The sequence below is a fragment of the Ruditapes philippinarum genome, unplaced genomic scaffold (assembly GCF_026571515.1).
Source record: "Ruditapes philippinarum isolate M1 unplaced genomic scaffold, ASM2657151v2 ctg8743_1_1_1_1, whole genome shotgun sequence".
Taxonomy (NCBI): domain Eukaryota; kingdom Metazoa; phylum Mollusca; class Bivalvia; order Venerida; family Veneridae; genus Ruditapes; species Ruditapes philippinarum.
In genome coordinates this window covers 18,577-90,665 of record NW_026855372.1, presented here as the reverse complement: position 1 = coordinate 90,665, position 72,089 = coordinate 18,577, and the positions used below count along the sequence as shown (strand labels likewise).

At 32.5% G+C, this 72,089-nt stretch overlaps 4 protein-coding genes across 4 annotated transcripts in view; 3 read left to right on the top strand and 1 right to left on the bottom strand.

Moving 5' to 3' along the window:
* The window catches only part of LOC132743090 (nuclear anchorage protein 1-like), a 15,626-nt gene extending 6,634 nt beyond the window's left edge, over positions 1-8,992 (top strand). The window contains exons 2-3 of the mRNA XM_060731601.1: positions 1-5,450; positions 8,795-8,992. The exon at positions 1-5,450 is cut by the window's left edge and continues 4,249 nt beyond it. Coding sequence (XP_060587584.1) covers positions 1-5,436 — 5,436 coding nt within the window. The 3' untranslated portion in view covers positions 5,437-5,450; positions 8,795-8,992. The remainder of the gene's footprint in view (positions 5,451-8,794) is intronic.
* Positions 8,993-13,702: 4,710 nt separating this feature from the next.
* On the top strand, positions 13,703-54,073 carry LOC132743094 (fibroblast growth factor receptor 1-like). The gene is made up of 18 exons (XM_060731604.1): positions 13,703-14,321; positions 14,818-14,898; positions 27,125-27,208; positions 31,160-31,231; positions 33,749-33,820; positions 34,061-34,132; positions 34,814-34,885; positions 36,671-36,739; positions 37,801-37,964; positions 39,408-39,559; positions 41,079-41,192; positions 41,804-41,948; positions 42,531-42,641; positions 43,320-43,519; positions 44,609-44,731; positions 45,106-45,314; positions 52,863-52,968; positions 53,512-54,073. The coding sequence occupies exons 1-18, from the start codon at positions 14,218-14,220 to the stop codon at positions 53,584-53,586; spliced, it is 2,025 nt and encodes a 674-aa protein (XP_060587587.1). The 5' UTR covers positions 13,703-14,217; the 3' UTR covers positions 53,587-54,073.
* Positions 54,074-55,107: 1,034 nt separating this feature from the next.
* Positions 55,108-55,966, bottom strand: LOC132743095 (uncharacterized). The gene is made up of 2 exons (XM_060731606.1): positions 55,885-55,966; positions 55,108-55,505 (listed from the first exon to the last, which is right to left on the bottom strand). Exons 1-2 carry the CDS (start codon positions 55,907-55,909, stop codon positions 55,108-55,110), a joined length of 423 nt encoding a protein of 140 aa, XP_060587589.1. The 5' UTR covers positions 55,910-55,966.
* Positions 55,967-66,060: 10,094 nt separating this feature from the next.
* On the top strand, positions 66,061-68,941 carry LOC132743093 (uncharacterized). Its single transcript, XM_060731603.1, has 2 exons — positions 66,061-66,147; positions 66,387-68,941. The coding sequence occupies exon 2, from the start codon at positions 66,390-66,392 to the stop codon at positions 68,124-68,126; it is 1,737 nt and encodes a 578-aa protein (XP_060587586.1). The 5' UTR covers positions 66,061-66,147; positions 66,387-66,389; the 3' UTR covers positions 68,127-68,941.
* The last annotated feature ends 3,148 nt before the right edge of the window (positions 68,942-72,089 follow it).

Below are 72,089 nucleotides of genomic sequence, written 5' to 3'. Positions count from 1 at the left end.
GGTGACCAAGATGAAGACGATAAAGGAAAGACAAGAAATGAGCGCCTACAAATTCTTCGTAGGAAACTTGAAGTTATTGAAAAGAAACTTTCCAAACCACACAGTACATCTGATGAAAGAAAACTGCTTGAGAAAAAGGAAATAATTCTAAATAGAATAAACCGATTGACGAGAAGCAATGATAACGATACATATCAGATAGATATCCATAAAGGAAGATATGGACTTGATGAAAGAAAAGATTATGGTGACGATGAATTGGAACGTTTAATTGAAAATCTAAGAGAAATAAAACAACAAATTCCAACTGCAAAAAATGAGCGGGAAAGAAAATTGTTGCAAGATAAAGCGGATAGCCTAAAGAGCAGGATCCAAAAGAGGCGTCAACAATTAAAAAATGATGACAATGACGTGTTAAGAGATGGCAAATTAGATACAGATAGTAATGACAAGGAGGTTAAACTTTTAAAAAAGGAATTAAAAGTGGTACTTGATAAAATTTCTGAAACAGGCGATAAAAAGAAAAAGAATGAATTACAGACATATGCAGAAACTCTAAAAAACAGACTACGCCGATTCCATGGATTACCTCGGATTGTCAGAAATGATGATATTTATAAAGACAACATTGAACGTCTAATAAACAGATTCAAAGAATTGAAACATCGAATTCCATTGGCAAAAAATGACCAGGAAGGTAAATCGTTACAAGACGAAGCAGACAGGATCAAAGTCAAGATCAACAAGATTCGAGAACGGGAAAATGAAGGTGACGAAGATGAAGACGAAAAAGGAAAGACTATGAAAGACCGTCTACAAATTCTTCGTAAGAAACTTGAATTTATTGAAAAGAAGCTTTCCGAACCACAAAGTAAATCTGATGAAAGAAAACTGCTTGAGAAAAAGGAAATAATTCTAAATAGAATAAACCGATTGACGAGTAGAAACGATAAGGATAAAAATCAGAGAGATCTCAAGAAAGGAAAATATGGACCTAGCGAAAGAGAAGATCTTGGCGACGATCAAATGGAACGTTTAATTGAAAATTTAAGAGAAATAAAACAACAAATACCAACTGCAAAAGATGAGCGGGAAAGAAAGTCATTACAAGACGAAGCAGACAGGATCAAAGCCAAGATCAACAAGATTCGAGAACGGAAAAATGAAGGTGGCGAGGATAAAGACGAAAAAGGAAAGACTAGAAAAGAGCGTCTACAAATTCTTCGTAGGAAACTTGGACTTATTGAAAAGAAGCTATCCGAACCACAAAGAAAATCTGATGAAAGAAAACTTCTTAAGAAAAAGGAGATAATTTTAAATAGAATAAACCGATTGATTGGAAGCAATGATGACTATCAAAATGGGAACAACATCAACAAGAAAAAGGACAAAGGAAACGAAGATAGAAGAAATCAAAATGAGAGAGATACCAATAAAGGAAGCTATGAATCTGATAAAAGAGGTCTTGATGACGATAAATTGGAACGTTTAATTAAAAATTTAAGAGAAATTAAACAACAATTATCAATTGCAAAATATGAACAGGAAAGGAAATCGTTGCAAGATGAAGCAGATAACCTTAAGAGCAGGATCCAAAAGAGGCGTAAGCAATTAAAAATTGACGACAATGACGAGTCACTGCCTGGCCTTGAAAATGAAAACGATATTATAGATGACGAAGACGAAAGCGAAAATGGAAAAACTATTAAAGAACGTCTAGAAATTCTTCGTAAGAAGTTGGAAATTATCAAAAATCGACTTTCAAAAGCTAAAAATAAGTCAGATGAAAGAGCATTACTTGAAAAGTTAGATATCATTAAAAACAGAATTAAACGTTTGACAGGGGGAAACGATAGTAATGAAAATAAGAAAAATGAGAAAAATAACAGAAATGAAGAGAAAACTAACGATGATAGCGATAAATATGGAAGAAAAAAGAAAAATAAGGACAATAAGTCTGATTTAGATGAAAATAATAATGAAACAAAGCTTGATCGTCTTATGAAAAGTCTCCAAGATGTTAAGCAACAAATTTCAAAAACGAAAAATAAAAAACAAAAGGAAGAATTACAAGACGAAGCAAACAGAATCAAGACCAAGATCAATAAATTACGAGGACAAGAAAAAGAAGATGATGACGACGAAAGCGAAAATGGAAAAACTATTAAAGAACGTCTAGAAATCCTTCGTAAGAAGTTGGAAATTATCAAAAATCGACTTTCAAAAGCTAAAAATAAGTCCAATGAAAGAGCATTACTTGAAAAGTTAGATATTATTAAAAACAGAATTAAACGTTTGACAGGGGGAAACGATAGTAATGAAAATAAGAAAAATGACAAAAATAACAGGAAGGAAGAGAAAACTAATGATGATAGTAATAATGCTGAAAGAAAAAAGAAAAATAAGGACAATGATTTAGATGAAAATAATGATGAAACAATGCTTGATCGTCTTATGAAAAGTCTCCAAGATGTAAAGCAACAAATATCAAAAACGAAAAATAAAGAACAAAAGGAAGAATTACAAGACAAAGCAAATAGGATCAGGGCGAAAATCAATAAAATACGAGGACAAGAAAATGAGGATGATGAAGACGAAAGCGAAAATGGAAAAACTATTAAAGAACGTCTAGAAATTCTTCGTAAGAAATTGGAAATTATCAAAAATAGACTTTCAAAAGCTAAAAATAAGTCAGATGAAAGAGCATTACTTGAAAAGTTAGATATTATTAAAAACAGAATTAAACGTTTGACAGGGGGAAACGATAGTAATGAAAATAAGAAAAATGAGAAAAATAACAGGAAGGAAGAGAAAACTAATGATGATAGTAATAATGCTGAAAGAAAAAAGAAAAATAAGCAAAATGATTTAGATGAAAATAATAATGAAACAAAGCTTGATCGTCTTATAAAAAGTCTCCAAGATGTAAAGCAACAAATTTCAAAAACGAAAAATAAAAAACAAAAGGAAGCATTACAAGACGAAGCAAACAGAATCAAGACCAAGATCAATAAATTACGAGGACAAGAAAATGAAGATGATGACGACGAAAGCGAAAATGGAAAAACTATTAAAGAACGTCTAGAAATCCTTCGTAAGAAGTTGGAAATTATCAAAAATCGACTTTCAAAAGCTAAAAATAAGTCAGATGAAAGAGCATTACTTGAAAAGTTAGATATTATTAAAAACAGAATTAAACGTTTGACAGGGGGAAACGATAGTAATGAAAATAAGAAAAATGAGAAAAATAACAGGAAGGAAGAGAAAACTAATGATGATAGTAATAATGCTGAAAGAAAAAAGAAAAATAAGCAAAATGATTTAGATGAAAATAATGATGAAACAAAGCTTGATCGTCTTATGAGAAGTCTCCAAGATGTAAAGCAACAAATTTCAAAAACGAAAAATAAAGAACAAAAGGAAGAATTACAAGACGAAGCAAACAGAATCAAGGCCAAGATCAATAAAATACGAGGACAAGAAAATGAAGATGACGAAGACGAAGGCGAAAATGGAAAAACTATTAAAGAACGTCTAGAAATCCTTCGTAAGAAATTGGAAATTATCAAAAATAGACTTTCAAAAGCTAAAAATAAGTCAGATGAAAGAACATTACTTGAAAAGTTAGATATTATTAAAAACAGAATTAAACGTTTGACAGGGGGAAACGATAGTAATGAAAATAAGAAAAATGAGAAAAATAACAGGAAGGAAGAGAAAACTAATGATGATAGTAATAATGCTGAAAGAAAAAAGAAAAATAAGGACAATGATTTAGATGAAAATAATGATGAAACAAAACTTGATCGTCTTATAAGAAGTCTCCAAGATGTAAAGCAACAAATTTCAGAAACAAAAAATAAAAAACAAAAGGAAGCATTGCAAGACGAAGCAAACAGAATCAAGGCCAAGATCAATAAAATACGAAGACAAGAAAATGACAATATCGACGACGAAAGCGAAAATGGAAAAACATTTAAAGAACGTCTAGAAATTCTTCGTAAAAAATTAGAAATTATCAAAAATAGACTTTCAAAAGCTAAAAATAAGTCAGATGAAAGGACATTACTTGAAAAGTTAGATATTATTAAAAACAGAATTAAACGTTTGACAGGGGACAACGATAGTAATGAAAATAAGAAAATTGAGAAAAATAACAGGAAGGAAGAGAAAAGTAATGATGATAGTCATAAAGATAAAAGAAAAAAGAAAAATAAGAACAGTAAGTCTGGTTTAGATGAAAATAATGATGAAACAAAACTTGAACAAGAAAATGAAGATGACGAAAACGAAAGCGAAAAGGGAAAATCCATTAAAGAACGTCTAGAAATACTTCGTAAGAAGTTGGAAATTATCAAAAATAGACTGTCAAATACTACAAATCAGTCGGATGAAAGTACTTTACTTGAAAAGAAAAAGATTATTCAGAACAGAATTAACAGGTTGACAGGAAGCAACGACAGAACTGTAAATAAGAATAGCAAACATAACAAAAATGACAAGAAAAGCAATGACGGCAGTAATAAAAATCACGACGAACCTGAAAATAGCCAACATGAATTTGATTTGCCAGATAATATCAATGAGAGTAAACTTGAACGTCTTATCAGAAAGTTACAAAAAGTAAAGCAACTAATTTCGAAAACAAAAAGTGAACATGAAAAGAAATTATTACAAGATCAAGCAGAAAAGATCAAGGCAAAGATCAATAAAATTGGTGAACAAGAAAGTAATTATGATGACAACAAAGGCAAAAATGAAACTCTTATGATAGAACGCCCAGAGATTCTTCGTAATGAAATAAACAAAAAGCTTTCCAAAACTAAAGATAAGCCAGATGAAAGAAACTTTCTTGAGAAAAAGGATATCATTAATAAAAAACTAAGGCAAGATAATGAAAAAGAAACTGATGATAGTAATAAAATCAGTAAAAGTAACCTAAACGATTTAGAGAAGGTTAATGAGAAGCATAGCAAGATTAAAAACAGAATATCAAACACAAAAGATGAACTTAAAATGCGAAAGAGAAAAAAATCAATTTTAGACAAGAAACTTTCCAGAAAATCAGAAGGCAATAGTAATGGTGTTGGAGAAATGAACATTAATGCCCGTTTACAGATTTTAAATAGATATTTAGAAAAACTTGAAAAAATGATTACCCAAACGTCTGAAAAAGAGAAAAGAAAAAGTTTGAAAGAAGAAAAGCAACTACTAAATGAACGGATTTCTTTCTTACGTAAAGAATTGGATGAATCTGACGCGATTTCAGACACTGAAAGTATAAATGATAGGTTGACGAAGTTAAAAGACAAACTTGATATCGTCAGGAGAAGACTTGGAAAGGAAAATGATGTGAAAACTATCAGTACTTTGGAGAGAAAAATGGAAATTCTGAACAGACGTATAGATGGACTGACCAACGAGCTAAACTATTGAACGCTTCTAAAACAGTGAGTTTTTCATATATTGTTTTCCGAAAATCTGTTCTATTGTCGATACAGTACTCTATTTTTATATCTAACAGTGTTCTGTTGCCGATATATTTCAGTATTATATTGTTGATATATTACAGAACTCCATTGTCGATGTACTACAGCATCATATTGTCGGCATATTACAGTGTTCAATTATCGATATATTACAGTATATTGTTGTCGATATATCACAGTATTTATTATATTGTCGAAATATTACCGTACTATATTATCGATATATTACAGTGATCTATTGTCGATATATTACAATATTATATTGTCGATATATTGCAATATTATATTGTCGGTATATTTCCGTATTATATTGTCGATATATTAAAATACTAAACTGTCGATATATTACAGTATAAAATTGTCGATATATTACAGTATTGTATTATCGATATATTACAGGACTCTATCGTCTATATATTACAGTATTATATTGTCGATATATTACAGTATTATATTGTCGATATATTATAGTATTCTATTATCGATATATTACAATATTGTATTGTCAATATATTTCAATATTCTATTGTCGATATAGATCTTTCAGTATTATATTGTCGATATATTACAGTATTCTATTGTCGATATATTACAGTATTATTTTGTCGATATATTTCAGTATTATATTGTCGATATATTATAGTATTCTATTATCGATATATTACAATATTGTATTGTCAATATATTTCAATATTCTATTGTCGATATAGATCTTTCAGTATTATATTGTCGATATATTACAGTATTCTATCGTCGATATATTACAGTATTATTTTGTCGATATATTTCAGTATTATATTGTCGATATATTTCAGCATTATATTGTCGATATACTACATTATTCTATTGTCGATATATAACAGTATTCAATTGTCGATATATTACAGTATTAAATTATCGATATATTACAGTATGATATTGTCGATATATTAAAGTATTATATTGTCGATATATTACAGTATTATATTATCGATATATTACAGTATGATATTGTCGATATATTACAGTATGATATTGTCGATATATTACAGTATGATATTGTCGATATATTACAGTATTATATTGTCGATATATTACAGTATTATATTATCGATATATTACAGTATGATATTGTCGATATATTACAGTATTCTATTGTCGATATATTACAGTATGATATTGTCGATATATTACAGTATTATATTGTCGATATATTACAGTACTCTAGATCTATTGTCGATATATTAAAGTATTATATTGTCGATATATAACTTATTGTATTGTCGACATATTACAGTATGATATTGTCGCTATATTACAGTATTATATTGTCGATTTAGTACAATATTTGTCGATATGTTACAGTATTCTTTTGTCGATATATTACAGTACTATATATAAATATATATTCTTCTTCTCTAATTTTTGTTTGCACAATATCGAAATATTTGATAAATGTTGATGTAGCATACAGTTTATTTAAGAGCTGATTGTTCTATGATGGACACATGTTCCAAAAGTATTTCAAATATTGATAGATCAAAAGTACCATTTGGATAATCTTATAAAATATTGCTTGTAAAAACAATGATGAAATTCTGTAACATTTGTATGATTAGTAACAATATTTTGTTCTAGAACAATTTCTTTTCTGCTTTATAAATATATATATAATATCGGATCATACGGAGCCCCTAAGGTGACATTCTCGACACTTTTCCCCCGGCATTTAATTCGTTTTTACGAAATATTAATTCGTAATTACGAAATATCAATTCGTTTTTACGAAATATTAATTCGTTTTTACGAAATATTATTTCGTAATTACGAAATATTAATTCGTAAAAACGAAATGTTATTTCGTAATAACGAAATATCAATTCGTTTTTACGAAATATTAATTCGTATTTACGAAATATTAATTCGTTTTTACGAAATGTTATTTCGTAATTACGAAATATTATTTCGTTATTACGAAATATTAATTCGTAAAAACGAAATGTTATTTCGTAATTACGAAATATTAATTCGTTTTTACGAAATCTTACTTAAGGTCATTTTGAGCTTGATACTGAACCTATTAATCTCACAAATGGGTCATTTACATGCCTTGATCAACTTTGCGATTATAAGCCGAATGGTTCTCAAGTTATTATATTTAAGTGAACAGGGTTTTTGAGTGAGAAGTCATTCTCTATCCAAAATGGTATTTTCCCCATTGTCAAATACATGTTCCTATCAGCAATGTTTTAATGTTTGAGGCAATCTTTTACGACATGTATCTTTAAAACAGAAACATGCTATATTATTCCGTTCTTTTATCATATACATAAGTAAAACTAATGGGACGAGGAGGGGGTTGGTCCAGATTTCACTAATCTAATCAATTTAAAATGAATATTTCCTCACAATTTAGTATTAGAAATGTCCGTGTTTGGATTTGAAGCACAGGACCCCCATTTTAAGTAAATTTTCCTAGCGCGTGTACTATCACGGCTGTGGCTCAACGCTATTGACATGCGAATATTTTAATTTATGTACAATAGTGTAAAGTTAAAAAAAACTTGGGGAGAACAAAAATCACTATTTATATTGCATGTACATGCCTTATATTAAGTCAGGAACTTAGTTTTGAGGCCTTATTTATAACTATTACCAAAACTCTTTGAAACGCTAGAAAAAATTTAATTCGTTTTTACGAAATATTATTTCGTATTTACGAATTATTATTTCGTAATTACGAAATAACATTTCGTTTTTACGAATTAATATTTCGTAATTACGAAATAATATTTCGTAATTACGAAATAATATTTCGTAAAAACGAATTAATATTTCGTAATAACGAATTAATATTTCGTAATTACGAAATAATATTTCGTAAATACGAAATAATATTTCGTAAAAACGAATTAATATTTCGTAAAAACGAATTAATATTTCGTAATTACGAATTATTATTTCGTAAAAACGAATTAATATTTCGTAAAAACGAATTAATATTTCGTATTTACGAATTAGTATTTCGTAAAAACGAATTATTATTTCGTAATTACGAATTATTATTTCGTAAAAACGAATTAAATTCCGGGGAAAAAAGTGTGGAAAATGTCACCTTAGGGGCTCCGTAGTATCATGTATCGTACACCCATACATATTTTTTTCGTGATTTATTATGTATTATACTAAATACTATCAACTTAGTCTTTTATTATATAACAGACTTTCCATTATAGACCAATTCACTTTAAGCAATAAAAGGATGTATATGTTCTTTTTAATAAGTAAAAAACTTTGATAATAATACATTCATTTATTTATTTCAGAACATATTCTGACAAACGCTATGGACTACGGACGAGAATATAGTTTCTTCTTACTCGAACGTTCCACGCGTATTTATAGCGCAATCTAATTAGGCATTTTTCTTTTTTCTTTACGACAACTCTACATCAGAAATACTGATTTTTCGCTCTTGACTTGTTTTATTTTCCTTAGCTTAATAAATACTTTAGTAGCATCAAGCTAATGTGTTTGTTAGTTTATTTTTGACCTCCCATATATATGACAGATACGCACCGCTTAGAAATAAACCTATCTCAATTTCATTACCTCCCTTTGGTAAAATATGAAATTGGATATTGTCCATCCATCCATTTGTCCGTCTGTCTGTCTGTCTGTCTGTCTGAATATACATATCTTTGATGATCTAAGTGTCAAGATTGTGATTAAATTAAGCATAAATCTATATATGTGCTGGAAATTGAGACGCGGCAAAAGACATCCAATAAACTTATTTCTGCATGAGCAATGCCGTACAACTGGTTAATTGAGCTTCAATAGAACTTTGCTGTGATAAAGAATTAAAGGTGACTTTATACCCATCCAAGGGTATATAGTGAGTTAACTAGTGAAAGGCAAAAGGATTTTAAATTTTGCCATTATTCCTCTCCATTTTGTAATTTGCTTTGCATGAACGATAAATAACTCAAACGGCCTATTTAAAGGAAATTTCTGTAAATATCCATCGGAATTTGCTTGTAGCTTTAAATTTTAGAAACATCGGGTACAACTCACTCCAGCTTGTCGTGAACCACTTTCTATGATGACTTTTTTATTTTTTAGCTCAAAACCGGAAGTCGTGAAAACACACGACAATTTAACTTTAATATGAAACTAATCAGTGATTACCGAATCACTGAAGTCATTCATAAAAGAAATAATATTAACAGGTAGCAAAACATCTACATCAATCCAGATGTCATCGTTGCATCTTATTACAGGCCAAAGGTAACTTAGATTTTCGAGCCAAACAAACTATTTTCCTGCGCGGTGCACACGAACGGCTATAGCAAGAAATTTACAACTCAGGATCAAAATTTATCTAAAACCAAGGTTACACAACACTTATTCGTCATAGCTTATGGGTTCTTATCAAACTGCCATTGAAATATATTTTCCAATCGCTGACATGTGGGTTTACATTCTTTGGAGATCAACACCATGTTTTCCAATGTGCTTTGGCTATCATGTTTTTGTAACGGTACATAGGATTGGCCAATTAGACAGCCGGATGCTTTTTCATTGGTCGATGATAAAGTTCTGGGAATTTAACGGGGTAATAACGTACATCTTCTGCGAAAAAGCTTGATCTGTAATCGTATTGGTTGGAATTTACGCGACTATGTGCAACTTAAGTTGCGTGAAAAGAATAACAAAAGTACATGCAAAGCAGATCCAGCGACCTTTGTCTTTTGGACATTCAGTAACTAACAACAAATTTTCTCTCTTACAAAAACTTTATATTTCTTTAAACATTTTGGCAATAATCACTTAAATTCACTTACTAACAAAGACTCAACAAATTATTTACTATTAAAGAAAACGAAGGACAACAACAAGGAATTGTAATTATGTTTTATTTACAAATTCTGAACACATATTAACATTCAAGAAATCAACAAACTTTAACTTTTATTAACTTCAAGTGATAAGAATATATTGTTAATTCTGTAATAATTTTTGTGCAAATTTAATTAAATTGTTATTTATAAACTAGTTAACTTTAGCCAGAAGTTCGTTTTTTTTTAATCTTACCCACCACAGGGTTTGAATTCGAGTCTTACACGGGCCAAGAGTACTGCAATATTTTAGACAGATATATATTTTATCCTAAACATTTTCTAATATCAACAATTGGTCAATCACCAATATAACAGTCAATCTTTTGAAATACAAAGTCACTTCAGCTCAACTTGACAATGAAAAACTGTACATACTGTCACTTTAACCCTTACGGGATTTATCAAGCTTTTATTTTTGAAAGTGTCAGTTACCATTATTTGGGCTACGACAATTACACCAGAAACATTACTAGTTTTCCCTCACATAATCGGTGAGTTATATTTAAATACCGGTACACCATGTCATTAAATGTATATATTATACACTTATAAATGAAATATTGAGAAATAATGGTGAAATAAAATTCATATTTTCATTTTCCATATTTTCACTGGTGTCGTGCCGGAGTACTTTCAAATTCAGCCGATACACAAAATTAAAGGAGAGATGTTAATAATTGTAATGTCAAAAAGAGAAAAGTATATAATAATCAAAAAATTTATTAATTTGGTAGGTGTTATACTTTCCTTTTTTGTCATGCTTTGAACAGTATTAATAACAGCGACTCAACAATTTTAACCCACTTAGTTATTGCTCTTGATCTATAATGTTGTCGACAACAGTCCTATGTGACAGACAGTGGTAAGACATTTATGCTTGCTTGAGTTTATCTGTTTACTAGACAATATTTGAACCAGTTTTAATGTTTCTAAAACTTAGTATAAATATGTAGGCGTGCTGCTTTAAAATAACATATCGCCCGCCTACTGGCTTGAAAAAAAAAAGATCGTTTTACGTGTAAAACATTTTTATTCATTTGTTTTAAACGGATAGTATCTAATGTCTTTCACACTTTTGGTACATTAGTTTTCAAATCATTGTAGAATCGTAGCATTTTTATTGCCAGTTAAATCTACAGGGAAAACTAATCAGTTAAAATGTATTTTGATCACTGGATGAAACTTTTAAAACCTTTTCGCTTTTTATGCTACTGAAAACAAAAAAAGGCTTGGCAGTAAAATATCTGGAAATAACAATAAGTTGTTTTAAATATTACTTGTCAATCTGATTACACGTGCACAAGTGTACTGATGACAAATTAATTACAGTAAATGTCCTTCTCGACACGGTACACGGTAAATGAAACTGAACAAATTGAATCAAAACTGTATTCTGATTTCGTTTAAATTGTAAAAAAATATATATAATGCAAGATGACTGCTTCTGCACAAACCCAATCAGAAGATCAGATCCCGTTGAGCTGAAACCACGTACACATTAATCTCAACCCACGTGTCACTATTAACTTAACACACATTTAGCTCACCGTACATGTGCTGATTAGCCACCATATGCAGCTTAGTCAACGCATATAGCTCACCCTACACATTTATTTCATCGAACCAACACATGTAGTACAACCACACATGAAGTTAAATCAACACAAGCATTTAGCTCAACTCCCACGTTTGGCTCAGTCATACATGTAGTACAACCTAGCTAAACAAACTAATATAGCTCAAATAACACATGCAGCCCGATCCACTCTTGTAGCTAAGCAAATCTTTATATTATTTTGACAAATTATTTCGCATTCAACGGTTCTTTTTCAGGTTATAAGTATAAGTATCTAACGGGTCTAAAACAGTTATTTTAGGGGAGCGGTGCCCTAGTGGATAAGGTGTCAGCCTCTCAACCGAGGGATCATGGGTTCGAGCCCCAATCGGGTCACGACATGTTTCTTCATATGGCACCAGTACTGGTTGTTTCCAGGAAGCGGAATCGAGACTGATTAATATAAGTTGCAAGAACTTGTTTCGCAACCGAGCTTAAATAGATATGTTTAAACCAAACATTTATTTAAATGTTATAAAATTCATGTTTGTCATTTAAAAAGAAAAACATAAATGGTGTATGATGAATAATGTGGCTTCAATCTTCTCCTTTAAATACTGAATCATGCATCATCAACGGATAAAGTCTTAATTTTAACATTTCGACGAAGAAATATTTGATTTTGACAATTCACATTTTCTGTTTTCACTCAAGTCAATAAAGTCTCCAACACGGCAAAATCTAAAATGTTCATGGACCTAAGTTTTTGATTACAATCCCATAACACCGTTTCAAGAAAACCTCAACATTTAGAAATGTTATTTATTCCTTTCTTTCTGAATTGATTTCCAAAAGCTTCAAAATATAAAATATTACATTTCAACATTATAACGCACTGATACTTTTTATCTAATATTTACAAACTACTTACCTTTACAATAATTCATAATTCTATTATTCTCGGAAAAATATATGTTAAAAACAACATCATCAAACCAGCTACGCACGATAGTCAGAAACGAAGCTTTGGCTTCATTTCCTCTGATCCCCTTTCAAAATTCCATTTAATTAAGTTTCACCCATTGTATTCTCGTTTAGGGCATACACATCTTATTTGGGACCACGCGCAGCGTGTCATGGAATGGCACTTAAGTGTCAAAATTAATGTTCAAAGATGACCAGCATATAGACATGTTTGCGGATCAATGTTGAATTGTGCTTGAGTCGGTGTCAGGGGGCGTGGACGGCAGCTTGCACATACCTGTATCGTCCTTGAGCAGGCTCTTTTTGACCGAGTCTGCATGACGGGCGTTGTTTTTCTCTATTTTAGCATTGGCTGAAAACATTCCTGTACATGTACATATGATACTGTTGATTTTATATTTTTTATTTCGGAATTCTTGTGAATATTTGTGTGTATTATATCATTTTTGACATTTAAATAGAAAATGAAATTTGGCGTCCATGACAGAGTGGTTAGGGTTAGGAGACTTCAAACCTATGCCCCTTTCCGCTGTCGGTTCGAATCCTGTCCGGGACTTTGAATTCTTTCAGGTGAGAAAGCTATCCAGCTGGCTTCGGAACGTCATACGGAACGTCAGTAGATCTACTCGGGTGCTTGTTCGAGCCTGGAATGACACCTTAAGTTTTTTCCGCTACTAGTAAAGCTGGAAAGTCGCCATATCATTGTGTACACCGGTCTTACTGATATATGAGAGACCTGTGTGTATATAATGGTCACCATATAAATTCTAGTATTATTGCAACGAAAAAAAAATAGAAATGGATATTGTTTTTACCAAATATGAGATGTCCATTATTGAAAATCAGTAAAGTAAGGGTAAAAATGTATAAAAACCGTTGTCAATATGTTTGTTATTTATGTGAAAGTTTATGGCGTAACAATATCAAATTGAAAATATAATATGCCCGTATGGCAAGATCAATTATTCTGGTTTATCATATAACTACAATTGGTTTCTACTCATGTATGACATTCTATGAAAATTGTCACTCGACATCCGTATTTGATTCCGGATTGAATTTTAAATCGGCATGTCGCATTCAACAATGTTACATCAGTTGTTGAACTAAAACTGAAAATAAATAAGAATATCTCAGGGACTGGAAAAGATATCTATAGTACACGTAGAAAAATAAGTTTTTTAGCAAAAAAGTCGTTGATTGAATGTGCAGGGAAATAAGAAATTGGTGAATAAATTTATCAATTACACAATAATTAAAACAATCGTAGTGGGAACTAACGTGAAAAGGATTATTTTTCTACATTATGAGTGATTACAAGAATTATTTGTCCGCATATATTCAAGTTATGGCAGCATTGTATACATGCGGATATTGTGATGGTCTTTGTGAATACACGTGGGGTGATTTGTAAGTATTTTATAATTATCACACTATTTTTTTTTTTTTCGCAACATGTGTCTTGAAGGTTTTTAGATATTTAATCATTTGTAAATATGACTTGTCACACTTAATTGCCTAATCAATATACAAGGAGAATTTGTAAAGTAATAATCAGTGTTATTTATTACCGTTATTCAGTGCATATCGAAGTGTTATACATGTACAGAAAGGTTAGGCTGTCCGCTGCATGTAAATGCACGAGAAACACGAATGAATGGAATTTTTCACTTGAATATACAAAGGTTATGTACACAAAAGTAGGGTCGGACAAACCTTTTATCAGTTTATGTACAACTACATATAAAGACAACTACAACGCCCCTTTAATTGATACCTCGTATATGTAAAACAATACTTTATCTTTTATTTGGTTTATGGTAGTCCTTTGTGAACTTAGTATTAAAGACCAAAACATATGATAATATATTTGATATTCTATTTTATGTTTTATTTTTATTCACAGAATACTCAGAAATCTTACAGATGATTGGCTGGAAAGGAATTCTACTTGCTTAAATGGCGAAAACGAGTCCATTGATACTGTGTAAGTTAGTCGTACAATTATTCTGTTTTAATCTTAAATTGATACATTGTAATATAAGATGGTCTTTCATTATTCTGTTTTAACTTAACATTGATAATATGTAAGTTGGTCTTAAAATTATTCTGTTATACAGTGTAAAGTAGTCTAACTATTATTCTTTTTTAACCTTACATTAGAGGTATAATAAATTATATACATGTAGTTCATTGCATTTATACTGTGAAAGATGGTCTTTAGAAATTAGTATTACAATAATTGTCCCTGTATTAACCTTACACTAATGAATTATTCTTTAATTTATTTGGAACTTATTCATTAACGATTCGATAGATTTGGAACTCATTCATTAAACAATTTAATTAATTTTCAACTTATTCATTAACAATTAATTGATTTCGTACTCTTTCATTTACAATTTGATTGATTTTGGAATTCATATTGATTTGGGACTTATTGTCGTGAAATACACGATTATTTTGTTTATTTTATTTTATTATCAATGAATGAGCTATATGTTATTGCTCCTCGTCTTTGTACATAATAACTTCCCGCCAAAAATAAGAAAGGCGGGAAAATTATACTTCTATGCTTTGCTCCACGCCACACTTTCTCACTTTTCTTGCTTTTCTTGTAATTTTACATTTTGGCGGTAAATTAGCCTATATAAACACGCCCTTTCACAGCATTTGTTAGATTCGGACATTACAGTCATTGGAATATACACGGTGTGTTATGTTTAGTTAAAATAAGAACTATAAAGTTTATAAAAGGTTTGAAATTAAAAATAAAGTGTTTATTGAAAAAGAAATAAAAAGTTTGTCTTCAATGTTGGTGTAAAACCTGAATCTCCACCACATTGAAATTGGTCCCGCGAACCGGATGAGTGTTTTTGTGAAAAGTGTTTTAAAAAAAAGGGAATTTAAAAAGTGTTTCGGTGGAAAAAGGAAAATCAATTTTGGAAATATTTTCAAGTTGTGCAAAGTTCTAAAAATCTAAAAATGTGATATTGTATTTCCACGTGTGATTTTCTGTGATGAAGTGTGTATTATGAAGACATGTGTTCTGTACTTTACAGTTGAAATGTTTGTGAAAATATTTTATTTGAATGTTTATATATTCCCGCGTTTTTGTAAGTAAAGTATGGCAATGAATAGCTGGAGGAATTTTAATGCCACGTGGTGAGAATTAACAAGAAAAAGTGAGTATATTTTGTTTTGAAAAGTAGTGTTATATGCATCATATTTTATTCAGCGAAATACGGCAGTTAAATAATTCATGATGAGGCGATACTAACTTGTCATATCTAAAAGGGTGTTCGGACACGATTTTTACAACTTCTTAGATACAGAGATTGGAAATGGGGAGCAGCTATTGTCTGAAATATTCAGATTGTAATGCTCATGGATGCTGAGGAGAAAGCAGGGATAGAAAAATAGGATTAGACGAATTGCAAGAAAAAAAGTCAATAATTACACGGAAAAACTTACAATTTCAGTCTGAAAAAAATTGCTTTAGCTATTGGAGACAGTGATAGTGAATTCTTTACAAAGTAGTCATGGATAATGATTCAGCCTTACAGGAAAGACAAAGCAATGACTATAGTTTATAAACTTGAAAATGTTCAAAAAGATATGAAAAGCTTAATGTAGAATACAAACCACTAGAAAGTAAAGGAGCAGAAACTTTAGTACAGCATTATGTGTGAGCTTCAATTGCAAACTACAACAGAATTCTTTGAAAAACAACAAAGAGAAGAAATGAGGAGCAAATGGAAATACAACAAAGGTTCTTTGAAGAACAACATGCTTTAAAAGATAAAAGTACAAATACAGTGAAATTACCCAAATTGGACATGATCTCATTCAGTGGAAATCGTCTTCAATGGACGGAATTCTGGGATTCTTTTCGCAGTGCGATACATGAAAAAATGATAAGCTTTCTCTCCTATTGATAAATTTAATTATTTGAAAGGAAATTAGTAGGTGAAGCTAGAAGTGCCATTGCTGGGCTGACATTATCCAAATTGAGAATTATGATATAGCTTATTGCATATTCTTCGTGAAAGATTCGGTGACCTTCCCAGGATATAATTTGATTTAACATTACAAAGGTATGTGAATATCTTACCACCGCAAGAATACTACAGAAGGATTAAGATTCTTTTCGACAAGATTGAGTGTGCGTCATTTACCGCAGCTTTAGGAAGTGATGAATAAAATTTAGACCAACAGTGTTTGCTGTCTATGATTAGAAGCAAACTTCCCAGTGAAGTTCTTCTTTTCAACTTGAAATACAAAAGGGTGCTGATTACTAAAATGGTGTATTTAAAACGTTACGGGATTTGCCTTTCGTAAATACTAGTTTCTAGGGAAAAATCTGACAAACCAAAAGTCTTCTGAATGCACTCGAGTCAGTATGTGTGAATAAGCCAAAGCAAATCCTCATACTGAATAGACATACAGCATGTTAAATCGCTTATAAACCAAACACAGGACAGACAAACTATTCTGGAGGGAGCATTAGTTGCGATATGAGAAAAAGGAAAGCCTTATACTTCCATTAGCGAAGATATGCAGATACTGTAGCAAAAATATCACTGGAGTGATGAACTGTCAATAGATACAAATACTATTGAAGAAAAGAAAGTCAAAGTTTAAAAGGATGCTGCTTGATATGTTTTAAAGAAGGGCACACGTCTCTTCTGACTGTAGAAGTTAGTTAGAAATATGTGTATACTGTGACAAATCAAATGTACATCATCGAAGTCTTTGCCCGAAAACAGTTATTTAAGGAGCTAGTAAGGAGAGAAACAGCTTATTGGTTTCGAAAAGAAACAAATACAAGACAATATTTGAAACAAACATATCCAAGCCAGATTATATTAACTGAAAGAAAATGCGAATGATTATCTATTCAGGAAGAAATGGTTCTTCATGCAGACAGCTAGGACAGAAATCTTGAATTCTCATTAATAAATAAACGACTGAAAGTGCGAATCTATTAGTACTGTGGATCACAAAGACACAATATAGTGCCTATTCGGAAAAACTAGCAGAGAAACTTAAGGTTAAAAAAGGGAAAGACTGAAGAATTAAGTTGTACTTTTTGGTAGCAAGATACGTAAAGCGACATTCCACCCAACCATCGACAACATATACAGCAAAATAAAGAATGGGAGAACATATTGAGTATGTGAAGTTTGCAAACCACATTTGGTTCCTGTACATAATGTACATTCAAAGGAGACACAAATAACGTTCTAGGAAAACGATGGGCATCAAGGACATAATTTCATAGTTTAGATCCCTAGCAGACAATTTCCAAAGAAAATTGGAATTTCAAGTGTGAGTTATTAATTGAGGAAACGACTCTATCTTGAATTGTTCTCCCACAAAGGATAGAAATTCAATCTGATATATCTACTTGCCCAAGTCTAGGCTGGGCTACTTACAGGAAGAACTGATGAAAACTCTACAAAACTGGGAAGTGAAACAAATTTGTTGATTTAACATACGGAGGAATTCCCCGACTACAACAAAAAATATTCAACTATATTCTTCGCTTCCTTTTGAAACCAGTAAACTTGAGATCTGGAACACAGAACCAGTTAGTTAGTTGAAAATAAAAGAGACATCTTGAAGACAAAAGGTCATGGAAGGTTTCCAAAATACTTTGGAAATTTGAAAAGGAAGATATTAGTCACCTGCCGTGGAAAGAAGGAGAGAAAGGAATTGTTGCCAGTTAATAAAGAATTGGTCATTCGGACGGTTTAAATCGTGTGTCAAAAAGGGTTTAAGAAACAAAACCAAGAACGGTTGGGAAATATGATTCTATTATTCAGGAGCAATTAAGGTAAAGTATTATTAGAAGAAGTGAATGATACCAAAGGTGATTTGATACATTATATACCCACATCATGCAGTGATAAATCCACAAAAATCAACAAAGGTACCGAGTAGTTTAATGATGCTTTCATCAAAAATGTAAAAACCAGAATATAGCAGTTTAAACGAATGATTTACATCTTAATGAGTAACCGGTGATGCTTCATTGATTTATGTGGACTTTTTTTATGAGATTCCGCCTACACAAAAAATAACTATCATATAGCAGACATCGAAAAGGCCATTTTTACAGAACTAGGTTTGCAAGAAATGTGAACGTGACGTGACAAGATTTCCTGTGGTTAAAATCATAGTGAAAACCAAGTACTGACTTACAAAATATTCAAGAATTAGGTTTGTCGAGTTCCCGTTCCGCGTTGATCTCGAGCCCATTTCTACTAGGTGCCACTGTGAGGAGAGTCATTTAGAAAGATATGATACAGATGTAGCTAAAAACAAGATAAAAAAATGACATCTATGTTGACAACGTTGTGACAGGAGTAAAAACAGAAACTGAAGCTATTAACTATATTTGAAATCCAAACAAATATTTCAAAAAGGATGCCTCCATGAATCTTAGAGAATGGCTTACAAACATGATGATAAAGATAAAATTCTTCAATAGCAAAGCAAGAAACGGAACTTGAAATGAAAAATACTGGTTGTCCTTGGTCCATAACTTGGATCCTAAAGTCTGATACACTTTCAATAAAACAGCCTAGGATTACAAAGTGAAAATAATTGACAAAAAGATTTGTTCTCAAGTGATTGCATCAGTTTTTGATCCGTTGGAATTGCTTTCACCCGTTATGCTAAAGGTAAATTATTTTACAAAAACCTCTGGAAAACAAGAATCTCATCGTGGGATGATGTGATAAAATTTGATGAAAAATTTAAAGAGGCGTCGGTCAGGATGTCCAGGATACATATATACAAAATGCTCAGAGTGTTCATTTCCAAGGTGTCTATCAATGGAAAGTAATAAAAACATAACCTACATTACTTGCTTTTGTGATGCATCAATGAAGTCGTACCGCTACTACTATCTATGGTCCATCAGGAAATATGGTTAGTGAAGTGAACAGTCGGACCTCGTGTTGCGAAAACACACTAGGCGCCTGTTAAAACAATGACAGTGCCTCGATTAGAATTTTACTGGGCTGTTTTGACAGGGTGTTAGGTGTTTGAAATTCTGTAGAGGCGCAATTAAAATTGGAGATTGAAGGATCATACATTTGGAAACGGAATTCACAATGGTGATAGGATGGTTTACAAACAAACTAAAAAGTTACCTTGTTTGTGAGTAATCGAATCAGAGAAAATAAAATCATATGTTACAACAAAGATAAGTTACGTAAAAATCAAAAGAGAAATCCAGCAAGATGTTGCAACAAGAGGAGCAAACAATACATGACTTACGCCCAATAACAAACTTTTGTGCGAATGGTCCTCATTGGCTTTCAGAATATTTCTCGAATTGTCCTCCGAGAACAGCGAAAAAAATTTAATTGAAGATTCAAGACGGTTTCTGAGAGCAAAACATGTTGTCGGAAATTAACTCCGAAAAAACTTTGAAACCTAATTCTCTTGATGAAGAAAATCTGTCTCCGATTTGCATGCTACAATTAATGATTCGATGGACAATATTTGTGCTCCATTGGGGATAGACAGTACCAAGTATTCTTCTGTTGAACAAGTATTACTTTCGATTCGTACTACTGCTCTTGCCCACGATTCATTAAGAAAAACTAAAAGAGCAAAAGTGTGAAAACCAGTCAGTTAACATCATCAGGAATTGGAAACGTCGGGAAAATATGATGGACTCCTATACCTACCAACGAAAACATTTCAGTGAAACTAATCTGCGGTATATATAAATCAGAAGAAAACAACTACCCTACAAAGACAGTAGGTCTTGTTTATTGATCCTAAAGGAATCTTGAGGAGCAAGGGAAGACTTGAAAAATGCAGGAAATAACTGAAGGAGCGAAACAACCGATTCTTGCTTCCGCGTAATTGAGTGGTTTACCTATTCTGATAATAGAAAAAGTACATAAACAAACATTGGTCATTGTGGAGTTTCTCAAAACCCACTTTCGAAAATTCGATTATAAATTTTGATTCCTAAAAGGACGTTCAGTTGTTAAATCAGTGTTAGGTAGGTGTTCGACCTGCCGTTATTTTGAAGGCGGGCCATATAAGATGCCTGCATTTGCGCCTTTGCCACCTTCCAGAGTTCAGGAAGCACTTCCTTTCTCAAGAGTTGGACTTGACTATTTTGGTCCACTGTCGATAAAAACAAAAGACGGACCCCAAGAACAGTATGGGTGTGCTTTTTACGTGTTTCCTTATCAGAAGCTATTTCATTTGGAGCTTGTACAAGGACATGTCTACGGAGAATTTTACTAGGATTCAAACATTATATCTCAAAGAGACAAACACCTGCAGAGAATTATTAGCGATAATGCCTCTCAATCAAGGCACAAGTCAAACATAAATAGTATATGGCGAAATGGTGCCAAAGTCATTGAAGTACAATCTTACTAGCCAATACTAGAATCAAATGGAAATTTATTGTAGAACTTAGCTCCCGTATGGGAGGAGCATACGAAAGATTAGTTGGAATCGTAAAACGATTCTTCGTAAAATTCTCGTAGGACATTTAAATTTCCTGACCATAGTACAAATGCAAAAACAAGTTAGTTGAAAGAGAGTAGACGGCAACAGTGAATTCAATGCCGCTTGTATATGTCACTGACGACATTAACTCGAACATTACACTACACCTAAACCATTTTTTGAGGCCTTAACCCGACACTTGGGCATTCCAGACAATGGAGACAAAAGACAAAGACAGTGATTATCACCTAGGAAGCCACAAGTGATAAAATTACTAGCCATGTTGGAAAAAGGGACAAAATATTTTAAATGAGTTTTGGAGAATTTGCGAGAGATGAGTATTTGATTAGTCTTATCGTGAACGTATGCAGTCAGAACCGAACGTCAAAGAAAATACAATTCCCATTATAGTGCTCAAAATGGAAGATGTGGTTCTTATTAAAGACGAATTTGCCACGCTGTGTGTTTGGAAAATGGGACGTATCTGTGAGTTACCTCAAAGTCGGGATGGGCAGATCAGAATCAGCAAAGTAAAAATACATCAAAGGAAAAGTTCTTGCAGAACCTTTGAATTTTCTATTATCCGATTAATGGTAATAGCAAGAGAGATTTGCCAAATTGATAAATGATCATATAACATCTTCACCTATTCAGCGATAAGAGGAGCAAAATTATCGTGCAGTTCGTAAGCTGCAGCTCGTTGCAAAGCTCAACAGTATTAAGAGAAGATTTACAAATGAAGTAATGATTATAAGTTCTCTAGATGGAACAGTACATTGAACAACGATTTATTTGCGTCTAACTGTGTCCTTGATTTTATAAATTCTTGACAGTTGTTGGATTTAAGCTATTATTTAAACTGTTCTCTGGTGTAACCTTAATATTAAGTATGTGTTTATGTGTTCTATGATGTAAATTGTGCTAAATATAAAGGCTTACATATGATATGATGATCAATCTATTCTTCAAGTAGTGATGATAGTGATTCAAATAATGATGAAAGCGGTGGTTCCAGTGGCGATTAGAGTGATGATAATGTTTGAAGTAAAAGTAATAAAGAAGATAATGTTAAAAGTGTTGTTAAAGAAAGTGATTAAAAAGAAAGTGAAGTGATTGATGTAAAAGGTGATGCAAATGATGATGACTGTGAATCAAATAGTGATTCAAGTAATATTGACAGAGATTCAAAAAGTGATTCAAGAAGTGATGAATTAAATAATTGTGATGGTCATAAAATTAAAGAGGATTGGAAAGCTGTAAAAGAAAAGAGGTAGAAGAAGTAAAGTATAAAAGTGACACAGAGAGTGAATACTGAATTTGTAATTAATCCAGATGATTAGATGAATGAAATTATAAACACTTTCTATTCAAGCTATTTTCTAGCGCGGAATTACTGGTGAATCTTCTATAATATGAAAAGAAATGAAAAAAAGAAAGAATGAGAAAAATTCACGAAAGATGACAAAAAACAAGCACAAAAACAGATACAATGCGTTGACATAGAGAAAATATGGCGAGTAGAAAGTGAGACAGCAAAGCAAAATTGGAAAGTATATTATGAAAATGATAGTAGGAATAAGTTTCTATCTTAGAACAGCTGAAACAGGAAGTACAAGCGACAGCAAGAAGAAATTAGTGTGACAAACGATGATATGCTTGAAATTTTAAATGTTGACTACCAGAAAACATAAGAACAAGTAAGATCATACATGCGTAAATAGCTAAGTAGTGTATACCTATGAAGAGGAGATGAACTAATACATACTGAACAGTATTTTATGCTAATGATTAGTTGGTCCCTACACAGAATAGTAAATTGACCTGATATCAATTCATGTTTACTTAGTTGTACCGATCTTTTGTTTCCCTTAGCCTCCCAACTTGCTGGAGTGTCGTGAAAAATACACCGATTATTCTTCTTTATTTTATTTTATTACTTCAATGAATGACGCTATATGTTATGCTCCGCGTTCTTTGTAACATAATAACTTCCCGCCAAAATCAAAAAGGCGGTAAAAAATACTATACTCTATGCTTTGCTCCAGCCACACTTTCTCCACTTTGTCGGCTTTTTCTTGTAATTTTACATTTTGGCGGTAAAATTAAGCCCTATATAAAACACGCCCTTCACAGCATTTGTACATTGCGACATTACAGTCATTGGAATATACACGGTTGTTAATGTTAGTTAAAATAAGAACTATAAAGTTTATAAAAGGTTTGAAATTAAAAATAAAGTGTTTATTGAAAAAGAAATAAAAAGTTTGTCTTCAATGTTGGTGTAAAACCTGAATCTCCACCACACTTATTAATTAACATTTATTTTGAACTTATTCATTAACAATTAATTGATTTCGTACTCTTTCATTTACAATTTGATTGATTTTGGAATTCATATTGATTTGGGACTTATTAATTAACATTTTAATTGATTTCAATATAAAATTCTTAAAAATCTTCATTTTTGTGTCAGATATCCAGATAATTTAAGAACAAACAAAAATATAAGGAAATGTACATGCTAAATATAGAAAGTCATTCAATAGAAAAATATTAAACGTGGAACTACAACCTGCATAAAGAAAATCGGTATTTAATAGAATGCGTCGATATAGGCCAAGAGATTGACATATTCTGCATATGAACCGCCGTCCACCCCCCCCCCCCCCCCCCCCCCGCCTCCCCCCCCCCCCCCCCCCCCCCCCCCCCCCCCCAACCCCCCCCCGACAAAGACAACATAATGGGTTCGCGACCAGGCAATGGATCCAGACCAGCCTGCGCTTGATCAGGATCCATGCTGTTCGCTATCAGTTTTCCTCTACTTTTATAGAGTTGTAAGCCTAACAGCATGGGATCCTTGAATCAGACTGCGCGGATGCGCAGCTGGTCTGGATCCATCGCGGTGTCGCAAACGCACTATGTTGTTTTGTTCGTGACGCGGCTCATATTCTAAAAGCATAAAACCACAATTACCTGACTCTTTCGTAGAAAGTCAGTGTGACAAAATCCCAGCAAATAGATAAATAATGTCTATAACGACACATTGTTGCAAAATATGGTTTAACGTAAATTACATTGTGTCAAGCTAGATAAATAAATAGCTCACATTCAACCGGATATTTTAAACCATTAATGCAACACAAGCCCTTATCATCTGCTTGCCATTATTGATAATAGGAGCCGCGCCAGACAAAACCAATATAATGCTTTGCGACCAGCATGATCCAGACAGCCGGCGCATCCGCGCACACAGCTGATGCAGGATCCATGCTAACAAACCCTATAAAAGTAGAGAAAACTGATTTAGCCGAACAGCATGGTCCTGATCAGACTGCGCGGATTCGCAGGCTGGTCTTGATCCCATGCTGGTCGCAAACGCGGGGGCATTTTTAAAACGGTTAGGTTTTGTTTTTCAAGTGTTACATGCAGTTCAAAGATCCGACTGAATGCACTCGTATCTCCACTTTAAACATTCTGTGTGCAATAAAAACATTTGCGTGTTGGATTGAACAAATCCATTTAATTACTGGAAACAGATGTTTATTTCGATTCGTACAGTGAGTACTGTTTTTAACCCGTTGGAAAAATCCATATCGAACACATATAATCTGATTCATGGTCTGCACTGTTTCGCTAATTCTATCAGTACCACATTTTCAAAATTGCCCCTAAGATATAAATGGTTTTTCTAGATTATATGGACAAGTCCATAAAATATTAAGTATTTGTCCAGCTGAATAAAATAGAAAGTTTTTAAAATAACGCCCCAAAATTACCCTCTTACCCTCATTTGTGCAATTCTCCTAAAAATTTTTTTTCATTGGGAAACACCCGACTAGCAAAAGGGAAATCGCGGCGGTTTAAGTATGCCTGAAAATTTAAAATTATCAAAATTATGTAATGTTAGTATTTCTTTAAACGTTTAATGGGGACTTAATACATTCTGCACTGTTTTAAGAAATTTAAAAGGGATTGGGGAAAACAGAAAAATTTAACAATACTTTGTGACAATTATTGATTTATTCAAAAAAGATAATTAGGGGGGTTTACTATAATGAAATAAAAATTAATGCGTCAGTGACAGAGTTGGGAAACGAATAAATGATTTAAACACCCAAATTAAATGACATTTATATAACAGTTCAGATACAATGTGTGATTAGTAATAACATATTTGCCATTTTTTTGTATTTTCGGACCGCAGAATGCTGACATTATATCTCTGGCCAAACCTAACAACAAGTAGTTCTCAAAACAGCTTAAAACTAGCGATGTAAAAGAAAGAAATATTTTTATTTTGTTACAATTATCCAAAAAATTATAACGCATTCAAAGTTTAAAAGTAGCGTTGGCTTATAGAATTGTCAATAAATGCACAATCACAAATTACGCTGATGAATATCATTTTTAATCAATGAAAAATGCTATTTTTTAGCAATGTCGATTACCGAATATTTCAGAGCGTATTACACAAACAAATCTGACTGTCGAGTAGTGGAATATATACATGTGGGATTTTTTTGGCGAAAAGATTTTCAAAAAATTTTTTAACATCAGTTTAAAAACGGGTTTTTCTTTTGAACAAAATACCTCGAAATTAATGAAAATAAAAACCCAAAAAGGGAAAATTTTCCAATTATTTTGATTTTTTTTCGGGCCTTTTTTTCTTTAAAATTTCCCCCGTGGGTTGGTGAAAGGGAAACCCTTTTTGGGGTGCGAGAGTCGGGGGTTCAAATTTTCAGTCAGAGTAATATTTTTAAAAGTATTTTTTTTAAAGGAAAGTACCACGATTTTGCAAATAAAAAGTGGGGCTTTTCAAAAAAAAATAAAATAAAGGGATTTTTTGATGAAATTTCTAGTCATGAAAAATTCCTAGTTTTCAAATTAAAAATTTTATAGTAAAAAAAACTTTATACGGGGAAAAATATACGGATATCCCGTACGATTTAGTTGAAAATTTTCAGAAAATCCCACAGGGGTTTTGCACCCTTTTTGTTTTTATAAATTTTTGCCCCTTTTTGATTTAAATTTGATCACAAATTATACGGGTTTTTTTTTGTTTTCTGCGCTATATATAACTAAATTTTAAAAACTTTTGATATAAAAATGGCGCTGCCCAAAAAGAACAAAATTTCGCGCCTATAAATTTTTTGGTTTTTGGTGAAGTTTAATATGTCACGTTTTCAGTGGTTTTAAACCCAAACTTTAACTTTTAGTTCTTTCCCGAGAAGGAAAATTTTAAAATTTTTATTATAACTTTTATTATTGGGTTTTGTAAATTCCCTTTTTAAATATTCGTCTCACCCTTTTTTCCTTTGTTTTTCGTTTTGTATAGTTTTTAAAAAATTGGGTTTTCTAAAATTTAATTACATTTCCCCTTACAAGGATTATAGCCGGGTGTTTGCTGATTTGTGTTCCCGGTTTTTTCCCCCAAATAATTGATTATAAAAACATTTCTAAGAAATGTTTTATTTTTATTAAAAGTACATATTATTATTTTTATTTAGTTTTTGTTTCTATATTCAATTTATTTATTTATTTATTTATTTATTTATTTATTTACTCAATCATTTATTTATTTTTGGTGAAAACAATATTTCATTTTACCAAATCAGGAGAGGATTGCAGTATAATGCATGTCCGAGCTGTGCAAAGATGAACACGAATGTAATACTTGATAAATCATTTTCTTTTTTATGAAAATTTAGTAAATTTATTTTCAGAGATGCATCCAATCTTGAAATGACAATGAGTGACGTCATTACCTACTTATATACAGCCAACAAATCTAAGGAAATTAAACACCTGTACGTAAGTTACAAACTTCACTGACAACACACTTTACCCTTAAATGCGCCACTTACTTGTATAGGCCAGCTGTGCTGTCTAATAGATGTTGTCCGGAACTCGGTAGCTGTTGGTTTTTCCAACTAATTCCCAGATGGCTCGGCCCGGTGATTTTTCGTATTCTTTGTTCTATAGTAAATCAGTCACATTTGAGGCTTAATTCTGGATTCCACTGTTAATGAATTATATACTGTCTTCAACTTTAAACATTAACACTATCTAAGTCCAATGAGGCCCAAAATATAATAGGTTAGCCATCTACTTATTTCAGATATCTTCATTCTGTTGTAACACTGTTTAAATTCACCACTTTAAAAACTCCTGACTGCTGGTGGGTAGTACATATTTAATCCTCAGCCAACAAATGAGTTCCTGGAGAACACACAAAAAACAACTTTTAGAGTTATCATATAACACACAAAAACTACACACATGCAATAAATACACTTTAATTATGACCAATCTAACTAGAGATGCCTTAAATTGGGCCACTTCAAAATTTTAAAGAACTACTTTCTAGACTACAACGGGTTGGGTCTAATTCCGTACCGGATTGAGACCAGGTACAAACAAATTTTTACCGTTATATCTTCACGGTGCACTACCCATCACAGTAGTTTGCTTATTTTCGAAGCTGTAGCTGTAAAAATTTGTTTGCCCCCCCCGGATTAGCTGTGAAAACCTAAACTATTCTTAATTCCGGAGTAAGTCGAATAGGCTTTATATAATTCATCACTTAGTGCAGTAAAGAGTTAACTCTTTATACAATTTGTTTAGGAGTTAACCCGTTGCTGTACTAAGGGGGCGAATTGCCTGTCATGATTGGTGGTTTTGTACCATATCTAAATCCCATTTTTGTAACTGTTCATTATTATCAAAATGTAACAGTATCAGCCGGATCAGACACACTGGTGTGCTGGCTGGCATGGCTCTATACCGGTTGTTATGGTTCATTAGTTCGGTTACAGCATGGTAAGGGTTTATTTCAAGTACTGGAATCACTTAAATGAAAAACAATAAATCGTACAAAATTAGAGATGAATGCGTTCATGTAAGTATACGTAGATACCAATTGATTCTATTTCCTAAAAGTAAGAAGCCATTTTTCTGTACACACCAGTATGACTAGCTTGTAATATTTTTCGCATTTTCCATGCTTCTCTAAGACGACTTTATTTTGTCAAGTCCGTCTATATGTGCATGCACAATTTCACATGTACATAACAAATAATTGCAGAATGATATGGAACATTATTACATCACGAGCTTTAATTCTGTTAAAAGTCCGTGATTATATGTAAAGAAAAATAGTCCCTGAATGATACGATTTTATAAACCCCCTTCCACAAAACAGGAAGGGGATTATAGGAATGGCCTCCGTCTGTCAGACCGTCCGTCGTCCGTATGTCCGGACAAACATCCAATGGTCTATAAGGTTCATTCCGTTCATAATCTTAGTAACAAAAGAAGGAAATTTCAGAAACAGACTGGTATATATGGTGATTTTACTAGTGTCTCATAAAGAACAAAGAAAAAGCACATAAACCCCAAATGTTGGCACAGACGTCTGCCTGTCCGTAACACTTTCGTGTCCGCACCATAACTTTTAAACCGCTGAAATGTGTTTGAAATAACTTGGCACAAGTGATCACCATTATAAGACGATGTGAAGAGCTCAATAAATGGGTTGCTACCCCAAAGGTCAAGGTCACTTTTGAAAGTTAAGTGTTAAAAAGTCTACATTTTGTGTCCGTTCCATAACTTTTAAACCTCTACAAAAATTGAAATAACTTGGCATAAATGATCACCATTATGACACGATGTGTTGAGTGCAATAATTTGGTTGTTATCCCCTAGGTCAAGGTCACACATAAAGGTCAAGTGTCAAAAAGTCTACATTTCGTGACGGCTCCATAACATCTAAACCTCTTTAAAAAAATGAAATAACTTGGCACGAGTGATCACCATTATGAGACGATGTACAGAGTGCAATAATTGGGTGCTGTCCCCTAGAACAAGGTCACACTTAAAGGTCAAGTGTTAAAAAGTCTTCATTTCGTGACCGCTCCATAACATTTTATTCCCTGCAATGTTTTTAAGATAAATAGGCAGAAATGATCACCATAATGACACCATATAATCAAGTCACTATCCTCAAAGCCAGGGTCACACTCAAAGGTCCACTGTTAAAACATATATTTTTTCATGTCCGCTCTATAACTTATTGACAATTAAAAGGTTTTTAAATAACTTGCTACCCTCAAGGTGCATCCAGGTTGCTACCTCCAAAGTCAATGTCACGCTTCAAGTCCACATTTTCCTTTCCGCTTCTTAACTTTTTTACTACTGAAATTTTTTTTAAATGACTTCGCACAAATGGTTGCCCTAATCACATGATGTGTGGAGTACATTATTCAGGTTGCTTCTCCAAAGGTCTATGTCACACATAGAGGTCAAATGATAAAAGTCAACAATTGTGTGTCCTCGTCTTAACTTTTTAACTACTAAAATTTTGTAATTATATTGGCACAAATTATCACTATCATCACGTACAGATGGCAACAACCTGGTGGCTACACCCAAAATCAAGGTTACAACATAACCAGAAGGCATGTAATTATCACCTGGATCGTTTGTTAAACATGAAAACTATAACAAGTAATACGTAAGAGTCACAATAAAAGTATTATAAGTTAAAACAGGACATCTTACTAAAGCCAACGGAACAGCAATTTTGCCTAAAGCATGATTCAACCAAGTATGTAAGAAACTTGTCAATATATAAAGTCTAAAATTACCCATGGTTACCATAACCTTGAACTTAAACAAAATAAGAGTATCTACAAAGGTATCCTTCTGAATATGGAAGATAATTGGTCAATAACTGAAACAGACTTTTGTGCTAAGCAAATGTGCTTATGATATGCATGTCATAACATCAAGGTCATGGTTGGTTAAAGGTCAAGAAGTACACATTCATGTCTGCTGCGGAAGGGGATTTAGCTATCATTCAGACTGCCTTGTTAACGATGTATTACCACTGTGAAACTGAAGCGATAAACGTTAAGTGTATACAAAAAGTTTCAAGGTTTCAAAACCATTAAATGAAAATCATTAGATTAAATGGTTTACAAAACAAACGTCAATAGGCGGAAATTCCTTTTCATTTTACAACCCACACATTCCTTTCACCGAAATGGCGTGCATTATTTTAGAAACGGAATGAATTATTAATGATATTCTGCAGTAATGTGATCTAAATCTCGACAACTTTATATCTGCAAAATAGGCGAAACGTCATCATTTGGGAGAATATAAAAGTTAAAACTTCAGAAGTGCTTATATGCCATTATCGGCTTTCTAGTTTTAGTAACACAATCTTACTACAAAATACCACAGGCGTTATTATGAGAGAAATTTCATACTCGGATTTATTCAAATATGAAATTATTGCTAAATTGTCCATTACCTTTTAAAATAAACAAGACAATATGTCCACAGACCAAAAATATTTAATAGAAATACGTGTGTGGTATGTAATCCTCACTTCGTTCTCCGGGTACTTTGCTTACGATTGTTGTTGACATTTTACGTTGAGTACAATACTGAATTCTTTGTACGAGCTATATTGGACGAGGCGCGAAATTAACCGAGACAGATTCAGATTTTGAAGCGTTGTATGAATCCATAGAATCGGTATGATATCAAACTCTCTATGGATTTCATTAGGAACTTTGGGACTCGAAACATGAATTATATTTGCATAATTTCTTTATTTGTGGAAAACTGAATATGAATACAATTTGATATAACAGTCGTGTATAAATGTCACGATTATCCAATGAAAATCGAGGTTACAAACGTGCAGTATTATTCAAAAGGCCTTATAACTTTTCCAACTTCAATTTCAGATACATGTGGCATAGTTACATTCCAGAAGTGCAGGCTTATTCGTTTGAGGTGTTAATGAATATTGAAAGCATGTAAGTAGCTGAGTAAAAGGTAAATAGAACAACTTGGAGTTAAACAATTTTATATTCAGTCTGATATCACATATAGACCGTGTTATATAGAGGATATTTGTTTGTTTTGCATGTAAGATTGAAATATAATTTCACTGAGTGAACACCAGAAGCAATATTTTCACGAGTGGCGTAGCCAGGAGTGAAAATATAATAGCTGGTGTTCACGAATGAAATATTTTTCAATCTTATATGTAAAACAAATAAATTTTCTTTTTATTTCATGCTTTTTAAGTGATTTTAAGTATTTTTTTACTGGTTTTGCCGCGTAACGTCACGCATTCTCCTCTGTGACGTCATCACATCATGACGTCACATAATCAATTTTGAAATATAGGTCTGTTAAATTTCTTTAATTTTGTTACGTTTTTAACATGATGTATGATGACATCGACTTTCTTTTCCTAAAGAAGCAAAATTTACGCACGACGGCATTAATTTCTGCCTGTTATTCCATTTAGTTATGATTTTCTTTTCATCCGCATTCAGATATAGTCCGGCTACAGTGAAAATTATATTTTATAAATTGGTTTATCAGAATATAATCATCTGATATATTACAATAAAACACTGGAAAGCATGAAATAATGTTCCGTACTTATCACAGAAATTATATTTGCGAATGCGTCAAAGTCACGTGTTAAGGTCGGCCTGATTCGCCGGATTTGACTTCTTTGTTTATGTTTTTAAACACGAGACCAAAGTTAACGGAATTTGAGCGTATGTTTATTATAAAAAACACGACAATGTTCTAATCATTCAAAACAATGTTGTATTGAATGACTTGGCTTTATAATGATTTAAAATGAAACAATTCAATTCAATTCATTTATTCACTCAGATCATACAAACATGACAACATGAGGTAATAATACAATTACATGTACATAATACATGAGGCTTCAGAACCAATGCATTAAAAATTAATACATGTATTAGTTTGGAAAAAAAATTAAATCACGAACCACTTCAAAAGTCCATTTATCATTTGAATATCCAATAATCGATCAGTTACAGTAATTGGCCAGTAAACAAACAGTGTTCATAATTTAATCATGACTACCATATTGTGATCATTAAGTGATCACATCGCTAGATATCCAATATAATCATTATTTGGTTACTGAACAGTGATTACATAGTGATAAAATACTGATTATATAGTGAGCTTACAATAACCATACATAATTCATATAGTAATCTGTAGCAATGTATGTACATGTTGTTATCATACAATAATTACAATATCACTATATTATAACTACATGTACTTGGTATTGTATACTATACAATAATATGATAATACAGTAGTTAAACAGTGCTCATACAATGATGATATTTAAACAATGATAATTGCTGTGATCATTAAGTAGCTTAACAGTGAACATTCAATGATAAAAAAGTACACAGTGATTATGCAGTAATCATACAAACAGTGATCATTCAATTATAAAAAGTACACAGTGATTATGCAGTTTTATTACATGTTTTGCAGTAGATTACTGAATTATAACGATTAATTATATTCTGATAATTTCACAGTAATGATTACCAAATATAATTTCACAGTAGCCGAACAATATTTGGCGTAAAAATAAAATATTTATCATTAATGAATGTTTTTTTCAGCGGAAATGTAGTCAATCATAATAAAAAATGTACGTGATAACTGTAGTTCGTAAATATTTACGAACGTTGTGCTGAAAAACATCTAAAATCTAAAAATAATCATGGAATTATATTTTGCTTCAACATTGTGACGTCATTATTTGATGACGTCATGAAGATAACAGCATGACGTTACGCGGCAAAAATCAGTAAAATGGTGTTAAAATCGTTAAAAAATCATGAAATAAACAGAAAATTTGTTTGTTTTACATGTAAGATCAATAATATTTCACTCGTGAACCCCAGCTATTATATTTTCACTCGTGGCCTCGCCACTCGTGGAAAATATTGCATCTGGTGTTCACTCGGTGAAATATTTTTCGATCTTACACTGAAACAAACAAATATCCTCTATATCATAAAACAGAGACAATATAATGATTACATGTAAACAGTGATAATGTAGTGATCATGAAGTAATTCAACAGTGACCATAGTATTACAGTGATTACATGAAACAGTGGAAATGTAGAAGTGATCATAAAAAATAGGTAAACAGTAACCATGAAATTACGCAAACGTCTATATTTCTAGAAACCCTATATATACTCGTGCCAGAGACAAGCATAGCAATTAATAAGTGTCGTCTGCTAAATTCTATAGACGTGTCTAAAATCACATCAGAGCGTGCCCATTGCACACTTTACATTCGTAGTAGAGGTCTTTATTCCGTAATACTATTGCGAAGATTTGATTTAAGCATACGTTTATATTGTCTAAATTCTATCTATTACAATAACATGTTTAACTAATATGCGGATGTCGTTCACGACACGTTGGTCATATCTGTTCCTTTTACTAAAATTCCAGATCGCTTCGTCACAACCATCTGAGAAGGTTGCATGAAAACAGCTTCTTCAATTTAACCTATCTAGGTGAAATGTAAGTTACTTACAAATCTATAATACATCATGTATATCTATAATTATTAACCATGTAGATATAAAAATATACTTGCCTTGTATTCTTTCCAGAATTCCCCCAGTTTTACTTGTTACAAAGACAAACACATTTCCGAACTATCTATTTTTGTAGCGTATATATTACTTATAACGCTGTTTAATATTTCGTTTACTTTATTAATTTTATTTATATTTTTCGTTTAATTTATTCATTTTAAAGCGATCTTTCCTACAACGATCTGGTTGAGATCGAACCATCTGTGTTCAACTGTTTACCAGAGGTGTATTATCTGTAAGTGATTAATTTATCATATATTTATATATAAATAATATTATTCAAAAGGTGTTTGTTCAAAGAAGCACGTCTGATTTATGCAAATTTTATCAAAATATATTCAAAGTGATCTATTAATAGCAAAACCATTCTAAAGCATCCAGAAAAATGTATTTAAAGGAAAAAGCAATGTAAACATGAAAAAATAATATCAAAAAAAGTATACTATGAATAGTAAATCTGCAAATTATCTGAGTTCAAATAATGATTTTTAACGCTTGAAAACAAAATTTAACCAAAAAATCACCGATTTCCATACATAAAAAGTCGGGCAACTACTGTTATGACAATCTTCGGTTGTTCTTCTCATCGCCAATAATTATGATACAATATGCCGAAATTTACTATATAAATATTTCATTTTCTAACCATAACTGTGGAAAACAGTAATGACTTCGGACAACATCTTTGCATTTTGTCTGTGACACTCGGTCCTATAACGCTAACACCTGAACATCGAGAAACATGCTTGCATATATTTATTGGTAACATTAACAACAAAGTATTCAAGAAGAACTCTTTGAGATATTGACATTCATGCTTATGATGTATAATATTAAGCTTTTGGGAAATATATATTTATATGTTTTATATAAGTATACATTATTTTTATTTAATCTCCTCTGTATCTTGTTAAAGAGAACTCTCCAACAACAAGATAGTGGAGCTAGGACCAGCTGTATTTAGTCGTTTACCTAACCTAGAATATCTGTAAGTATATAATACATACTTATAATTTTATTGTTCATAAGTATATAGTTCATAATTATAATATTATTGTATATAAGTATATAGTACATTAGTATAACATTATCATACAAAAATATAAAACATTGTAATGACTATGTCCATTTCCTTTTACATTATGTAAACTACATGTATGTTAAATGAGTGTTAAATGATGGTAAATCAGAAAAAAAGCAATGCTAACATTAGTTGCAACATACTTCTGCAAACAACAAATATATCTGCAAAAGATTACAAGTACATAATACTGTTCATGTTCATATCTTTAATTTCTTGACCTTTAGATTGTGTGCATAACTGCCCATGCCATTGGTCTCTGCCGGGCTTTGAGTCTTGAACCTACGTATTTTCACGCCTTTTCACCCCCCCCCCCTTTTGAGGTCCCAAAGGGGTAAGAAATGCCCTATTTAGACACCAAACACTTGTTTTCGTTTGAGAAATGCTGTTAAAAAAGGTATTACTTTTTTGGCGCCATCCTCTATCAAAAAGATATATCACGGAGGTGCCAGAAGGGATGTGTCCTCTTCTGCTTAGGGTTTGAAGAGGGCAGCAGCCCCCCTCATCGCCAAGAAGATTTTTGACTTGTGAGAGGCTAAAATTGGCCTCAAGTCGATCAGAAAGTAACGTATTACCAACGCTGAAAAGCCTGTGACTCTGTCTCAATCCAGCGAGAATTTGCAGCACTTTGAAATTAGTTTTGATGAAAAAATCAACGCATAGTAGTGACTTTTGAGATTTCACTTCGTTGCCAGTGTAACAGAAAATTTAAGATTGAGCATGCCGTTACAAAGACTATGGTCCAGTCAACATTTGTGCCAAGTTTGATGAATATTGAAGCATCTTTTGACAGTTTCATAGCAATTTGAACTTCTTTTTTTTTTAATGTTCATAAAATGCTCATGCGGTAAAGGGTTAAGTCATATATAACGACTCTTCAGTTTTAACTGTTTAAGGAAGAACTCAGTGTCTCACGCCAGGCACATGATGGCACATGTCAGTAGAACCAATGAGCTGGATATCCTCGGATTGTCAGCAAGTTCAATGACAATGACGGCGATGCCATTTGTCCATTCACCTCAAAATGGAAATTTCGGAATTATTAATTGTTTTTTATGGGAATAAATTAACAACAAAGCTAAATACAATACATGTTGAATAATCTCAGTGCATTAAAAATTTTATCAATATTTACAATTTCCTTTTAAGTAGAGATAGAGAGAGAGAGAGAACTTATTGACCTCTTGGGTCTGTCGTTATTGAAGGCTGCTTTATGAAATGTTATAACATCATTTGTCATTCCCAGTGGCGTTCTCTAATTCGTCATTAGTGTTCGGATATAAAACATATCAACCAGTTAACATATCCGGTATCATCTATTATGGTGTGATAAAACATCGAGTGAACAAAATTCTGCCAGTGAGCATTAGAATATTTAAACGAGATTTGATACATTTTCTATGAAACATTACTGTTGTTTATGCTATTTGACGGTATTGTTCACACCCGAGTTTTTTGAATTCCCGTATAAATAATTCAAGCATATTTTATAAACGACTAAAGTTGGATCCGGTTCCAGTTTTGATTTTATCGTATAATATGAATTTATTTGTTGTTAATTTTACAGAGATCATTACAAATGTTCAAAGGCAGGTGAAATTTTTGTTGTTGTTGTTTTTGTTGTGCATGCTATAACAAGATTAACCTAAATTAGATTGTGAATTTTAATGCTATCTATTGTTGTTGTTTTAGATACCTGACAAACAACAATCTGACAACAATACATGTTGATATATTACCAATCCTAGAAATGAATGTAAGGTAAGGGAAAGTTGTTTGACCATATACTTCATTTCATGTTAGATATATCTATTTCGACCTCAGAGCGTGCCCATTAAACACTATACATTCGTGGTAGATGTATCTATTCCGTAAATACTGTTGCAAAGATTCAATAAAAAATTTGATTTAAGCATAGGAGTACATGTACATGTATATTGTCCAAATTACATCTTTTGATTATCGCCTATACTGATCGCTAAATTACGATTTTTTTACCTAAAATGATGAAAGTGTTTGTCAATATTTTTATCGTGGTTATAATGATTACATGTCTGTATTTGTTGCACTTCCATTCCATCTTTCTTTGAGCTATTCGGTCTTAAAGGAACTCCACTGTGGTCCAAAGGCCTAAAACATAAAATGTCAATTTCTTATATAGATCTTTTGGGACGCTTTAAACAAATAGATATGCAAAAGATAGAAAAGAAATACAACCAGTTGCAACGCTTTTCAATTTTGCATCATTTTTCACAATTCAAATATTTATTCTGGAAATACGAAGGGATCGAATTATACAATTTATTGGTCTAAAATTTTATCAAATAGAACATTAATCTAATACACACGTGTTTTTACAATTAAGATGACGACACTTTTTTATTGTCTTATTTGCCGGTCACCGATATTACCGATATTTTATAAAAGAAAAAATGGCAAAAACTTATGGGCAATCTTATGTACTGGTCAATTAATGAATCCAGGAAACTGCTCGTTAGTGTGTATGAATAAAATGTTGTATTTTAGCTGTTGTTTTTCCATAGAAACAAAAATGACGGTGCATGTATTAAAATTCTATGGTTTTTTTTATAAATCACCTCTTGGTTGCTAAAAGACATCAATATTGAAAAAGAAATCAGCAATACTATGTTAGAAAAGTCATAATGTTAATATCCATAATGTAGTGGAGATGGATTGTTGTAAACGTTGTACAAAACGTTTGTTGTTGTTGCTGCTGCTGTTGTTGCTGCTGTTGCTGCTGCTGCTGATTATGATGATACTGATGATGATACTATTGTTTTTGTTTTTATTGTGATATAAAGGCACGAAAACGAGACCCAGCTGGCTGGAAATCCGTGGACATGTGACTGTTCTCTGAAGTGGATGATACAGTTTGTGCAGGCATACACAGCATCAGACAATATTTCATGTAATTTACCATACAATATCAGCATGCTGCGGCTTAGTCTTGAAAGTTTGGATTGTGGTAAATTTTTACATTGTATTATATAATCATTTAAAAAATTAGCAAATATATTGTATTTTACTGTTAATTTATGTTGTACATATAATATTCTTTTAAAATGTAAGAATAAAAATACGTTTTTATTTTTCTCTTTGAAACAAACAAATATGATATTGTTTCGACAGCGGGAAGTTAAGACAATTATTTCACATCTAATAAAATGTAACCAACAAACTTCAATCATTATAAGATTCTTTTCTTTTTGTTTGCATTTCCCGACTCCAAAATGTCGTATCAAATGCATATTGTACTCCATTTAACCTCGTTTTCATATTCAGAGTCCACAGTCCATATGAGATCCGAAATATATGTCCCCTTTTTATAATACCAAACACATTTTGAGTGTTTTCTTTAATGTAATATATTTTCACCTTAAGAATTGAAATAAAAATGAAATTGATGTGAAATAAAAATTTCATTATCCACTGTTGAATACTATACAGATTTTATTTGACTTGTACACAACCTCAAAACCTATATTGGACAGGATAATGTCTCATCCTAATAAGTTTTTTAACTGCATACTACAATAGCATGATGTCTGGTACTCAGCAAACATATTATGAAAAAACTTTGTAAAAAAATCATATTATTTGGTAAAACATTATGTGAAAGTATGTTCTGTCTTAGATATAATAACCCATGTGCATTGATATGAAATGTATGAATGTAATGACAGCAAAATAAATAAACTACAATAAAGGAAATAATGTCAGGTTATAATACATTGTTGAGTGTAATCCTGGATGTACAAGGTTGTAAAACCTATATTGGACAAGGCGCTGCCATTTTATAACACACCACATTTTTTGAACAATTTGACAGAACTTTGTTACTCTGAGTAGAATTTCATATAGATTTTAGACAGGAAAAAAATAAGGCTAGTAGGAGTACAATATGGTTTGATATCAATATCTGGGTTCATGAATGTTTGATATTATATGATAACATGGTATAAACGCCGGGCATTAAAGAAAATTATTTATGAAATATATATTTTTACAACAAAAAATATTCAGTAAAATATCAGTTACGTTCCAAACAGAGGAGGAGTCTGCCCTGTGTTCGAGCTCTACTGAGATTACGACTATGTTTTCTAATATAACAGCAGTACTGTTTAATTCCAGGATTCGGAATCGAGGATGGTTAAAATAATCAAGCGTTCGTAACAATCGAGATAAAAAAATGTTTGACTCTTAGTGTTCCGACGGCAACTGAATAAAGCCATGTGACCAGTGCAGACCAAGATCAGCTGGAGCGTCTTATCTTGGTCTGCAGTCCGGAAATAGTTTTGAAATTTTTCCTAGAAATGATGAATTCTGAGTAGACCATGTTGAAAGATGAGCAAGTATATATTTTTTTAAAATCGTGATCAGGAATAAACTAATTATGTTCTATTTATAGATAACATCATACCGGAAGTATTACATGACATGACATTGGTGGTGAAAATTGTTGTGTGTGTTTCACTCGGTGTAGGTGTTTCAAGCCTTGTTGGTGCGTTATTTGTCTGGTTCATGAAGAAAAACGCCAAAAAGAAAAGGAAACCTTTTAAGGTAAACACTTGCCATATAACTCATTAACTTATTTGAAACTTTACTTGACAATTTCGAATGAAATTTTAGGAATTAATATAATGTGTAGTCAGAGGGATAAAATGTGCTAGGAATTATTGTGAAATTGTGCAAATACTAAAATGTTCCTTCTTAAAAAAGAACTGAAGTTTACCTCAATAACGAGAAAATAACTTGTATTACCTTGTTTTCAATGTGATCTTGTCATAACAAAGCTCTATTTATATTTTATATTATTGCATGTTTTACTATTTCTAGTCAACCAAAGAACAATTTTTAAATAACTGAAGTTTATTATGTAACTGGAAGTTTACAAGCAACAGAAGTTTATAAACTGAAGTTTACAAGTAACTGAAGTTTATAAATAACTGAAGTTTAAAAGTAACTGAAGTTTATAGATAACTGAAGTTTACAAGTAACTGAAGTTTATAAATAACTGAAGTTTACAAGTAACTGAAGTTTATAAATAACTGAAGTTTACAAGTAACTGAAGTTTATAAATAACTCAAGTTTACAAGTAACTGAAGTTTATAGATAACTGAAGTTTACAAGTAACTGAAGTTTATAAATAACTGAAGTTTACAAGTAACTGAAGTTTATAAATAACTGAAGTTTACAAGTAACTGAAGTTTATAAATAACTAAAGTTTACAAGTAACTGAAGTTTATAGATAACTGAAGTTTACAAGTAACTGAAGTTTATAAATAACTCAAGTTTACAAGTAACTGAAGTTTATAGATAATTAGATAACTGAAGTTTACCAGTAACTGAAGTTTAGAGATAACTGAAGTTTACAAGTAACCAAAATTTAAAAGCCACTGAAGTTTATAAATACCTGAAAATAACAAGTAACCAAAGTTTATAAGCAGCTGAAGCTTACAAGCCACTGAGGTTTTTAAGTAACTGAAGTTTATATATAACTGAGGTTTTTGATAACTTACTGAAGTTTATGAATCACTGAAGTTAATCAGTAACCAACATTTATAATTAACTGTGGTTTTTATGCAACTGTGGATTTGATAAGTAACTGAAGTTTATAAGTACCTCAGCTTTATATGTAACCACTGAGGTATATAAGTTACTAAGATTTATAAATAACCAAAGTTTAAAAGTAACTGAAATGTATGAGTTATTGTTACTTTATAAGTTACTTAAGTTTATAAGTAACTGAGGTTTACAAGTTACCAAAGTTTGTAAGTCACGTTAGTTCATAAAATATGTAGTTTATAAGTAACTTTGGTTGAACAATCCGTTGGATTTATAAGTAAATGATTTTATAGTAACCGAAGTTTAAAAACTTTATAAGTAACTGTTGTTTATTAGGAATAGAAAATGGTTTTGTTCTTTAATTGTAAGAACTATTCTACGAATGTTATTTGTTTGCCCCATAAAATGAACATCAGTGACATAATTACAGCAATGCCATATATAATCGGTACCAAATCCTACAACACAAATAATGTTAAAAAAATCAGCAAAAAATTCATATTTGATTCTTCAGATGTTGACAAACAGACACTACTACCGAGCACAATCAGTGACAGATATTTCGGGAATGTCCTTGTCACCTAAACGTTTCTATGGAAACCAAGTAAAACAAGACATGCAGAAAACAGTATGTTTTTAGTACAAGAATCAACTTCAATAACAGTAGATGAAGTAACGAAAAAAGTGTAAATTTCAAAGAAAATATCAGTGTAATTGCTTTATTTTAATTGCATCTACATTTTTCAAACATTCAAACACGAAGCGAGGCTATACCTTGGGAGAAAAAACTTGTTAGCTCATTGCATGCACTATATGCACGTGTGGAAGGTTTGTTTTTGTCGGATTTTAAGTCACGCCCACGCCGACACTGTTAAGATCATTAAATGTTGTCAACTTTCCCGCTTTTATGATTGGGGAAGACCTCAGGTGCTCTTCGTGCATTATTCCAGGCATGAACAGGCACCCCATTAGAACCACATTCGGTAAAATTCATTATGAAAGAATCCAAACTCCCGGATGGAAATAAAAGCCATAACGGTGAGGCGTAAGTGATTTGATGTCGGCATCCTTATCCACTCATCCACGGAAGCCCCTGATGGTTATTTAAACAGAGAGAGGTGACACTTTTTTATAGCTCTGAGGGGCTATATATGTATGAAACATTCTATTTTTGGCTACAAGATTTAGACAATCAAATCAAGATTTTTGTGAATTATTACAATCAGTATATAATTACAGGATGTAGGGTTTACAGAACTGACTGTGTATGGTAAAGTTCGTCTGGTAAAACTTCTCGGACGCGGGGCGTTTGGTGAAGTATATGAAGGTTTCGAGACTGGTTTTAACAATGTTGGAAGAAAAGTTGCCATCAAAAGAATTAGAGGTATATAAAATATGTGCATTTAAATTGTAAATATGAAGAGATAAATTTAATAAAGGCTGATATTGTGTTTATCATGAAAATGTTTGGCATCAGTTTGCGATTCTATTATTAATTTGTGAAAAAAATGCGTTAAAATACCTTCTGTATCAGCCGGTGTGGAGTTGTAGAAAACAATGATATGAATTACTTTGATGGTACCCTTTCTATTTTGTCTTTCTACAAGAGGACACATTGACATTCTTGTTCCACCAATAATTCAGAAGGTATGTCTTCACAATACTTTAATATTGGTGTCATTAACACCCCCAACAGGTACTTGTTCGTATTAACAAAAATGTCTTTTTGTATGTTAATTTTTTATCAAAGCATGATTGTGAAGAAATACGTGTATCTTATTGAACCAGTCTCGAGTCCGCTGTCTAGAAATAACCGGTACCGGTGTCATGTGAGAATTCATGGTCGTGAGTCTAGCAGTGCTTGAACCCACGACCCCTGGGTTTAGATTTATAGACCTCACTCACTAGGCCACCGATCCCACTTTCTGCATGTACATGTATGATGCAATTTCTTTTTACAATTCAGATAATGTAAATCCAACGGAAACAGAAAGTTTAATGAAGGAATGTGAAAATTTAAAGAAAGTTGGATCCCACCAAAATATAGTTGAGGTGTATGGATCGTGTATTATCAATGGTGAATAATTATACATATTATTACATTTGTAGTTCGTAAACGAGTTAAATTATAATAGATGCAAGCGAAATAAAATGTTTAAAACATGTAAAATACTGTGATTATATGAAAACATACATGTTAGAAACCAAGTTGAATTCATAGTGTACTTCTCTTCATTTTTTGCAAGAAAATACATTAAGCTGAAGCTAAAAGTCGAATGTGTAACGCTTTCTTGCTAATTATTTCAATAATGTACTAGTCCGATAAAACTAACCAGTAGTTGTGTCATAAGAAAAGTTATGGTCGTGACTCGATAACAAATTATTTATGGTTCGATACCAGGACATGATACAAGGCTATCGCTTCCCTCAAAATATATTTATGAAATTACTAGTTCAAGTATAGTATTAGAATGATGATGTTTATAATCCTTGTAGATAACATTCAATAAAAGTTGCTAAAACTAAACGTTTCCGATTTTTAGCAGTGAAATTTGTTTCTACCAAAGGCGTTTAATGCAAACCAAGTCAGCATAGCATTTTGATAGTCTGTCAGCCAGTTTGCATAAAACTCTAAACACCGGAAATGTTCATATTTTGTTTGTGAGCAGACGACCTAGCAAAAAAGGCAGGGCTATTTTTTTCACTGCTAAAAAAGGGACAAAAAAGGGCCAACTTGCATGTTGAATAATTACAGGGTCTCGTGCAATAGTGATGGAACTTGCAGAGGATGGCGATCTTAAGAACTTTTTGAGGACATATTATGAAGCCAATCGGACAGTGATACAGAACCTGGATTGTTCCGAGGAGAGGTCATATCTATGGTCACAATGTTCCCGGCTCTATATGTTTATGTGGCATATAGCGAAGGGGATGGCTTATTTAAGTTCTCTAAAGGTATACTTGGGTGTTACGTACTTGTCTATTTAATGTCAAAATTGTTACTCTATCTAAGTGAAATAAAGTAAGTAAGGGGGTATTTTTACTCATCCTTATACATTTTTGTCGCCTGCTATTGAGTTCAGTGATTTTTTGTTAAAGTTATGGCCCTAAAAAGATTTTTAGTTTTTAATGTTTTGCCCGGACTATTTCTCTTATACAACTTAACCCATTACTTCATGAGCATTTTGTGAAAAAAGGCTGTTTTCATTGAAAAGTCTCCCGTTACAAGTTCAAATTGCTATAATACTATCAAAACTGCTTCAACACTAAACAAACTTGGCACAATTGTTGACTGGACCATTGCCCTTGCAACAACATGCTCAGGCTAAAATTTTCTGTTACCATGGCAACGAAGGGACATCTCAAAATTGCCAAAAATCACTATTTTGCGTTGATTTTTTCCATCGAAATTGATTTCAAAGTGCTGCAACTTCTCAATGGATTGATATAGAGTCAAATGCTTTTCAGCGTTGGTTACACGTTACCTTATGATCAATCTGGGGTCCTTTATAGCCTCTCGCAAGTCCAAAATTTTCTTCGCGATGAGGGGGACTCCGCCCCCCTTCAAACCCCCAAAACAGAAGGGGGCACATCCCCCTTCTGGCAACCCCCTGATGTATCTTTTGGTTGGGGGCCGCGCCGAAAAAGAGGTCACTTTTTTAACAACATTTCTCAAACAAAAACAAGTGGTTGGGGCCTAAATAAGGCATTTTTTCACCATTTGAGACAACAAAAAGGGGGGGGGGTTAAAAAGGCGTTAAAAGGCGTGTATATAACGTAATGGGTTAAATAAAACAAAATTGATTGGTAGTTGAAGTACTTGCGCATATTACACTGGATTTTTTTTTTTTTTTTTTTTTTTTTTTTTTGGCTTAACTGATTTTGGCTGAGTTATGGTCCTTGAAAAGAAGAAAAAACGCGTTTTGGCCTGTTCATGATTTTTGTGTCTTCTGCTACGCATTAGCGATATATGTGATCACTGATCGATCTTGTGCATTCTTTTAACTTGCATTTTAATATTTTCTTTATTCCATGTTTATGCAGATTTTACACCGTGACCTTGCAGCTAGAAATATTTTGCTGTCTCAAGGACCAATTGCAAAGATATCCGATTTCGGTCTGTCACGTGATGTGTATGAGTCGGACTATTATTATCAAGAAACAGCGGTATGTATATTTGTTTAGTGTTATAATTTTTAACGTTAAAACATTTATGGTGAGGTAAATTCTCACGATATTGGTGCTATAGGGGCGTGGACAATAGCTTACATTTACCACTTTTGTCCAGGAAAATGGCCGGTCAAACCGAACCCGCACTATCATCTAAACTGCTGTGCTGGGGTTTTTTCGGATTTCCATTTCATCCATCTTAAGGATTTGATCCAAAATGGTTACTTGCCCGGAGACCGTACCAACTGTGTCTAAAACGGCAGATTAGTCGATGTGAACGGGCATTTCATTCAAGCCAAAGGAATAGTTGCATCATATATCTATGTCACATATATACACGTAATTCTTGTCTTATCTATATTTACTTATAGGGGAGACTACCATATAAATGGATGAGTCCAGAGACGCTTATAGAAGGGAGATACACCACTAAAAGTGACGTCTGGTCATATGGTGTACTCCTGTGGGAAGTGGTGACACTAGGTGGCAGTCCGTATCCAGGGATACTACCGGATATGCTGATATCTATGCACAATTCAGGATATGTCATGCCCCAGCCATCACTCTGCCCAAATGATATGTATGTAGCTCTGGTATTGTACATTTATATACCATACTACGAGAACTAATAGTATCAAATAAAATGGGAATAAAATGCAAAGGCGTTATAACGCGAATAATGGCGTTATCACGCGAATCAAAAGCCGTAATTACGCGAAACAAAAGGCGACGTAACGCGAAAATAGTACAGTCCCTGGGGACCTTTTGTGTGCAAAAAAGGTCCATGGATAAATGTTATACCAATGTAAAGGTAAATGTTTGAAGTTTACAAAAAAATTGGGTAGACATGTCAAATTATGGTACGTTTTTAGAAATCCAAGATGGCCGCCAAGATGGCCGCCAAATTATTGAAAAATGGCTAATACGCAATTTATATGATAAAATTAGTTCATTTTTGTATTTATTTTAGTACAGGTGATGTTAAAACTTCACATCCTATTGGAACAATATGAAAAAGGGTCCTTTTCCTTTTTCTTATACATATTCTCTTGTTTTCATAGAGAAATTTGGCTAAAAATGCATGAAAAAGTATCAAAAATCGACATAGGGCTGGCATTTTTTCCTGTCAGTCGAGGCATAGTGGTGAAAACTAATATTTTTACCATATTATACAAAGACCTGATCAACAACATACTAAATGTACCCTTATTTTTATTTTTATTGTGTAAGAATGTGGATTCTGACATTCCTAAAATGGGTGGGGTACACGAAAATTGAGTCCAAATTTCTAGTGAACTGATATATAATGATTATTAAGACTAAGAATAACCAACACGATTACATTTTAAAATGTTCTTAAGTCTTTAATTTTTTAAAAGGTAGATTTTCATTCTATCAACAACATTAATTGGTTCTGTTGCCATGGCAACAAAGTGGTAAAATGAGAGAAACCCGGAAACGTATGAGGCTTTCAGTTTTATCATTTCAAGCATGTTGTAGAAGTTAATGTCATGATTATGCATTACAGAATTGGATACATTTGAAACATAAAAAAGTCATTTCAAATTATACTACATTTACTTTCTATGAAAAAATACAAATTTGAATTTAAACATCGGTAACATTTTGCTGATCCGTTACTGTAACAATAAAAACGCTTAAAGTTTTAGAGGCAAAAGATAATACATGTGTAATGAAATTTACTAAGAGTTATATTGAAAAATAAAATTTTTGCTTGATGTTTGGTCCGATTTGAGAAAAAAACTTTCAACATTCTTCATTTATTGGTCATTAAATAATAATAATAAATAACAAATAAAGCAAAAAAAATCCCACAGATCAAATGTGATAAGAAGGAATAGACAATATGTCAATATGTTGTGATGAAGAACGTCTTCAAGATAATGTGCCATAGATGCATCTGGAACACCTAAATGATTGTGTTCTCATCTCAATGCAATACAAGCCTAGCTGAAATAGTGTAACAGTTTGAGAAACCATTTTGTGTTAAATATTTGACACTTTCTTCTATTCTAAAAAATATAGAGCAGCATTAATTATAAATCCTGTATAGGTGTCTTGTTACGCAAAACAAATAGGCCATATTCCACAGTTGCCTCAAAATTCTTTATAAATTATTTTGTGACCTACATGTCAGACCACCTAATGCTTTGTTATACGGTCAGTATGTTTTAAATGATCATCAACAAACTCCGGACTGCTCATCAAGTGGTATCTTGTCTTATTACCAAATACAACCCCTCCATTTAAACACATTAAAATAGAGAAAAACAGAATCCCTAAAACGTTGTATAGAATCTCCATTGTTTTACCTATTGAAAATCGGATACAGAGGGGAAAAACTCTAGTATACATTAAGAACAAGCTACAGAAGAATGTACACAAAACTAAAACTTAAAAGTCTCAAAGTAATTATACAATATGAGTAATTCCGATATGTAAATAATATGAGTTTTGTTACCGCAGTCTCACTTCGTTCTTTAGAAGTATGTGACTATTTAAGAAGATGGCGGTCTGTTTCATATCACGTTGAAAAGAATTTAAGAGTATGTTTATATGCAAATAAATTTACATAGTCATATCTAGATTTGTATAATTGTTGAAATTTCATTTAATGTCGAGTATTCTTTTTTAATGTTTATAACTATGATATAAATTTGTTGATTTTAACGCATTTGAACATGTTATATATATATCAAAAAGGCACTTAATAAATTTAGTGTTATGATAAATTTTGCTTTTGTTTTCGACCTTTTTTTACCAGTTATAAGAAAAATATGTGTTTGTAAACCTTTGGGGGCGATTTTTGTTCCACTCACACAAAAAAGTATGTAAATTGTCGTCACGTAGTAATAAGCTATAACTGATATACAGGTAACATTCAAATAAAATCTCAAAGACATTGGTAAACATATCAACTGTGACAGTTTCGTTATTTTCTCATCACCAATAAATATCAATAAATTATGTGAAATAACCCGCGGCTAAACGTATCCAAAATTCATATAAGCTTTCTGTTTTAAATAAGTCATTATAAAAGTGCAGTATGAAAACCATAGTTTCAATGTAATTGGAGATGAGGAAAAACAGCATTTCTCAAATTGTCCGGTAGCATGTAATGCACATGAACACTAGTGTGTTCCAAATTAAGATTAAGTTTTTGAATTTGGAATCAGGATGAACATATGACTTTGATTTCTTTATTTTACAAACAATTTTACTGTTTTCTTTATTTGAATAAGCCAAATTTCATTTTCTTATATACTTTGTAATTCTAATTTGCCTTAAAAGTTGACCAGAAGGTGCCAATATTATGAAATAATGCACGGAGGGAAACATATAAAGGTCTTCCTCAGTAAAGCAGGAAAGTCGCCACAAAGCCTTTTAAAGTGTTGATGTGACGTAAAAATAGGCTATATTTGATAAAATTTGACAGAAATTTTGTTTTGTTGTTGTTTTTTGCACAAATCGGATTATTGTATATCTTAGTCACAGAAGTTAAAAATAGAACTGACAATGCGTAATGATTTCAAATATTCCCAGAAATAAATAAAAAGATCTTGAACTTTTATATGTATGGCTTTTTCAGATGGGACTAAACCAACATTGTTGATCAGTAATCACCTTCCGCGTAGCGGAAAGGGGGAATATAGGAATGGACTCCGTCTGTCAGTCCGTCCGTCCATAACACTTTCGTGACCGCTCCATAACTGTTTAACCCCTGAATTTTTTTTTGAAATAACTTGGCACAAGTGATCACCATAATGAGACAATATGCAGAGCGCAATAATTGAGTTGCTACCCCCAAGGTCAAGGTCACAATTTAAGGTCAAATGTTAAAAGTCTTCATTTAATAATAAAAAGTCTACATTTCGTGTCCGCTCCATAACTTTTTTAACGCTGTAAAGTTTTTAAATAACTTGGTACAACGGATCACCATCATGACACGACGTGCAGTGCGCAATAATTGGGTTGCTACACAAAAGGTCAAGGTCACACTTTCAGGTCAAATGTACAAAAGTGTACATTTCGTGTCCGCTCCAACATTTTAACCGCTGAAATTAAAAAAAATATCTTGGCACAATTGATAACCAGTATAAGAACATGTGCAGAACGCAAACATTGGGTTGCTACACCAAAGGTCAAGGTCAAATGTATAAAAATCTACATTTCGTGTCCCCTCCATAACTTTTAAACCTATGAAATTTTGTTTAAATAGCAAGGCACAATTGATCACCAATATGCAGATCGCAATAATTGAATTGCTACCCCAAAGGTCAGGGTCACACTTACAGTTCATAAATTAGAAAGTCTACATTTCGCATCTGTCTCTTTCTTTTAAACCTCTGAAATGTTTTTAAGATAAATTGACAGAAATGATCAACATTGTGACACCATTGACAGAGCACAATAAGCAAGTCACAACCCTGAAGGTCAGGGTCACAATCAACGGTCCAATGTAAAAACTTGTTTTTTCATGCCCGCTCTATAACTTATTGACAATTCAAAGGTTTTAAAAATACTTAGCACAAATGATCCCCACCACGACACAATTTACAGACCTCAACATCCAGGTCGCTGCAACCAAGATCAAGGTTATACGTTCTCCATAACTTTTTGACTTTATGGAAGATTTTAAATAACTTGGCACAAATAATCGCCATCGTGAGACTATGTGCTTATGATATACATGACACAACATCAAGGTCATGGTTGGTAAAAGGTCAAGAAGTACACATTCATGTTTCTTGCGAAGCCCCGGAGTAAACTTTCTTTACACAGTGTAAATATAGGAAAAACATGAAAATATTCTTCTCCATAACTGCAGGACCTAGTATATAATACTATTAAATTTGCTTAAATCACGATCTTGTGGTCAAATTCATTTATGCCAGGGGCACTTCAATTTACATAAAGGAAAAGCTAAAAAAAAATTAGATAAATACAGAATCCCTAAAGAAAGACCAACACGGCAAAATTTAAAATGTTGCAGGCTCGGTTTGATTGAGCCTGTTCATGGACGGTACAGGCTTAAGCAGAATACTTCTCCCAAACTGATGCCTATAGCTTATTATTTCTGTTGTAGCCTTGTATAGACCAGTACAAAATTTATTCAAATGAAAATTTAACCCACCCCTAGGGTCAACTTATTTCATATGGAGACACATAGGAAAACTTTTTAAAATCATATATTTTTCCAAAAACCAAATGCCCAGATCTTAGATTTTGGGTTTAAAGCATTGTCAAAAAAACCTGTATTTATTTTTCAAATCTTGACAATCTGGTCAAAGTTGACCTAACCCCAGAAGTCATTTTACTTTGTGTTATAAAGAAAATTCTTTGAAAACTTTCTTCTCCATAAATAAAATGCTTTGATATTTAAGTGTGAAGCATTCATTCTATGACCATATCAATTTATGTCACGATATAAATCATATAATAGTAATAATACACAACTTCTAAGCTTGGTAAAGTCATGATCCGTTTGATTATAATTACCTTTCCAAAGGGTCAATTGATTTACATAGTCTAACTTATATATTAAATCATCCTTTATAAAATCATCCCTTTAACTCCATTGTTTTGAGCATGTGATACAATTTCTAGAAGACTTTACCATGTGTCTTCAAATCATGAAAGGGCCGGGTCTGGGTTATACGCCAATTTCAATACTTCTTTGTTGATAGCTTGAAGGTTGGTTGAACTATCTGACTTTCATGGATAAATAACCAGAAGAGTAATGACCAATTTCTACTAAGCTACGGTACTAACTTTTTTGACAGACAAATGACCGTAAAACTCAATGTCCGAGATCAATTGTTGTCTGTGGAACAAGAGACGTCTGGACTTTACATCCGACACTCTCCGTAAAGTGCTTAGTTTGCAGGCATCAAATAATGATCATGAGTCTGGATTAAAAGAAGAACCAGTTGAAACATGCTCCCCGACTAGGTTTTGGACACACGCCCGGCGACTATATGCTCCCCCATAATTTCGGGGAGCATAAAAATGGCCCTGCCAAGATGTCGATTTTTATATAAAAAAAACTGTTTATGTCAGAAACCACAATGCAAGACCATTTGGTTGGAAGAATTGTCTTGTTTTCCTCTTTGTTATAAGGTGACCTAGAATTTAAGACCTCGTGACTTACTTTCTTGTTTTTGAAGCTAAAAAATTTGTATTACAGACACAATATAATATGCCAGCTGACCTTAATTTGTTCTAGTGATCTGTTTGTATTTTGATTGTAAAATTTCAGATTCAGAATTATATACTGAGATCAGTTGACCTATAATTTTATCTTACGCAAGTTAGAATTTCATAATACAAGCTGTAACCAAAAAGTTTGATTTTCATTAAAATTTGATATTGGTTGACCTAGAATTTGAACCAGTGACCTATTTATTTCTCGCTTAAGCTGCAAAGTCTTAAATACTTACCATATGTACAGTTTCAAACATTCGATAATGTTTATATACATTTCTACCTTAAGACTGCCTTTTACTTATTATTATCACCATTAATTATCCTTTCCAAACATAACAACATTCACATTTGACATGACCTTTTTCTATGTAAAGCAGTTTGAAAAAAGCAAATGCATGATGCAAATTCTTGACATAAATTTATTCATCTAATTTCAAAATATCTGTGTTGATAATTTGCTAGAATTAAATGTGACTTCTTTTAGTGTTACATTTTTTTTCAATTTGTTACTATGGCATTGTGCACAGGTTATTTATCTATAAGTTTGTGTCATTCTTAACAACTTGCTTAAAATGCTAAAAGTTGAAAGTGTCATACGTTTCAGGTGTGTCTTTTATTTTACTTCTCCGTTGCCATGGCAACAGAACATGTTGAATATTGACAAACAAAATATCAGTCTAAGTTTCTTAATTATTTATAACTTTAGGTACATGCCAAAGTGCAATACATGTTGACTATTCATAGTTTTAATTATCATAACAAACCAGTTAACAAAATACTGAGACTTAGTTTTCGTTACCCCACCCACTTTAAGAATATCAGAATCCACATTCTTTTACAATAAAGATAAAAAATAAGGGTGATATTAGTATGGTCTTGTTCAAAGCTTTGTAGTTTATGGTAAAAATATTCATTCACACCGCTATGCCTTAGCTGGTAGGAAAAAATGTCAGCCCCATATCAATTTTTGATGATTTTTTCATGCATTTTTTAGCAAATTTATCTATGAAATTCAGAGAATATGAAAAAATAATAGAAATGCCTCCATTTTCATATTGTTCCAATAGGATGTGAAGTTTTAACATCACCTGTACCAAAATAAATACAAGAAGAACTAATTTTATCATATAAATTGCGTATTAGCCGTTTTTCAATAATTTGGCGGCCATCTTGGCGGCCATCTTGGATTTCTCAAAACGTACCATGATTTGACATGTCTACCCAAAATTTTTGTAAACTTCAAACATTTAGCTTTACATTGGTATAACATTTATCTATGGACCTTTTTTGCACACAAAAGGTCCTCAGGGACTGTACTAAAAAGGGCGTAATTACGCTAAAAGGGCATTAAAACGCCTTGTGTTTCGCGTTATATATGACGCCTTACCACTATTATATCTTATTTTATTTGATACTACGAGGCTTTGGTGTCATACATAACATTCGAAAAATTATAAAATGTTCTTGCATACACACTGCGCTCACAGGTTTTAATTAAAATGAGAGAAATAAAAACACGCGCCGTTGTTAAACGTTGTTTAATATGCGTGACTCAGGGCGTCATGTCAAGAATAGCGCTTATGCAGTCTTTCCTTGCATTAATATCTGCAGAAGCCCTCCAACTTATTGAATCCCTCTTTTTGATTGCTGGGGCTTTAAATGCGTACGCCCTTGTGCTTCTGCAGAACGTAAAAAGGTGCATCAACCCTTTATTATATGGAATATAGTTTGTGTTCATAGCGTTACAAAAAACTGGCATCAGTCTATTCTAGTTATAAATTTAAAGAAAATAATGTATTCTTCAGAAGGTATGCATTTATAAGAAGGTTTATGAAATGATAAAGTTATTCAATGTTTTTTTTGGAGAATCATATTTTAAATGTATTGAATATTTAAACAGATACAGACTTATGGTAGAATGTTGGAAATATACGCCCGATCACAGACCTGTGTTCAAAACCCTTGTTGGAAGGTTAGATGAAATTATACAGAGAGAAACAGAACAAGTAATGTATAATATGTCAATCTATCCCTTGCTAATTGTATGTGTTAATTGGACTTAATGAATGCGCAAGTTTATCTTAATCAAGTGACGGTCTCACCTTTACCAGTTCACGATTTCGCACCAACACTGTTTAGGTCATATGGAGACTTTTCTGCACGAGGAAGAGAGTAGTATTATTGATCACTCCGGATCACGACAGTAACCCACATTGAATTTACCAGAGCACAGTTCAGCCACCGCATCGGCCCTGGGCAGGCTGTCAAGAAGTTTACCAGTACTAGTTGCCTTCACTTTCGCAAGGAACTGGAACTTCTGTATGTATACCAGAGCTGAGGAACAGTGCGAATGACCGTAGAAAAGATTTCATGATCAGTCACAACGAAAGTGACCTACGCCGTCCGGGAATCGAACCCGGGTCGCCCGTTTTACAGTCCAACGCTATTTTTTGTGAATCATGGAATTGTGAGCATGGAAATTACTTCTATAAAAAATATGCTACTTCCGTCTTGAACTAGGTAAGTTTTATGTTGTTGTATATTTTCAGATGTACATTGATTTGGCAGTAGGATTAAGACGAGGATTAAGTCCAGTGGAAGAGGAGAGACTTACTGGTGAATAAATGAGTCACTTGCATTTCCAGTATTAGAATGTCTCGCTGTCATAATTGGATGTGCCATAAATGAGCCGCGTCACGACAAAACCAACATAATGGGTTCGCGACCAGCATGGATCCGCATCCGCGCAGTCTGATCAGGATCCACGCTGTTCGCTTACAAACCCTATTACAAGTAGAGAAACTGATAGCGAACAGCATGGATCCTGATCAGACTGCGCGGATGCGCAGGCTGGTCTGGATCCATGCTTGTCGCAAACCCATTATGTTGGTTTTGTCGTGACACGTTACTATTTAGGGGTAAATATAGCATGACTCCTCGGTCTAGAGATGGCAGTTGACAATACAAGATAAGAAGTATCTTTGTGGCTTTAATGCTACAAAAATTTGGAATGACAACACACAAGATGGTGTTAAATGTGTTTACAATATTCTACAATTTATATGTTTGTCGTATTCGACTACAATTATAAATAAACGTCACATATTGACATCTATGGTTGTTTAGATATCATCCCTTTAATTTGCATACAAAACCTGTTTTATTATTTACGAATTTATTGTTTTGTTATTTACATATAGCTCAATGTTCTTTTTTTACATATTCCTAAAAAATGTATACATGTTACGTTTGTAAGGTTGCATAAAGATATGCAGTTTTTATTTTAACAACACGCGTATTCTGAAGTTTTATCAACTGGTTGAAAGAAGAACTCCAAACGGTTAAAGGTTAAATGAAAAGGTAAATATTTGCCTAACAAATAGTCGATGGTACGTGCGTATTTTTTCTCATGTAGATATAGTGTTTCCTGGAGAAATATTTATAAAATATGTTCAGTCATTATTAAATTGTTAAAATCAAAAATTTAAAAATAGATATCTATAAACTAGTTTTAACTGTTTGCACATGCATATTGTATAGTGTTTTAGAGAAAATATTCTGCGCTGGTCTCGCAGTATAATTATGGTGATAAATACTGCAAAACAGGTCATTAATCGTACATAACATGCATATTATTACTTAAAACTTTTTACTTATCTTAAAGGGACTCCACTGAGGTTTAAGAGCCTAAAAACATAACATTTGAATTTCTTACATAAATGAGCTGGGGCACTTTAAACAGAAATAATTATTCTGGAAAAACGAAGTGCGCGAATGATCTGAAATTTTGCACGCAGATTAGTGGTCTAAACCTACATCAAATGGTACATTTATCTGGAAAATATTTCAGTCCCATCATGTCAAAAACCTCAGTGGAGTCCCTTTAAAATCATAGTTCAATTTTCTCAAGTTTGATTTTATTGAAGTATGTTGGATCATCTGGAGACATGCAGCTTTAAAACAAGCTAAACATACGTTACGACAAGTTTTTCAACATTAAACTCAAATATAAGTACAGATGCTACCCTGTGTCACTTAAGTTCCAAGCACATAAATACATCTTTCAATAGCATTAAAAAAACTGCAAAAAGTGTTTAGTTAATTGAACACACTTCAAATGCAAATCAAATCAATGTCATTAATAATCAACTTTTCTTTGAAATGTTAATGTCTATTTCTGTGACGTGAACCGTACAATTAGCAATTGGCGCAGGCTTCTGCAGAGTATCTTCCTGATCCTTTGCAGGCTTGTCAAATTCCCATGAATTAGGCAGGAAAAATGTTAGCTCTCGTGTTATTTTGGGAATATCTGCCCCAGATAACGAGTCCGCCATTTTTGTTTCCTTGTACTTCCGGTTCCGGTTTTGAATCTGTTTGGAAAACTTCTGTCTTCGTCGTGTACTTTCCGACACTACTGGACTTAATTCATTCCCACCGGAAGCATATGTTTGTGTACCATGTTTAGCTGAGTTAGTGACGTCATCCTGTCCGTATTTACGTCGGTTAAATCGTTGAACAGCCGTTGTAATACTCACCGGTTGTCCTGAAATTTTAAGTTCTAATGATATAAATGTAAAATTCGTAATTTATTGAGGACGATTTACCAGAGACAAGCTGTATACATGTCGGTAACATCTTTATGATAACGCACACCATTAGACAATGAATGATTCTGGTTGATTATCCGTTCTCTATTTTTTCCCCTATTTTTCCTCTATCAAATAAAATGATTGCTTATTATCCCTACGTATTGTTAGAAATAAACAGTTCAAATTCTTATATAATTACTAAAACAACGAACGGATCAAATTCAAAATCACAAAGAAGTGATGCTACTTAAAAATAAATAAATAACTACATATATAAAGATTTCGCATAACGCTTTTATGAAAAATAAAGCATGATGATTGATTAATATTTACCTGGAAAAGATCTACTCCTATTCATGTTTTTTATCTTAATTATAATACGCACATCAAAACTGATCAATCTATGATGCCGACGCTTTAACAATGTTCAAATATTCAACAAAAATAAATTCAAAATATGTAAGCAGAGGAGGCGGAACATTGGCTGATAAAACACATTCTTCATCTGTATACATCCTCCTCCTTGACAGCCACGAACATCTTATCTCTTTTATGCTGGATATATTTATATCTCAGTGAATGCTATTATTTTTTTCATAGTCGTGTTAAATACCTTATTGACAAGTTTATATTACAAAAACTTGAGGTTTGAAAGTGAAAACATTGAAAATTGTGTAGAAGAATAATTAAATTTAATTGTTGTTTGTTAAAATATTCAAATGATTTCTCTGTTTTCGTTTTTTTCTTAAACGTTACAATAAGTAGATTGTTATGAATGAAAACAACAACAAAACATTTAAGGCCCATAACACACAAAGTAAAAATAAAAGTAATAACAACGCCTGATTTCTTTGATGCAGTGTTAAATTATTATCAAGCCCGATTAAAACTGAATTAGTATAATTATTGAAAGTATGCAATTTACGCTTGATAATTATGTTGATAGTATTTAAGTATCATATTTTGCACACAAAAAAACTATGTATTATGTGTTACGTTACTGTTATAGAAAAGAATTGAATAATTATTAAAATGGAATAAGTTATGATGAATACATGAAACAACAGTATGTTATCTTGAATGATTGTGATTCATACATGAAAACAACATGATAATAAATGAAAACATAAGTGTGTTAATTTTCCATAACCTTATGGTCTTATCTTAAAATATTTGTAACATAGAATTTTTACGACGGAAAAGACAGACAAAAATAAATATTTAATATGCGAATCGACTCGCCCAGGAAAACATAAGAGATCAAAAACATTTGAATTATCAAATGAAATTTCTCTGGAAAAAAAAAACAAAACTGTGACCGTTTGTTAAATGTCAGATCGCTTGAATATAGGGCATATCATTCTTGTGGATTAGTGTGCATTTAATACATTAAACTGTAACTTGCCATAGAAAACTAGATATAAATTATCTAACAAATATTTGTGATAAAATCTATATAAAAACAAATATGTAAATCAAATGACTAGTTCCACAAGTGTTTAGGATACACAACAAACAAAAAAGAGGAGGTGTCATCTGAGATGTCAAATTTTAGAATTAAAGAATGGGGTACCAAAATGATTTCTTTGTGATAGATTTTATGCAATGGTCAAAAACATCAAGTGATGTGCCTGACAAATTTAATTTTGTAAATACGTACTAATAAACTTAAACCTATACTTACAAGTAAAATAAATTAAGATACATTTGGTTTCTTGCGATAAAAAGGATAGTTTTTATGTTTACGTATAGGTGAATGTTTATTAGTAAGCATTTACAAAATTGAATTGGTTAAGAACGACACATGATTAAATTCCGTACGCGGACCATAGATTACCGGTAAAGAGTGGAATCTTGAGTCGAGTCCCGATTAAAAAAAACATGAAATTCTTGTATTAACACGTTTACGAAAAGATAATGATTTAAATGATATTTTACAAATAGTACATTATAATTAAATCGACACAAACGTGTCATGAAATTTTATTCGTTTACATCAGCGTGCAATAGTAACACCAATAAATGTCGCTCTATTGTACCCATCGTCGGATACCCACGATTGATAAACATGTCACATAACATGCAATCAACCGTGGGTAAAATGAATCGATTTGCGTCGATATACAGCAACAAGTGCGTAAAATATCTACCAATGACATCGCGTTTAACAAATTTATATTCTTCAATAGCGGAGGAAAAAATAATAAAAAACAAAATGGCAGCGCCCACGGGTAAACACTGTTGTACGTGTCTTGCTAAAATCAAGGGCAAAAACTATCGCCAAATCAGTATTATTCTGAAAGCAGATATCAATCAGACAGGAAAACATCACGCTGTAAAAGTAAATTATCTATACTTTCTTGCTGGAAATCGTTTAATTTTACGATGTTGAAAACTGAATTTAACGTGTCGTACCGAACGTCGTATAGAACTAGCGTTTTGATTGGTTTTAATCGCCTCATGAAATCGTGAGGCAGCCAATGAAATAGCTGCCTTTGACACACCTCTAAACGACTGAATATCGGGCTGATAAATGTAAATGGTTCGGCCGTAGGTATCCGACGATGTACTGTATCACGCTAGGCATATTTAATTTCTTAAATGATGAGTAACAAACACTTATCTATATATGTAATATGAAATTAGGCAATGCCTATGAACGGGGAAGTCGTTAAAAATTCCTTTCATTCTTTCCGTTTTAAAGGTGTCATTCGGTATTACATTCACCGCTTCCGTTTTCATCCGGAACACTCGACGATTATCATTTATCCGAAAAGTTGAGATTTGTTCCGAAATCGGAACACCCCGCCTATTATCATTGAGTTACATTGTAAATGGCGGCGCCCGACTAGAACTGATACTGAAAATTTCATTGATAGGTATAGAATTCTCTATATTTTTTAATTGTTTTTTATTTGATTTTCTTTTAAATGTACACGTGTAGTCTATAGCCGGGCAAGCCAAAGCCCGGACCCGCTTCGCGGGCCCGGTCTTTGACTTCCCCGTATAATTGGAAATAAAATTGCACAAACTGCACTGGTGATATAAAAAAGCCCTTTACACAGAAATTGTTTAAAATCAAAATGATTAAAAAAACACTTTGAACGCGGCACAATTAGCTATGTTCTTAAACCTGACATCAGAATTAGCTATATTGACAAACCAGACGACAAGTTAGCTACAGCACACTTTGCTATACTGGTTAACATCACAAGACAATGAGCTATGTTCACAATTAGCTATGCTATGATATAAACAAAGATTTAATACGTTTGCATCACTGCGGTATACCGTACCCCGGATATTGCTCGATATTATGAGGACTTTCATCCCATTTCGCGACTTTGAACGGGGAACGAAGGTAAGTTCAGCGACGATACTTTCCAAACTAATGGCTATTCATTTATCTAAACGGGTTTTATATATCTAGAGGTATTTTTGTAGCTCTAAAAGACGTAAAGGTATTACAGGTATTTGTAAAATTGATTAAACTACCCCTAAACGATCCGCTGCTCACTAGAAAATACTGACCGCGATACTGTAGAATCGAAAGAAATTATTATATTACCAATATAAAAAAAATTGAATCGAGCAATTTTTTTATTCACAATCCTAGTATGCCTTGTCCAAATTTCAGGCAAAAAATGTGAAAGTACAAAAAGATACAGGCCAAAAAAGATACAAGACAGTGTACCGAGTATTGATTTTAAGTGTACTGAGTATTGCAAAATAGCCCAACTTTAGTGTACAGAGTATTGCAAAACAGAATAAGCACATTAGTATGGAAACTCGATATTTTTGTCTAATTTTCACGTCTGTTTATCGATTCAATTTCATTTTTCTGATAATGTACTGTTTATATGATATTTATTCAAATATTTCAGATTCAACAGTGCATTTTCAGTGTTATTACTGTTCTTTTCCTACGGGCAAATACAGAGATTTAATTTCCAATTTGGTTGAAAATCACACTATGGATGAAATTAAGTGTGTGCAGGGTCGGAAGCAGGGTAGAACCATCAAAATTGACGATAAAAAACTTTAAATACATGTCTCAAGACACTTTGATCAAGGAGACCCATCTCTGAAATGGACAAGAATAAAAAAAATTATTTAGATGACATTGATAATAGGTTTTTACAGGGCAAGTTTGCCTTAAGAAACATATCGACGCACTTAATAAAATATTGGCCTGAGGTCTTATGCCGTCCAAGCATGCCGGCATCGTCTTAACCTTTTACTGCATGAGCATAATGCGAAAAATGGCTGTTTTCATTGAATTATAATTAAGCCTCTTGTTACAAGTTCAAACTGCTATGAAACTATAAAAAATGCTTCAATACTGATCAAACAGGGCACACATGTTAGCTGGACCATAGCCTGTGGAATAGCATGCTCATTTTTAAATTTCCAATTATCATGGCAACGGGGTGGGGGGCGTCTCAAAATTGCCAAAAACCTCTATTTTGCGTTGTTTTTTCCCATCAAAACTGATTTCAATGTGCACCAACTTCTCAATTGATTGAGATAAAGTCTTAGGTTTTATTACACGGTACGTTTAAATCGACCTGAGGCCATTTAGGCCCCCCAAAAGTACCAAGTCTTCTCGGCGATTAGAGGGGCTACTGCCCCACTTCAAACCCCCAAACAGAAGGGGGCACATCCCCCCCCCCCTGCGTAACCCCCTTGATGTACCTTTTTAATGGGGGTGGCGCCGAAAAAGTGATCACTTTTTTGAACAACATTTCTCAAACGAAAAAAACGTGTTTGGGGCCTAAATAGCGCATGTTGTACACTTTGTACAAAGGGGTGGGGTGTAAAGCCTTCAAAACACGCCTTTATGAGGTAAAAGGTTATAATGAACATAACCTTTTTATTGCATCTGCAGCCCTTTATCATAATCTTATCAAAATCTATTATTCGGTTTTTGAGCTGTACCCGCTCGGCAGTCATACGGTAACTCATTGCTAATGGCGTAACAAAATTTCACGTGCAGACGGTCTGCCGTTGCTAGAGTGCAGGTACAAAATGCCCGAAAGTTACCTTTATATGGATTTTTGGCATAGAAGGAAGTAGGTTGATATAAGATATTGGCACACTTGCTCAATACCGTCTAATATTGACAATATTGAGGCAGTATTAATGCACTTTGGATGCATTTTTTTACCTTTTTAAGTAAGATATGCAATAATTATTAACAAATTCTGGAAAGGTTGATCCTTCGATAGCAACGAGAACATTTTAAACACAGAAAATTGCTGAGTTCGTTCGGCTGAGATTTTTCACGAGCAGGAATGTAAATCTGGATTATTCGCAGATGTTTCCAGTAAAGTACCTCCGAATTCTGCATATTCTGCACATATAGTGTAAATAAGTATACACAGTAAGAAATATTTAAAATTAAATGTGGTAAATACTTTGTGTTTACTACTTGCATTTACTCTTCATTGATAACCAATACTCGTTACACTAAAAGCAATACTCGTGACACCGGCGGGCAACTCCAACGCAATACTCGGTACACTGACATGTGTATTTATTCTCAAAATGCACTGTCATCTGAGGTCTATTGTTGATTGAACATTTACAACATAAACATTATCACCATTATTACATTTCACTCGATTCAAGTTTTTCTTTTAAGGAAGTATATGCACAAAAACATCAAATTTGACTGATCCGAGCTCATTTATCACGTGAGCAAAGAGACGAATTTTACCTCCTAATTATATTTCAAAGCTATTTCTCAACATTTTTGGGGTTTCAGTAACTAGAGAAATTATCGTAGTATTTGTGTTTCTACAAAATTTATATCAAGCCAATTCAAAATGACTAAATATCGTCACTAAACATACCTTCTTTCCTCGTTCAAAGTCGCGAAATGGGATGAAAGTCCTCATAATATCGAGCAATATCCGGGGTACGGTATACCGCAGTGTGCATGCTGCTTAGATTTTAAGGGAGCTTAACGTCATATGTACGTGACAGAAAACAGAGAGTTGCTACCCTTGCGTATCAGAATATCCAATCTTCCGCGTTTAAAAAATCAGGTTGAGATAGTTAAAAGAAAGGTAATACATTTTCATTCTGTGTCCTTGAAATTTGAAATCATATTTATATGAACTCATGAACATTTACTTAAATGATTAATCATTTTCTGCTCTTTAAATGAAATAGTCCTGCCTTTGATGTAAAGACAAATATAAGAATACTAAAAAGTTATTACACTGACATTCTTTTTGTTACAAAACGACATCTACGTGTACGACATTGGTATAATTTGTTCGAACAAAAATAGGACACCATCTTTTAAAGATCCTGAATGTTGTAATTCAGGTTGTTACCACCCTTAAGTGAAATTTTATACATGTATATAATTATGTTTCTAAAACAATTTTCAAACAGCGAAGAATATGTAAAAATATTTACAGCAAATATTTGTCCACATTATATGTTATTATTGAAATGAATGAATTCATTTCTTATTGAAAATTTTCATTTAGACTTTATGGAAAATAAACTTCTAATTACCTCCCTTTATTAACATGAAATTTAAATTCGGTACTATCGTAACAAATAATGCTTTTGGAACTTACACTATTGATACATCTTCATTTGAGCATTATTATAATTATGATAAAAAAACATACAAAAGTTAGTTACAGGAAACAAATACATTTTTTTCTTTAGAAATGGCAAATATGACTTTTATAATGTTTAATTAATGGTTTAAATGTATGTTAAATGTTTGTTACCTTCAGACATTACCGATAAATGTATATACTTGTTGTAAAGGTAGCAAAATGTAAAAAAGTAGCAAAGTAGAATTGTGTATTCGATACAAAATACTTTTTGACTATAACTGTACTTCTTGCCAAAAAGCAACAAATGTAAAAGATGGTTCAAGTAATTGGCCTATGAGTTACAAGTAATACAACAGAATTAAAAAGCTTTTGCGAAATAAAAGCATTTCTGAGACATTTTTACCATGCATTTTCGACTAAAATTCAACAAAAGAGGCTATGACAGTAACAATTTTAACTTGTTTTTTTAATCGGATATGCTCTTCCCTATATAAAAGCAAAACAAAAACAAACAAAAAACTGATGCGTTTTTAAAGTCCGTCAGTGCATTTAGAGAAAATAAAAATAAGTTGTAAAGGTAATGTGATTATATTTTTATTATCAACACTATGTTAAGACTTGATCAATAAAAATCTTAAGTCATTAGTTGTCTGTATTCACAATTCCTTTCAACAGCACTAATGGGTACATTTTTTTTTTTGAAAACTTAGTTGTCCTTTACACAAGTATTATATACGTTTTATAAATTATCATCGAATTATGTATATCTAACTTGAACTGGTTAAAAGAATTGAAATCTTGGAAAATCTCTTTGCCAGAATCTAGAAGGAAGCCAGAGCTTTGATTTATGGTTAATAACATGGATAAGTCCTTAGGTCAAAATTTACCCACACTGGAATTCTGATACTAAGAACTTATGTTCTTATGAATACAAATTTTAATCTTCTTGCCTTCGTATATAAATGTCCCTGGAGTCAGAAGTTGCCCTATTTTGTGGTCCTGTTTCAACTTATAGATTTTCATAGAGTAAAAAATTTTGAAATTTAAAACCAATGAGATTGTATATATATGTATTGTTACATAACTTTGCCAAGATAAGTCTTATACAGGTCATACAAATCGTTGATCTTGCATCAAAAATACCATTTAATTTGCTTCCCTGATTTATTTTAAATAACTGTGGACTTTAATCATGGATGAATAAGAAATACCCGTAACAGGGTACATAGTTATTTTTTGAAATTATTAAATGCGTAAAATTTAAATTAACCTTTGATTCATTTACTTCTTTTTATTTATATCCCATTGCATACTAATTACCTGTATGAGGAAGTCTCAATGACAGGCATATATTATGTACACATGTACGTACAAATGTTTCTTATAAATAATAATTCAAATGAAGACACACTTTCTTTAAGTTAACCCTTTTGTAAACGTTACAAAATATGTTTATTTTCAACTTAAAGAGCAGTTATTTTATGCAACACTGTACTCAAAAGGATTTATAATAGAGTTTATGCTTTCAAGGGCGATAATCTCACTGTGTAGCCCCCTGAGAACTAGAATACAAACTTCCGCGATCCAAAGTTCGGGTTATGACGGACTGATAGAAAGGTGAGATTTTCAGCTTTTCAGTATAATATTGCAAAATATTTATGTTTAAGCACGATGTGTTTACTTTTGAAGATAAATAGTCATACGAGCATTAATATTAATTAAAAGATACGTTTATGTGATTTTGTTCACAGGTAAACGTTGCGTGGCCATGACTTACACTATACCCCCGTTCCCTTTTACCTGTGATTTTGTTAAACAACTGAAAATCATATCACGTGACTTAGTTTTCGTAAATAAAAAATAAAAACCGGGTTACTTTACTTGAAAAACATTTTTTAATTAATACTGAATTTAACGTTTACAATGAAAGTTCAATGAAATATCCAAGATGAATAAATAAATAAGTTAAAATGTTAAAGGGATACTCAGGCAATATTAAAATGATCCAATGTACTCCAATCACGCTATAACGACATTTATAAAGCCCAAGCATGTATTTCTGTATAAATTCTGTATAGCGTAAATATATCTGTGCATGTTGAACAAAATTTAGACACCGACATAATCACCAAGTTGTTTTAAAACAATTCATGTAACATGAACAAACCTTGGAAGTTACAATAACATATATTGTTGGATATTGTATGATTGAAACAAGTCTAAGTCATTCATTTGACATGTTCTTTTACGTTTCTAGAGTGCACTGTGACAACTATTGTGAAATCTTAACGCTCTAACCTGACCCGCGTGGGTGAAGATAGGAAAGCGCCATTTTATTGTGTCGCCTTGAAAAGGTGACATATAGGGATTACTTTTGTCGGCGGTGTCGGCGGCGGCGGCGTCGGCGTCCCCTAAAGCTTGTCCGGAGCATAACTCAGTCACTTTAAGTCTGATTGACTTCAAACTTGGTATGCAAGCTTCTTCAATAACCCGAAGTGCAGTGCACAAGGACCGGTACTCTGCACTTCTTAATTTTTGAGTTATTGCCCTTTGTTAATTTTCATACTTTAATTTTGTCCGGGCCATTTCTCTTCAACTATAAAAGCTATGGACTTGAAACTTCATAGGATGATAGATCTCATTAAGAAGAAGTGCAGTGCACAAGAACCGGTACTCTGCATTTCTTATTTTTTGAGTTATTGCCCTTTGTTAATTTTCATACTTTAATTTTGTCCGGGCCATTTCTCTTCAACTATAAAAGCTATGGACTTGAAACTTCATAGGATGATAGATCTCATTAAGAAGAAGTGCAGTGCACAAGGACCGGTACTCTGCATTTCTTATTTTTTGAGTTATTGCCCTTTGTTAATTTTCATACTTTATTTTTGTCCAGGCCATTTCTCCTAAAGTATAAAAGCTATGGTCTTGAAACTTCATAGGATGATAGATCTCGTTCAGAAAAAGTGCAGTGCATAAAAACTGGTACTCTGCATTTCTTAGTTTTTGAGTTATTGCCCTTTGTTAATTTTCATACTTTATTTTTGTCCAGGCCATTTCTCCTAAAGTGTAAAAGCTATGGACTTGAAACTTTATAGGATGATAGATCTCATTAAGAAGAAGTGCAGTGCACAAGAAGTGTTACTCTGCATTTCTTACTTTTTGAGTTATTGCCCTTTGTTAATTTTCATACTTTATTTTTGTCCGGGCCATTTCTCCGAAAGTATAAAAGCTATGGACTTGAAACTTCATAGGATAATAGATCTCATTAAGAAGAAGTGCAGTGCACAAGAACCAGTACTCTGCATATCTTATTTTTTGAGTTATTGCCCTTTGTTAATTTTCATACTTTGTCCCGGTCATTTCTCCCCAAGTATGAAAGCTATGGACATGAAACTTCATAGGATGATAGATCTCATTAAGAAAAAGTGCAGTGTTTAAGAACCGGTACTCTGCACTTCTTATTTGTGAGTTATTACCCTTTATTAATTTTCATACTTTATTTTTGTCCAGGCTATTTCTCATAACTTATAAAAGATATTGACTTGAAACTTCATAGAATGATAGATCTTGATAAGAAGTGCAGTACATAGAAACTGTTGCTCTGCACTTAATATATTTTGAGTTATTAACCTTTGTTAGTTTTCATATTTCATTTTTTTCCTGGCCATTTCTCCTAAACTATATTGTTCACAAGGCGACACATCCGACTCGCGGGGTTCTAGTTTTTTTATAAAGTGAAAAGTTTTGTTCCTGTGACAGTTTAGTGCATTCATTTTGAGGACATTTACAGAATAATGAATGAAAAATTCAAAACGAAGAAATTAAAATTTTTCCTGTGTCTCCCTTTAAACTTTACAATAAATGGGACACTAGCTGATAAATATGTGACGTGTTTAAGCTTGCAAACTAAGTTCTTTCGAGATAGCGTTGGGAAATACACACTTAGATAATGAATTAATCACACACACAGGAACAAACAATAGATACGGTTTATTTAATATTAGGAATAAAGGTTTAGTTTAAACATATTTACTTCCCCAAAATATATATGCGTACGCGCGCGCGTGTGTGTCCATTTACAATATACACAACGCATTTCAAATATTCTTACAAAGTGTCTTGTATATGATACAAGAGAACACAAATATTTCCATTGTGATGTGTTTGTAATTGTTCATTTATATTTAATACGTAATTTCGTTTAATATGTGGTTGGCGGGAAGTTGATTTTTTAATTTCTTTTCATTTAAGAAAATGGAAGTGTCGGGAAAGGTAACTTCGAAATCGATGGCAAACTTTAACCTGTACTGTATTCCTTGTGACAAAGATGGATTAAAGGAACAAGCTTACGGATTTTGTCAGGACTGCCAGGAACATCTTTGCCAAACTTGTTTTCAACATCATAGAAAGTCAACGCCATCAAGACACCACGTACTGCTTGAAAAAGACGATATGCCTACACAACAAACGACCGTTGGTGTAAATGCAGACGTCATTACTGACAGCTGTACCAACCATAGGGATAAACCACTGGAGTTCTATTGTAACAATCACAAAACTGTAGCATGTTATGTCTGTGTTACACGTGAACACAAACAATGTAAAGTTGACTATATTCCTGATGTTTCTGGTAACATATCTGGCGAGTTGATAGATTTGAACAAGAAGATGAAAGATTTAGCCAAGAAATGTGAATATAACATTATGAAGGCTTCAGCTGCTACAAAGCAACTAGAACAAAAACGTGGGAAAGTTGTTGAGGACATACGGATCTTTAGGAAGGAAATAAACGACCGTTTAGATCAGTTGGAAGCGATGATGATGACAGAAGTTGAAGCTGTTGTTAACACAGCAAAGTACAAAATCGAGAATATGAAGGTTGCTAGTAAAAAAATTGCCGAGGAAATTAAATGTTCAGAGTCAATTCTTAATGACCTGCATAAAAGAAAAAAGCAGATTAAGCTTTTCATTGAAATGAAGAAAGTCACACCTCGTATGATGACACTGGAAAGTGAAGAAATACAGATTGTCCAAGATAACATGACATTTCACGAAATTCAATTTGATCGGAACGAAAGGTTACTATATCAGCTGAAAGGTGAGAACAACTTTGGAACAATTTCAACATACAGAAAACGATCAGAATATACTGAAATAGGTGTGAAATATGAAACATCGCACAACATGACTTTTCCTTCTGATAAAGAACGAAGTTGTGTCTCGGGGATGGTTGTGGTTTCTGCAACGCAAATGATCATTGCTGACTACGGTAATAAAAAAATTAAAACGATAGATGTAGGCACAGGGACGCTGCTGTCAGAGAAAACTTTGTCTTCATCACCAGAAAATGTTATAAAACTTCCACAAAATAAACTTGCTGTCACATTACCTGATGAAAAATGTATCCAGGTAATGTCTTATAAAGATACAAGTTTGTCTTTAGATCGTCGTATAAATGTCGGAGAATCGTGTTATTGTGTAGCTTATTGTCAGGGAATGCTAGTAGTAGGCTGTAATATTAATCCATGGAAGCTGGTTATTCTGGGTTTAGATGGGCAATTGATACAGGTGTTTTGTACTCCTGGCTTGTTTTATGGACCAAGAAAGATTGCTATCAGCAGTGATGAGAAGTTCATGTATGTGTCTGATTACTTCGTCCTTGAAGGTAAAGGAAAGTGCATGAAGATAGACTGGTATGGTAATGTTGTAGCAAGCTTCACGGATCAAGGATATGTTTGCCCTTATGGAATACAGGAGCTCGAAGATGGCACGTTGTTAGTTTGCTTCTACAACAGTAACAAAATTGTCAGATTATCAAGCATCTTTAAGAAATGTAATATCACAGGATTAGAGAAAATAAACATTTCATATCAACGGGCTATAACATACAGTGAAAGAAATCACAAATTATATGTAAGCTGTTCTTCTGAGCAGGGGTTTCGTTCAAATGATACAATAAAAGTATTCAACGTGAAAAAGATTATTGCATAGTATGTTTTGAATGTGAATATTAGCTTCAATGTGGTACATTCATTGATAGTTCTACACATTAAATTATTAGGAACACATTCAATACAAAAATACATCTTGTAATCAAATTTGATATATTATGGATATCTAAATAAATATTATTTTAGAAAAATGCATACTGAAAGTAGATATCATTTTTGTAAAATTCAAATGTGCGATAAATGTTGATCATTTATATACCATGTTAAAGAACAACCTTTCAATTACATATTTACATCTCCAATAAGTATCTCAATTTTGAATTTAATTGATAACTCTGCTTTGAAGAATCGTAAACCCTATGTTACATTTTTAGGTATGCAAAGAAAATAATGTTATTTTGACTTATCCTTAAATATACATGTAATAAGCAAATGTTGCATACCGCTTTTAATTCAATGACAAGAAAAGGAAAAACAATATTTCGGTACATGTGGACAGACAAGTGTAAGATTTGTACAACATGTAGTTACTAAATGATTATTGTTGACTTCATCAGTGATTTTGATAAGTATTTAACTATTGACATGTCACATAATTTGATATCAGCTGATTATAAAAGTTAATTTGTTGACCATAGATATATATTATGTTGCAGAATCGTTACATTTAAAATGTTGAATTTCATACTGATCGAGAAAAAGAAAAGCTTTTAAACAATACATATTTAACATAATTATTTGTGTATTGTGGTAGTAAAAGATATGCTATGTAGTGTTGTTTTTACAAATAATAACTGTATATAAAACTCATGTTTGTATGATGTATGATGTACTGAGATGAATAAATTTGATTTATTTTATTATTTGATTGGAATTACGTTTATATCCCTGGTTAATCATTCGTTTATTTAATTTAATTGAGTCAAATAATACTTAAACACGTAAATAAAATCATAAATAATAAATATTAATTGAAATAGAGTTTTATAAAGATTTTATTATTTTAACGATGAAAATTAATTCATTATCGATTCAGTGTATGAATGTTTGGAGTGATGGGCGTTGATCCCTCTTCACACTTATACAGCAATTCTTCAAGTCCATTATCTTTGATTTTGCATTATCGCATGATGCGGCGATTTGTCTTTGATCTTCCTCAGCTGTTACGTACGCCAATAACATGCTTTTTATGTAATTTTATCTCGCCAGATGATATAATAATAATTTAAAGGTACTAAAATATACATGTATTTATTTCAATGACAAAACACATACTAAGAATTATTGCAAACTAGAAATTGCAAAAGTTGTTCCTCTTTTGGATTTGCTTCATTATCAGTAACAAAAAATAAACAACATCAGCACCAACAACATCATCTTCATCATTATTATAATGTATAGTATATGTACTTCCTATAATAAGCGTCATATAAACACAGCTGCAGATGTTTTTAAATTCAATACATATGTATTTTAACATTTCAGGTTAAATGATGAATTTCAATTAAGGTGATTCCGCTTTCTCAGCCATGTTTATTTTCAATAAGTGGGTCCAAAGTGAAAGACAACAAAGCTCACAATGTAAAATGATGAACCATACACTTTCAGCTCTAGGACTATTATAAACAACAACAAAAATGATAACAATAAGAATATTTACCTTGAATGTGCTACATTTCTGAAGACTTAGTATAATCTATTGCAAAGTTTTATGGACATCAATTTTGCCGTTTCGTGCGCTCGTTAGAGATTCTTTTTTTTTCTCTCTTTTTTACCGGTATTTTGACTTTATACATGTTTTTTTTTCGACGTCAGGGATGATTCTGTTTAATTTAAAATGTTGTTCCATAGTATCTTTTTTCAGATTAAGGGCTTGATAGCTTAAACAAGACTGATATAATGGATATGTGGATTAGTTTTTATTTGTTTGGGTCGTCAGACCAAACAAATAATGGTAGCGAAATTTCAGAGCCTAATGCTGTTAATTGTAAATGCCTAAAGTAGTCCACTTTTTTGAAGCGGTTACTTCCCTTTATATGTACACTAACGCCGAAAAATTCAGGGGAGATCAATGCGTAAAGATTGTCAAATGACAGGCGCATTAATTTTCAAGCAAAGTAGTTCCCGAATGGTCGAAGATTTCTAATATTGTTTCATTCTTTATAGATATACATGCTTACAGTAAGCTCCATGATTATTTACATCTGTGTTAAACGTCGAAATAATAAGAGTTACAAACCCTAATTAAGAATAATATGGTTTTCTTCAGGCCAGTAACCTTCACCGTGGCCGAGGGGTTTGCGCGCTCTCTTATGGATCGAGAGGTCTGGAGTTCAAATCCCAGTTGAGGCAACTCTTTTTTTTAAGTCAAATAAACATTGAATTGACTATCAGTGTTGCAATTAGTATTATAGCCAATTTACTAAAGTTAAAACACTGGAAAGCATTGGTGGCACTATACAAAAACAAATTGGTTTATAATCTCACAACCTTCACCTTTCTGAGACCCAAACAAATTCTGCGCTTTCTGTGCTTTGATTTTTATACATGATGGATGTTTCATTTAGTTTCACCCCTTTCATACTTACCTAATCCAGTGTTAAGGGGTGTAGACAGTACCTCACCGTCTAAGAGCAGACCGATCCTGCAACATTTTAAATTGTGCCGTTTAAAAAAAATTCTTTAAGAATTTCTATTTTCTATTGAATTTCTCGTGTCATTAGTGATTAACGTTTTAAGATCTCTATTTATTTTTGTTATTTCACACACTTTCTTTTCTTTAATTAACATAATCCCTAATTTAAATAAATCGTAAAACAGATAATATGATGCGATATATTAATCTTTTAAAAATATAAAAGTTTTAAAGTGTATGTCATCATATCATTGATTTGCATGATAAAACCATTTAACCATATTATAATAATGAAATATTAAACATATAAAATTAAAGTAAAGAATCATCTGTATAGACATTTACCGTATTTATGCAAACACTAGGTTGTTGCACGTGCAATATGCTGTTTCGATACGGTTCCGTAATCGCGTCTCAATGAAAACCACGAGAATTTCGTTCAGTTTATATGTAAACATTTGAAACAGTAAGCATTTGAACACGAAATATATACTTGGCTAACAAGGAAAATCTCACACAGAAGAAATGTACTTTTTCTTTAATATCTCTTTTCTTTTTTAAAATGTCCATCAATACTAAAATTATTTATTCTATACTCCATAAAATATATATCTTATCGCTTTGTTTTATTTCTCTTTCTGTCTATAGAGTATGTTGCTTTGTTTATAAATTATGATAGTAAAATTACAGATCTTTGTGTCTAAATGCTTTTAATCAGCGAACACTTCGGTTAAATGTGTTGTAATAAAAATACGTTTCTTATTCTACTTTCGGTATATGAAATTAAAAAATGTTTATCTTTGTGAAAGGGTATTTTCCGTCGATCAGCGGGTCAGAAAGATTGGAAATTTACAGGAAGATGTCATTATTTCCGTTCCAGAAAGAAAAACTTGAATACTACTTCAACTTCTTTGGTCAGTGTGACTTTTTGCTTCTACTTATAACGACTCAAAATTATTTGCAAATATTGTATGAAATAGTGGCAACTCATTAGCGATTCTAACTATAGTATCATGTCGTGACGACCAATTCCAAATATTGTATCATGTATTGACAACATATAGCGAATTCCAAATAAAGAAGCATGTCGTGACGACCAATTCCAAATATTGTATCATGTCGTGACAACATATATCCAATTCCAAATAAAGAAGCATGTCGTGACGACCAATTACCAATTCGGAATCAAGTATTTGATTGTGACGTTCATAACCAATTTCAACTGAAGTATAATGTCCTGACGACTCATAACTAATTCATATATACTGTCTTATCGTGTTATGTACTTAAATGCCGTTAGGGCTATCGCCTATGAATGTGTTGATCTAAAACGCGATAGTCGATAGTACGATGGTGAAAACGCGAAAT

Bases quoted from the DNA above. Each gene is read 5' to 3' on its own strand.
- LOC132743094 (XM_060731604.1), top strand. From the start codon at position 14,218: ATGAGTGATTACAAGAATTATTTGTCCGCATATATTCAAGTTATGGCA. The intron at 31,232-33,748 runs GTAAGTAGCTGA...CTAAAATTCCAG, and splicing joins TTAATGAATATTGAAAGCAT to ATCGCTTCGTCACAACCATC. The intron at 34,133-34,813 runs GTAAGTGATTAA...ATCTTGTTAAAG, and splicing joins TTACCAGAGGTGTATTATCT to AGAACTCTCCAACAACAAGA.
- LOC132743095 (XM_060731606.1), bottom strand. From the start codon at position 55,909: ATGAATAGGAGTAGATCTTTTCCAG. The intron at 55,506-55,884 runs GTAAATATTAAT...TTAAAATTTCAG, and splicing joins TAGGAGTAGATCTTTTCCAG to GACAACCGGTGAGTATTACA.
- LOC132743093 (XM_060731603.1), top strand. From the start codon at position 66,390: ATGGAAGTGTCGGGAAAGGTAACTTCGAAATCGATGGCAAACTTTAAC.